The sequence below is a fragment of the Sciurus carolinensis genome, chromosome 13 (assembly GCF_902686445.1).
Source record: "Sciurus carolinensis chromosome 13, mSciCar1.2, whole genome shotgun sequence".
In the NCBI taxonomy this organism is placed as follows: Eukaryota; Metazoa; Chordata; class Mammalia; order Rodentia; family Sciuridae; genus Sciurus; species Sciurus carolinensis.
This window is the reverse complement of record NC_062225.1, coordinates 78125243-78197331: the sequence shown is the minus strand read 5'-3', so window position 1 is coordinate 78197331 and position 72089 is coordinate 78125243.

Below are 72089 nucleotides of genomic sequence, written 5' to 3'. Positions count from 1 at the left end.
AAACACCAAAGAGGCAGATGTTTCTTTTTCTTTGGCATTTCAGTTTTCAAAGTGCCTAAGATAGTACTGAGTAAAGGTATGTGCTCAGTATGCACTTGTTGAGTGAATGAATGAATGGGAGTTTCTCTCCTTGTGGTAAGGGAGATAGTAGTGTAATTCCAGTTTAACTTCATCAAAAAGCTTGATTCACAAACATTTGGGCTATGGGAAGATCCAAAATGACATAGATTGGCACAAGCAAAGATTCAAACTGAGAAACATTAGCAACTCCACAAAGGGAAGCTCCCAAAAGCGATCGACAGAGAAGGAATTCTGGGCTGGGAATCCACAAATTGTGTTTTTTCATCCCAACCCTGTAATTTATTGTGTGGACTTGGCCATGCAACTTCTTACTCTAGCTCACCATGGAATGAGACTGACTCTTATTTCTGTAACTTTAGTCCACAGCAGGTGCTCAGTAAATGTGCTACATGGCAACTATAGAAATGGGTGAATGCCTTATGACCCACAAAGTTGGATAGGTAAGGTCTAAAGTGTGGAAGGTAAAGAATACACCTCCCTTTACCCTTTGTGCCACAAGATGATGGCCAGAGATCTCCAGCCCCTCATCAAATCATGTGCTGGCTTTGTGCCAGCTCTTGATATGCAGTTTCTAACTGTAGGGAGAGATTCAGGCTCAGCCCAGCTCTCATCTTTAAGCCTGCGCCCTCCTGGAGTGCTGTGAGGCAGCTGCTGCAATCAGGTGCTCCCAGCAGGAAGCTGGCTCCATATGGAATCCCAGCCAGGCCAGCATTCCCCAGACACTGGATAATCTTGGATCCCTGGGAAACTGATTTCAGTGAGTTTAGGAGTCCTTCACGGAAGCCGATCATTTGCCTCACAGGAGCTACTCAGTCCCGGCCCTCTCTTTTCCCTGCTTAATTTTCTTCCATCTGCTTTGTTCTCTGTCCTGGAACAGTGCTTTATAGGCACACTTTTTAAGTAGGCAACCTAAAAGTTGAGGGGTGGGAAAGGAGAGAGAGAGACAGACAGAGAGAGAGAGAGAGGCAGTCAGACTAAATATTTCAGAAAAGAAGGACCTAAGAGAGCTGGACTGTCTCATCCAAATTGATAGTGACAAGGGACATGAACTTTTCTGTTTTCAGCAATCTGTCCCATGAGTGTGCGTAACACCAGCACAACCTGTGGGAAAATCTTGGGCCCCCCTTGAAGTAGCCAGGAATAAGGAAAAAGGAAAAATCTCCTATTTCTTTATTTGGACTTAGTGTCCTAGAGCAGAACTCTGGGCAGGGGTAATGGACAGAGGAGGCTGGAGGGGTGCAGGGGCAGGAGAGCCTTTGAACTTGCTTTCATGCTTTCTGGCACTTAGCAACATCCTCAAGCATTTACTAGGTGCTGGTGTCTGGGCAGTGAGGACATAAAACTGATTGAGACGAGGTCTCTGCCCTGAAGCAACTCGTGGTATAGGTGGCGGGGGCAGGGAAGGAACCACAGCCAATGGTAACATAATATGCCCGTGTGTGCCACCAGGGATGCCTCAGCAAGGTACCATGGAGTAACAATTCTGTGTGTGTGTCTCTCACCCTGGGTCAAACTGTCAGACCATATCTGGCAACTTGGTGGGTTTAGCACTTCAGAAATCTGTGAGAAAAATAAGAAACCTCATTGGGGAGCTTGTTCTGAGCAAAAGATGAGAAGGTTAGTCTAGTAAGAAACCTCAGTCATTGAGAGGTAGTTCTGTATATGGCCTGCTATGTGCCCCTGCAGGTGGTTGTGCAGGGACAGAGAGGAAAACACGACCTAACCCAGATGCTCCACTTAACCTTGTACAATACTTGGGCCGCAAGCAGCACAGCTGGAATGCTCTGTCTGGTGGGAGGCTGGTGCTGGACCTCATTGGCTTGGAGAAGTCCACCAGCCAGTATACACCACTGGGTAGAGCATGCTTGCAAAAGCCACATTGGCAGCTTGAGATTGGCCATGGTGGGGTATTGACACCATGGAATTGACAAGAACATAAGTCAGGGCTGTTCTGTTCCCTGGAGAACTGGATATTAAATGCTTACCCTTATACTACTAGCAGAACGTAACCAGGAGACTGAAGGAGAAAGACCTTGTATCTCATCTCCAAGCCATTCCAGACTTGGGGCATGGAAAAGTCTCAATACAAAGTTTCTCAAGATGCACATGGGAAAACATTAGTCTTGCATACTTTATGTGCCTCTTGAGTTTATAATGCATACTACCATATGAAAACCTCTAAGGAATTTGCATAAAGCAGCTTGCTTAATTTTGTTTAATTTAGAGCAGCACTTCTTAGACTTTTATGTATATACAATTCACGCGGGGATTTTGTTAAGATTCAGGTCTGGGTTGGAGGACTGAGTTGCTGCATTTTTTAAGAGGCTCTCAAGTGAGGCTGATACTGCTGGTCCAAGGACAAGTTTGAGAAACAACAATCTAGAATCCTTCACCTAATTTATCCAGGGGATCCAGCACTTTCTTTTATTCTATGTAATGCATGTTGTCATTCTGCATAGCTCTTATACCAATAGTACATTATGAAAACATTGTTCAAACATGTACATGGAAGTGTGTAGGGGTGGAGAAGTCCTGTTGGAGATCCTAGTGTTACCAGAGCAGGATGGAGGTTATGGGGTCCACAGAAGCAGTAAATGACTCCAGGGAGCCCATGGTTTTGAGGAGGAGATGGAATTCCCACAAGGAGCAGCCTTATCCCAGTGCGTATGCGAGGCATTGCGAGCCACGTTGTGCATATGGTGGGATGAACGAAACATTAGGCATGACAATGAATATGACTAAATTTACCTACAGGCTGGTGAAGACTGACCAAAATGAATAAATTCCCCCAGAAGGAATTGGGGACAGTTTCTCCAAAGAGGTGATAAGTTCTGTCCTGAGTGGTCAGTAGAATGATTAAGCAAAGGTAAAATGTGACCTTGGGCAGATGAAGGACAGGAAGGGACAGTAGTAGTAAGGAATCTACTTCCTTTTAAAGGGTTAGAGGAGGCAAAGACTGGCGGGGGCAGGTCCAGTGCAGCGGGCTGGGGCTTTTGCACAAACTTTCTCCTGCCTGGTGTCTACCTTGAATGGAAGATGAGGCAGGTGTTGCCTGGAGCACAAGGGAACTTCACATTCTTGTAAAGGCCAGGGGTCCTCATGGGAAGAGAAACTAGGGGAGAGAACTATGGGGAAAGCAGTAGGAAGAAAAGCAGATTCCTAAGGAAATAAACTTTTCAAAAGAGATCACCTGGAGCATCAGAGAATTGAATTATATTTAGTAATTTGATATCTTAGTTTGTTCTTATTGCTGTGGATAAAATTGTCTTTGTGAAGGCAGACACACTAGTATGGTAAAGGTAATGAAATGACTTGCATTGATTTCACGTGAGCATACTGTACATTAGCTTTGACTAGTCAGACGGTCTGGGATGGGCAGGAGGAAAAGAACCCACAGGTGACAAATGTGCACCGTGGCACTGTTCACGGCTTTACAGTTCCAGGCCAGCCTTCTCTGTTAAAATGCCGTCTCCTCCTTCCTGAAGTCTCCAGTCTCATCCTGCATTACGTTTTTTTTTTTTTTTTTTTTTTTTTTTTTTAGTATTGATGGACCTTTATTTTCTTTCTTTATTTATATGCAGTGCTAAATATTGAACCCAGTGCCTCAGCACAAGCTAGGCAAGCACTCTGCCACTGAGCCACAGCCCCAGCCCTCTGCATTACGTTTTGATTTGTATGTATGCCTGAAATCTCCCCTGACAACTCTTGAACTTGCTAAGGAAAGAAGTCTTGTTCTATGAAATTAATAATAAAACTCATATTTATGTACACTTGTGCTACGGATTAAATGTTTGTGTTCTCTCAAAATTCATGTTAAAACCTAATCTCCAATGTGAGGACTGGGAGGTGACTAAATCATGAAAACAGAGTCCTCATAAATAGGATTTATGTTGTTATAAAAAAGACTCCAGAGAGATCCTTCACCCTCCAACTGCCATGTGCGGACACAGTGAGAAGTTGACCATCTCTGAGACATTAAATCTATCCTTGCCTTGGTCTTGGACTTCCCAAACCCTAGAAATGTAAGCAATAATATCTGTTGCTTATAAGCCATAGAGTCTGTGGTAATTTGTTGCCCTAGCCTGAGTGGACTATGACTTTCTATAATTTCAAAACTATTATCTCTTTCACATTTCACATCAGCTTCACAAGGTAAGTATGATGATCCCAAATCTATAGGAAAGGAACCCAAATCTCAGAAAGGGTAAGACACTCATGAAGGTCCTAGGGGATGGGGATTAGCTTTGAATTCAATGCTTATGTGCTCTTACAGTCTTTCCTTATTCAGCTCTGTATCTCCACAGTGTTTAACCCAGACACAATAGGTTTTGGTAGATATGACTTAGTGAGCAATATTATGTCTGTTCATTCTTTATCCAGAAATTGTTCTAGCATTCATACTTAATCAATGAGTGGAGGAATATTGAAGAAGAGAATAGTGCAAACACAGTTTTCACAATGAATTTTCCACTTTGATTTTTACCAGTTATATATAGCTTTTACAATTGCAAGCCATTCTTTCAACAACTATTTCATTAGGGTTTCATTGAGAGACCTGGTTCTATCCACAGTTGAATAGCATTTGAGGATCACGTTACAAGCCTTGGGAATGGAGCTTAACATCTGTTTCTGTTTCAAAGTCTGACCCATGGTTTATCATCTCCATGTGAAATAAGGCCTGTACTTGTATATTCTAAATCCAGATAACCTTTAAAGTGCAGATGCCATTTGAGTTTGCCCATTTATCTGTGGTTGCTTTTGTTTGACCTCTTTACATTGATGAGCTTAACTGTGAGATCACCTTTGGTGAAAGCTCAGAGCAACATGGGATCTTAAGAATTAGCAGTCAAGAAGGGAGGATGGAGGCAGAAGATCACAAAAAGAGATGAAAAGAGGTGGGAACCCCCAGAGTAAGCAGAAGGACAAGGGTAAGTGCTGGTGACTGGTTGCTCTGAGAGCACAGGGGAGGAATAACTACCAAATCCAAACAGAATCAGGAAATCAGCACAGAAAAGGCAATATCTATGTCAGACCTGAAGATCAAGTACAAATGGACAGGCAGAGGTGGGAATGGTTGCCAAAAACCAGAGAAGGCAGAGGTGATGGTGAGAAAGCAAGTTGTTCAGGACAACTGGACCATAAAGTCTAAGGAGAGCAAGTGACAAGTGAAGCTCATGCTGAGCTGTTGGATATAATATGCAGTGCAATGAAGAGTCACTGGTGGGTTAGATAGGCAAGTGACATGGTCATAGTTTTATTTTAGAAATATCACTCTGACTGCAGTTGCAAATTGGTTTGGAGTTAAAGCAATTACAGGAGCAGGGTGACCAGGTGGGAAGCTATTACAGTTGTCCAGGTGAAAGATGGTGATGCTGAGCTCAGTCTAGACAGGGAATGGGAAGATTGAGAAGTTGAAAGTTTTTAGCAATAGAACTTGGTGGTTAATTGTTGTAGGGATTAAGACATCATCAAGTATGACTCATATAGTTGGTTGGCTTAAATCACAAAGAAGCCCAGAGAGTTTTCATTTCCTGGGATGGGGAAACCAGTGGGATAAGTATTTTCATTTGATCTTGTTTTGTTTAGGACTGGAGAATGAGGAGGAAATGTTCATTTTTATATGAACTGAGGTATTTGTGGCAGAACGAATGTTCAGGAAGTAGCTGTATATTTAGATCTGAGACTCAAAGTGAGAAAAAGAGATCTAGGAATAGTTCAAAAACAGACTATGAACATTTACAGGATAGACCTAGGTCAGTGACGTCTTAAGGAAAACCTGAGGAGATGTGGAAAGGAAAGGAGGGAGTTCAAGGGAAATGGCAGCAGAGAAGCCAGAGGAGAGCACATTTCAGGAGGGACAGAACTCTCAACAATATCAAGTGCATCACCACCCCACGTACTGCACCTCATCTTGGGCATTGTTGTTGCTACTTAATTTTGTGACTCAGGAGTAAGCACTGAGAGTGATCTGGAATTCTCTAGGATAATGACCTGGAGGTATAGGTGTAACGTTTTTTGAAAAAATGTGGTTTGCATTTTATCATAAACTCAAGGTGCCTTGGCAACTGAAGATGTGTTATCTATTGTAATTATTCATTTATTAAAAACAGTTCATAGAGTACCTATTGTGATCAAGACTCTGCTAATCTTTAGCTAGCAGTGATTTTAAAAAAAAGTCATTGTAGGGGAACAGGAGGGGTTTTTGTTTCAAGTTTCTGGAGGTTGATAGAAATCAATTATATAATTATATAACTTATAGCTGTGGAAAATACTGCATAGGGAAAGTATCAGGTGCCATGTGATTGTGGAACAGGATTTAAAGTGATTTAGAGGGTCAGTGAAAAACTCAATGAAGAAGGAACACTGAATAACTGAGAATTGATGAATAGACCATTCAGTGTATGTTAACCATTCAAAGAAGAGAGATAGAATTTAGACAGCAGGTGAAGCCTAACTGAAATCATCTGAAGCAAGAGGAAGCCTGGTATGTGGGAAATGGAAGTAGCACTGTGACTTTGGAGCAGAGAGAGCTGAGACAGAGAGATGTAAAGTGAGCTGCAGCAGAGGGCAGGAACTAGACTCAGCAGGACTTGGCAGGGTTTGTCCAGTGGGTTATAATTTGAGAAGGATTTAAGCTAGGGGAGTGCTGTGACCAGACTTGGATAAAAAGAAAACATCACTGTGGCTTCAGGATAAAGAATAGTTTGAAGGTTAGCATGCATGGATGAAGAGAATCCATTGGTGAAGGGGCTTTGAGCACCTAGTGTGCTGCTTCTATCAAGTGTCCTCTAAGGACCACAAGTGTTGGATGAGCTATGGAGTATGCAGGGTTGCATGTGGGTTGGATGGGGAAGAGGAAGGGAAAATATGTTTTGAGGGTCATGAGATCTCTTTGGGATGAAGTTATGGACCCCCTACAAAAGAAAAAGTGCAGGCTAAAATAAAAGCAAGACTGAATGGATGAGTCATCAGGTTCCAGTGAGAAGGGGCTGTTGTAGACTGTAGAAGTAAAGGGAAGAATTGTAAGTGGGTAAATGGGGAGGAAAATCTCATGCTTGAGTTCCCAAAGGTAGAGAATATGGATGATGGGACTTTCAGAGAGTTCCATGGTGGGGAGCAAGAAGAGCACATACTTGCTTAGAACAGGAAGCTGTCAGGAAGGCTTATTTATTTATTTAGGAATGGATATCCCAGAGGAAGTCTTCTCCTCCTTCTTGTCATTTCTCACCAGAGCAATCAGCTTTGCAAAGCTCCCGATTTTAGGACTGATCATGTTTCTTTTCTCCATGGAGAAGGACTATTTGCATGTTTTTATGAGTCTTATTACATAGCTTTATGACTTGTACATGTAATAATAGTGAGCCAGACGTTCATGGTATGTGTCTCTAGAGAAGTCATCAGTTGAACATAAAAATGTAAATCCATTTGGAAAAACACAGACCAGTTATTGAAAGCGAAGCCTGCAGAACATGTGCCCCCTGTGATAGATTAGCAAAGGCCCAGCGACACGTTCTCAGCTCAGATGGACTCTGCAGACCATCTGGAAACAGACGATGCTTAATAATGCAGAATAATAAAATCAACTCAATTCCCATTTACAAATGAAATAAATTGGAGAATGAGTGATTACACTGATCTAAAGCGAATGGAAATATTTTCTCCAAATTTGGGGCAGACCTGGGGGTTGGGAGAGAGGGAGAAGATAGTCGAAGATTCCAGAGCCCATTTTATGAATCCTGGGCAAAACTAGACATTTGAAAATAAGAAAGCACAGATTCTATATGTTTGATTCTCCCTGCAAAATTGACCTGTCGAAACCCTCTATGAATGACTGTAGTTTCTCTGACAAACAGATATCAATATCTAAAAATGCTTCCTGCAATTTCTTTCCACAAAGCAATAAGACAGTTTCAGACCAATAACAGCTCACTAAGTGGTACTCTCTGCTCTGTCACCCCTGCAGCTATAACCAAAGAAATGAAAAGGTAAGAAAGATAAAGCAAAAATCAAGGGTCACCTGCTATGACCCAGTGGGGCTCTTTATTCTGACAGGGCAAGCCAGGGCAGCTTTACACTTTTCTCATTTCATCAGCTTCTACTTCTAACCTCTTCTAGGTCTTTCACGAGCAATTAAGACCATTATTTGTCTGGCTATTAAACAGAGAACCAAGAACCTGAAAGTTTATGTCACATGTAATTGAGAGCAATTTAGCTGGAAGGACCATGGCTAGGAAGCAAGGAAAGGCAGAACTTGGGAGTCCCACATCATAACTGCCTTAGTTGGGGTGCTGGATAAGTTTTAGGGTATGCTTCTCCTCTAGCACTGCTGTGATCATTCTGCAACAAAACCCAGAAGAGATTTCTGTGCTAGATTAGCAATTTTCCTGGAGATAACTCATTGGAATCAGAAGAATTTTATCAGATGCTCAAGAAATTTGTATACCCTGAAACTCCAGCTCATTCCACTGGTTCTGGGATTAAACTGACCACCATTTCTCTTTCTTGTGCATCAGGGAAGTATCTAACAGATCTATGCTGGTATAGTTGCTCCAGTGTGGGACAACTCAGGAGGACGATCCCAACTCCTGAGCTCCCAAGGGAACCATCTGAGGCTTTTGTGACTATATCACAGCCTTGTGGTCAATCCATCTGCATTCATGGTCAGCCTTCACATGCTCTCAGTAGGATGCTCTGCCAATGCTGGCTCTCAAGAGGTGTGAGAGAGGTCCTCCCAGGCAAGGGTCTGATGCCCTCGGAAGAGCCCCAAATGGTGGCATCTTACAACTGCCTCCTGGGACTTGTCCACGGCGAAAGGTGAATCAGGATGGAGAAAGAAACATGTGGGGAAAAGGCAAGGAGGAAAAAAGGTAAGAGAAAGAGACTTGTAATTTTAGAAGTCAGAAGACCTAAATAAATCCCAGAGAACTAAAACTGAAATGTGTGCAGGGCTGTATTCCTGCTGGAAGCTCAGTTTCTAGAGGCCATTTGCTTTCCTTGGCCTGAAGTCCCTCATTCCATCTTCCAGGTCCTCAAGGCCTGTCTGATTTCTTCTCTTATTACCATCTCTTGGCTTCAGACCTTTTCTTCTGTTTCTCTCTTCTATTTTTGAGGACCCCTATGACTATGTTAGGTCTACTAAAATAATCCAAGATAAATGCCTTATTTTAAGGATAGTGATTATCAACCTTAATTCCATCTGAAATCATAATTCCCCTTTGCTGTATAAAAACATATTCACAGATTCTAGGGACTAGGATGTTATGCACCTTTGTGGGGAGCACTATTCCTACCACAAGGGATCTATGTTCTTAAGTTCCTTTAGTTTTCCCAGTACAAGGAAAGGAAAGTAACCCCTGGAGCTGTTCTCCCAGTTTTGGCCACTAAGACTAGCCATTGGCACAACTGTGTACTCTGTATTGTTTGATCTCCTAAAGTGTCCAACAATACCTATAGACTGAGAATACATTGGTAGGTATTTTTGGAAGTCTTCCAAATCTTGATATTCAAAGTAGATCATCTTTCTGAGTTTCATTCCCTTGATATGACTCAGCTGCCTAATGAATATTCTTGAATATTCTAAGACATCAACCATCTTTATCGAATATCTCTCTCTTCCCTTTATTGCAAACATCAAATGTTTTCCTTTCCTTCATAGATCACCTACAGTGATTCACCAAGTTCTTTTAGAATTCTTCTTAGAGTTTCTGGAGCCCACATCTTCTCTCCTTTCTCACTCCCACTGAGCTCTTTGCTCTCTTTTTCGGTATTAACTAACTGTATTAACTAACCATGCCTCTTTCCAGATCTGCCTCTTTCAAATCCCCATTCTTCACACCAATCTTTTGCAGATGCTGCCAGAGCAATTGCATATAGAGTGCTAATTCTGTATGTAAAATATCCAGTGGTTCCCTGTTTTACAAAAATCACCCCAATTCATCAGCCCATAGCAATATCATGTATCTTTAAACTGTCGTTTCATATTTATTTTGCACTTCTACCTTTAGTTTTACTCAGGCAATGCTGTCTAAGTAATTACTCACATGCGTGTCTTCTGTGGTACATAAGGAGCTCCTCAGGGTAATGGTGGTGTCTTTCTCATCTCAGTATCCCCTGTACATCTCATAAGGACACTCCACACTCCACAGATGCTAGGGAATATTCAATGAACACCTACTCCAAGTCTGTATTTTTGCCATTCTTGCAGAGCAACAACTACCAACCTGACAGCAAATGCAAGTACTAGGCCAGCCAGAGCCTCTATGTGTCTTTGGCACTCTTTGACCACTTTAAGGCCTCTCCCCCGTGTTGCTCTGGACTGCAGATACTCCCAGTTTGACCAATGCTACTAAAACAATAAGTCTTTTAGTTTTCAGCAACCTCTGCCAAGAAATTGTTCTCAGGCAACTGTATTCTATAGCTTATTTTTACCTATTCTTAAGACTTGGACCTCTTGAAAATCTCCTTTTCTTAAGCTTTGTTCTTTCTTCTCATTTTTTTGTTATCTATCTATCTATCTATCTATCTATCTATATTTTTTTGTTTTTTGTTTTTTTTTTGCAGTGCTGGGGATTGAACCCAGGACCTTGCACATACCAGGCAAGTACTCTACCACTGAGCTCTATCCTCATCCCAAATGCTTTGTTCTTCAAAGAATCACTTGGTACAACTTCTCTCCATGTCAGCTAAAACTAAGCTCAAGTGTGTCCAGAGTGTGGTGAGGAAGAAGGTGCCTTGAGTTGGTGGACTGCTTTGTCCAGGAGTCTCGCCATCTCCTTCTTGTTCTTAGGTTCAGTAAGCATTCCAAGATGGGATGACAGCTTATTCTCTCCAAAACTATTTTCTTATTAACTCATTTGATTTCACCTTTGCAGTTTTAGGTAATATTAACTCATACTTTGATAATGTCAGAATATGGACCTTTATAATAATTAATTTCAATTTCTTTCCATTATAATTATAAAAAATTCAAAAGTATACCTCATATATACTTTATAAGGCATCCTTAAGTTAATTATACTTACGAGAACTGCCTTAACATTGGCACTACTAGTGACCCATTTTCAAAATATATGATGTTTTTGGCTGATTTTTGTTTGGTCTTAAAATGGTTGAATGATTATGAAGATTAGGTCACCTGTGACAGATTTATGGGACAACCTCTAAGCATGGACACTTCTAATGAAGTGCTATGGAAATAGCTTGAGTGGGTGGGGTGGGTGGGCAAGTGGCTGAGGAAGGACAGGAGTTCCTCATCTTCCCAGGTACAGAGGGTGTATGTATCAATGGCATTTCTGTATACAGTGGGGCTCATGGTCAAGCTGGGGCTGTGTCTGGGAAAAGCTCAGCAGTGGAGAAGTGAAGGTTAGAACAGAGGAGGGAATGACAGCATGAAGACAAAGTGGCATCAGCCAGCAGGATGCTGGTTACCCATCCCCCAGCATGGCTCACGTGTGCTTCTAGTTTATACTCACAAACAGCATAGAAGGTCATTACGACAAAACAATAGCACCAAACGGCCAACAATTCTCCCGGAAGGAAGGCTTACACTGAAATATGGGCTGTAAATCTCCGGCTTTGAAGATCAAGAGGCAGAGTGTGCAGATCTCCATACTGCCCCACATTTCTCTTTTCCTTGAAATGCTGACAAATATTGGGCCAGGCTGCTGGTTTACGGTGCGTTCAGGGTCGTGTGGGTGTTCTGGCATTCCGTCTCCACTGTGTCCTTCATCACAAGACTCCAGTCAAGATTTGCCTGCTTTCTGGACAAAAATGAAAGTCCAGAGTTTCAGTCGCAGATTAGAACACTGCCAAACTCCTCTAATGGGAAGCCTCCCCTGACTTCAAAGCCTGCACCTGACTTCCCAGTGATTACAGGAGTTACTGGAGGTGGGTCCTTAATCTCCTGATGGTGAAAGTGGAAGGAAATTGAATCTTTGGGGATACCTAGCTCACTCTGTGATCTTTCTCCTACACCCCAAAGATCAGACCAACTTCTTTGAATAATCCATCTGAGTCATTCCTAGCCACTTGGATTTGACTGGAAAAAAGAAAAAAGTCAGGTTTTGCTAGATTAATACTTAGAAAACTGTTAAAGGCCTCTCCAGAAAGACAATATGGAGCATACATACCAAAGTTTTGCTGTATTTCCTGACTGAAGAATTGAACTTAAGCTGGATTCTTAGCATTTCATGCATCCCAATCCAATTTACTTGCCCCCTACTCCCTGCTAAGACCAGAAAATTATGATGGAGGACATAGGATGTGTGAGACAATGTTAAGTTGTTTGGAGGTGGAATGTTTGACTTATGAAAGTTCTAACCTAAACATTGGGTTAAGCCATTGATTTAGATTAATTGGGCAGCACTGTAGCTAGGTGTGGAGTAGCTGGAGGAGGTGGGCCATGGGTACCTTTAGACTTTACATGGACTGTTTATATTTAGAGCAGAACTCTCTTTGCTTTCTGATTTCCACATCCTGAGCCATTTTCCTCTTCCATGCCCTTCTGTAATGATGTTCTGCCTCATCTCAGGCCTAGAGCAATGAAGTTTACCATCTATGAACTGAGACTTCTGACACCATGAGCCCCAAATAACCTTTCCTCCTAAGTTTTTCCTTTTTTCCCTAAGTTTTTCTCATCAGATCTTTGAGTCACAGGATGAAAAGGGTGATGAAAACAGAGGGCCTGCTATGCTGCTGGGAGTCATGAGGAAACACTTTATATTTTGTACCTTCTCTGGGTTAGGTAGGAGCCTGCAGCAGTGAGTCTGCTGGCTGGACAGTGAGGTCAAGTCTTGGTGGCCCTTTGTGAGGCCGTTCTCAGGGGCAGTATTGAATTCTCTCTGCCCAGCCTCTGGGGCTTCTTGCTAGCAGCTGTCTCTAGTGCTTGAGTAGGAAGGCAGCCACATTTTTCTGGCAGTTTAGTGATCCTTCTACAAATGCAGCTGGGAGTCCGTTAGGTGAAAGGCAATAAACAAATCACCTGATGATGAATGCTGCCCTCCTGACTGGCTGGGACCTTCTTGCTTTCGGAGCCGCCTACAGCCTTTAGGGAAGGCAATGAATGGGACCTGCACAAGAAGCATGAATAATCTCGGTCTATTTACTTACAAATGTGTAAAGGTCTCACGCAGCTCCGGATGGTTTTGAATAAATATGCTGCTCTCTCAAGATCAGCAGCGCTATAGATCTGAAGACAGAGGCTCACAGCTCCCCAGTGCTCAGCTCATACATAAATAAAGGAAGCTCCTGGTGCAGCTGCCAAATGTGACATGGTGATGAATATCCAAGGGTGTCACTCAGGAAGGTGACAACTGCAATGTGATGGGCCTGGGGAGGCAGACTACAGGCAAAGTATTTATGTCCATGGGTCTACACTGAGGTCCCTTGAGGGGTGGATGACCTGAAATTCTGGCCACCAGAATAGCCTAGTTTGCTCATATACCCACCCAGTATACACTATAAAATAAGGCGAAGAGGCTACAGAGATCTAGTGTAATAGACAACAAGGAGAAGGAGCAAGAGCACAGATCAGTCCTAAGGCAGAGACCACAAAGAGATAGGGTCTATGAGGACATCTTTCATTGCCTGCAGTTCTGCCTTGTTCCATTCATCCTCTACTTGGAGGGTTCCCAGAGTAGGTTTCTAATAGGCATGACAATCGTTGTTCAAAATTCTTCAGTGTTCCCAGTTACTTATAGAAAAAGATCCCCATTACTGAGTACCATGCACAAAGTTCTTCATAATGGCGCCAGTCTCCCTTCTGATCTCTCACCACTCTGCACATGTGCTGCACAGATCTCCTCTTCTTATCTAGGCACATCCTGTACATGATGTGTATCAGGCATTGTTCTCCAGAGAAATCAAACCAGCAGGATATGTATTAACTGATTTATTTTAAGGCATTGCCTTCCATAGTGTGGGAATGGGCAAGACTGAACTCCGTAGAAAAGATTTAAAGTGGGAACTCTATCAGGATTTCTAGGATAGAGTCTTGAGGTCAAAATCCTTTTTCTCCAGGAATCGCATGTTTTTTTCTCTGAAGGTCTTTAACACCCTCTTGCCCACAGTATGTTGGCTTGTTAAAGCCAACAAATGACAGATGTTAATTACATATATGAAATACCTTCACAGTAACATCTAGACTAAGATTTGACCAAAGAGCTGGGTACCAGAGTCTGACACATAAAATGTAGTCACTGCATGGTGTTTGATCTTACATGAGCTACTCCCATTGTCTAGAACATCCACCCACACCACCACCAAACACACAACACACATTCTCTCTCTCTCTCTCTCTCTCTCTCTCTCTCTCTCTCTCCCCCTCTCCCTCTCTCTCTCTTTATTGGTTCATTTTAGTTATACATGATAGTAGAATCAATTTTGACATAATTATAAAAGCATGGAATATATCTTGTTCCAATTCAGACCCCAGAAGCCTTTCCCTCTCCCTCTCCCTGCTCCTTTCTCTCTATTGATCTTTCTGCCATTTGCCCATTGTTCTATTTTTAAATTAATTTCTTGAACACGCATACTCTTTTGCCTGTTGACTGTCCATTCATTTTACAGACTGGGTTCAGCCATCTCCTCTGCCATGCTTACTCTTGACCCTTACTCCTGACCCTTACTCCTCACTAATCCCAGTTGTCTTTGGTTCCTCCCTTGTAGCAGTTCACTTATTTCAACAGAAGTTGCTTATGTCTTTTGTGTCCAATCTAGATTACTGGCTCTTCGTCAGTAGGCATTTTGTCTCTTTGGCTGTGCATTTTCTACTCTAGCGCAGGGTCTCTAGTAGGTGGTAAATAGATACGGGTTAAATGAAGGACATACTCTTATAAACCACTAAAAAAACTCTGCTGTCTGGCAAATTTGTAAGATAAACAATCTGTCCTTTGATTTAACTTTGTCTTTCATAAGGGACAATGATGCATCTCTGAACTGATTAGAAGATATTAGTCACTCACTCTGAGTAAATTTGACATCAGTTTGTGTATTCAAGCCTGAGGTCTCACTTCCTGGTTGCTGCTAGCTCTGCAGAGCAGGCCAGGATCTCTCAAATCTCCCAGAGTCTTCCCTCTCAATCATATCCTGGCCCATTTTGGGAGGTCACTGTCAGAGCACGGGTACCTGCTATAGCCTCTAACTTCCCAAGTGGTACTTTTATTTTCCTTGAATATGGAGAGAATTTTCCAAGTAATTTGGGCCCAAGCAGTTAGGTGGCAGCAGTGGTGGAGGAGAGGATGTGGAAAGCTTGTTCTGATTGATCACTTCTCTGGTTAATAGGTTACAGCTCAGCAAGCCCCTTGTAGTCACTGCTTTGCCCCATGACGCTGCTTTGCCTTTTGACATGGATGAATCCACAGAGGCTGGGTCTTCTGTGGTCAAATGTTATCATTTCTTCCAGAGAAGCAACTGTGAGCCACCTTGCACAGTCCCCTTTCACTCCTAGGGTTCTGGGGAAAAACCTTGCCATTCACTCGACATTTGGAAGATGGGAGAGAAAGAAGGCCATACCCTACAGCTTCATGGGTATCTCTGTAGTTTCCAGATTAATGCTGTGTATTACAAACAGTAGCCTCCAGCTACTATTTTCCTTAAGTCTTTCTAATTATTTATGTCAGATCATGATCAATCATTTAGTAGCCAAATAGTGGAAAGGGTTCTTGACTAAAATTTAGGGTTTTCAGTTGCCTGACAATGATGGCCACTCACTTCCTGTCTCGAGGTTTCTCATGAGTAAAATGAGAGATTGAATTAGTTGTTTCCTAAAGCCCCATTAAACATAAAAATAATACAGAAATCCTTCTAAATGACAAAAAATGTGGCATATTAAATGTCTTGCTGTACTGCACCCTATCAGAGAAAATGTATAGAGCAGTTCATTACAGAGGCCAAGCTTGTCTTCCAAAGCTTTGGAGTCAAATGCATTGCTATGAGAGATTGGGAGTGGCTGATGTGGGGACAAGAGGTGCTAATCATTGGCTCCCCAGCAGAGAAGTACACCAAAGTCTCCAGGATATAACCCCTACCTCAGTGTGCATCAGGACAATATCCTATAGGTGATCTATAAGCTGAAAAATAAAAAAACAAAGAAAAATCCATTGTTATTACTTAAAGATAGCCCATGCCTCAGATTTACAAAGCAGAATGGTCTAGCAGCAGGGGATACTGAGTAAAATTACAGTCTTTTGTGCATAGCAGTCATTGGAGTCTTCTTCAACAGCTATTCTGTGCTCCTGGAAGGATACTTAACCAAAATAATCTTTGAAGCCTGTCCTAATCTGACAAAACCATACAGTTTTTAAAACAGAATCAGGAGATAACTGGAATGGTCAGAAACTTGAGGATCAGGTACGGTACATGAAGCTCATTGTGAGTTTTAAGCCTTCTTGGAGGAGTGTCTTTGAGGACATAGCCTTTTCTTTGCTCAGGTCTCACCACACATCCCTCGTGGGTGAGGAAAAGAGTTCCTATAGGAGGGATAAACTGACTGCGAAATAAAAGGTATGAAATTATTTATCAGAAATAATGACACAAGACAGAATTATCTTAAGAGCAGGGACATGACGGATTGAACCGTGCAGAAGGGTCTGGCTCTAACAATGGAAGGAGCCCATGCTTGCTTTATTCATAGTGGTACAGATCAAAAGGGGGCTGGTAGGAACTTCTTCAAGAAAAACAGGATGGAGGGTGGAGGTAAGCAAGCCATTTGGCTCTAGCGGGTGACTTCCACACCCAGTGCTTGTATTTGAACTTCAGTGGTGATCCAACGCAGGATGACCACATGACTCAGGCATTCTAGAACCATTTTTATCAGTTCCTGAGGCCAGATCCTCCTGCCTAATAGCTCAACCAGCCTGGTTCTCACACAAGCCATGGGTGGCTCCCCACACTCAGGGGGTGGTTAAAGTGCCTTAAAACCCAGTCTGGACCTTTTGTTTTATGCTTGGCTTCTTTACTCAGGTTTTCTCACTGATCATTAATGTAATACTTACAAACCCTTGAAGAAAATAACAGAATCTAATTTAAGTGACATTGTGATATTCTGTTCTGAGAATTAAGATGGTAGATACTTAGTAAATTGTTTCTTTCCTCATAGAGGTGGTTAATGGAATGGTCCATTGCACTTGGACAGATGCTATTACACAGTACACTTGATGAAATACCTAGAAATTCCCTTTGATTATACAATTTTAAAGAGAAAGACTCCGTCAGCTACTCGTTTGTAAGTTCCCCATGGGCAGTGTGTACATTCTGCTTCTTTGTCTCCCTGTAGTTCATATCTCAGATTGGACACTAGGTCTTTAATAGGTCTTTGTAGTTCGCCAATTCTAAATGGATTGCCAGAAAAAATCTCTCAGAGTTACTCTTCAGTATCCTCTCTCCCATCCACAAGTGAATTATTCCAGTTGGAGGGATCACATAGTGCAGAACTGAGGACCTTTGGAAAGTGTTGATTTTCATGCATAGAGCACAAGGTTTGCTAAGAAGAGAGGGGTCCTTCCCTTAGGAGATACTTGCCTCATGAGATTAGGAGGTATGAAGACAGGGAGTTAAAGCAGCAAGCCCCCTTGTAGTACCCCAGTTGAGAGCCTCTGTCTGTCTCCATGCATCCCTTGAGAGAAGAAGTGCTAGTGGTTTGGTGTTGTGTGAAGGAACCCTTAGATGAGATTGTTCCCCTGTTCTCTTTCTGAATTGCTCTCCTTAAATCCCAACATGTTGGCAGCGAGGAACGAAGGGTGGAAAACACACCTGTGCTTCTTTTAAGACTGACCCTGCTTCTCCCCAGGTAGAAGCTTTCCAAAATTAGAATCTCTCATCATGATCTTTCTTGATGTTGAACTGAATTCAGTGAAGAATGAGGTTTGAACTTTGGAGTGTTTCTGAGACATATACGTTTTTAAAAATATACTTTGCAACTATCATATTTCATTCATTTTGTGAATACACAAATGTGATGGTTGATTTTTTTAGACCTGATTCATAATCATTTATTGCAAAATATGTAATTAATTATAAATATTTTAGCCTATAAGTTGATCGTGGATCAAGTATAAATGCTGATAAATACTGTTTCTGAAAGGTTACTTAAGTTTTCAGAGTAAGATTTGGTTCCTAAACATGGTGATATAAACGGATAGATTCTATTTTAGTGAATTCAGGATTACCAGCAAATGAAACATATGTTTGCATTTCAAAAACCATGTTTGCATCACACAGAACTATACTTAGTATTAAGCAGTTAAAATCAACATATACCTTCATGTGTTATTACCCATAAGCCAGATGACTACCTTTGAAAATAAACATGCAAACAGAGGAAGGTTAGGAATTCTACTGCTGTTTCATGATGGTAATATTCCATTTCCTTTGGTTCTTATTGTTCCAGAGATACTGGACAAACATCGTCTCACCAAAGTTTCTACTCCTATCTCCTCTCCCTTCAACTAGCTTATTTTTCAGACTTCCCTATTTTTATCAAGATCATATTGATACGATGTTATCTTACTTATCTGTCTCCAAAATCTGAAGTCATTGTCAGTCTTTGTTCCCACCATCCAACCAATAAAGTCTCAAATTCAAATTTTAGCATTTGGATATTTAAAAAATATTTCAGATTAGGAAACTTCTTCTTAAGCGTAAGAAACATGTTTGGAGACATTATCCCTTTGATATAATAACATGAATAAAATAATCCATTAGGCTTTCTGATATGCCAGAGAATTTATATTACTATTTTGCTTATGAAAGTAACCTTATAAGATCACTATTATTATTCTGTATTTTATGGAAGAGGAATTAGGGGCAAAATGAGGTTTACTAATTTGCTTGAGGTTGCAAGGCTGATATAGAGTGAGCCTAGGAGTCAGACCTAGGTCTTTCTGACCACAAGTGTTTTTATTTTCAGCAATCCTGGGCTGTCCAAAACATGAAGCTTTGCCGTAGAAGCTTATGAGCAATTTGGTTTTGTGTGGTTATATAAAAGTCCATCATGATAACTTTTCAGCTCATCTACCTGCCAGATCTGAATAATATTACTGTGACTGATAAGTACAGAGGTCACTTTCTTTGTGGGTAGATCCTGGGCAAAGTCCACTCTTTGTCAGGGGTACACTCCTTATTATGATGAGATATGAAGAATCCCTCAGACTTTTGTGTTGAAGTCTTGATCCCCAGTGCAGCAATGTTCAGAGGTGGGACCTTTGGAAGGTGATTGGATTATGAGCGTTCTGACCTCATGGGTTGATCAGTTTATTGATAGCTGAATGAACCACTGGGAAGGGGTAGGAACTATGACGCAGGTGGGCATGATTGGAGGAAGTATGTCACTGGGGGTATTCCCTTGGAATCTCTATCTTGTCGATGGTCCCTTCCTCCCTGTCTCTCTGTTCTTCTTCCTAACATGGTCTGAGCAGCTTTCTTTCATGATGTCCTTTAGCCATGATGTTCTAACTCACCTCAAGCCCAAAGCAACAAAGCCAGCAGACCACAGACTGAAATCTCTGAAACTATGAGCCAAAATAAAACTTTCCTCCTTTCAGTTGTTTGTGTCACATATCTTGGTCATGGTGACTGAAAAATTGGCTAACACACTGCTCAAGAACCCTCTTCCCCGAGTCCAGACAGGTAGAGTCCACTCTGGCTCCTCCATATTCTTTGCCCTACCTGGCCTTTCATTCAGTTCAACTTCAGTAGCTTTTATAAGCTGAAGGAGCACAGAGATTTTAAGGTGGGAGGGATAGAGGAAATGGGGGAACCCCTGGGAGGTATTCTCTGGCTTTAAATGGCCCACCCAGCACTTCTCCCTAATTCAGGGTTTCTGACCCTTAGGAGAGGGGGTGAGTCTGTGATGGGCTTTGAGAGGTGTAAGAAGTTTTAGAGTCTTGGTCAGGTAGTAGATCAGTAGAGGATCTACTCTACTAGGTTGGGTATGGTGGTAGGAGCTCTGGTCTATGAGGGAGCATGAGACCTGGTATGGCAAGGGCAAAGCCTGGGTCAGAGGCTGGGCACAGAGGTGGGTGCATAGACTGGGGCAGGAATAGGGCTGGGTGGAGGTGGGACTGGACTGGGGACTGATCAAGGCTCCGAACTTAGTGAAAATGCAGCAGCCCAAGGTGAGAGCTCTGTATGTCCTCTCCTTCCTAGAATTCCCTGGAGGGGCTTTCTCTTACCCTCTACCACAGGGTCCTCCCTGCAGACACAGTCCCTCCCCAAAGGGCACTTCAAATGTTACCATTTAGGAGTCTCCCTCCATAGACTTCTTATCTGGCCTCTTCTCTGACAGATTAAGTCCCTCTTTTCAGAAGCCATTCTTGCTGGATGGGAAAGTAGTGATCACCTTTTCTCCGTGACATTAACCTACAGACCACCATCTTGTGATCTGATCTGCACTCAGATCATCTACGCAGAACAGAAAGTCCAGAACAGGGGCCTGTCTTTGCACTGCATACACATCAGATGTGAAAACAAACAAACAAAAGACAAACTCAGGCAATTGCCAGGGATCTGTAAAATGTCTCTCACGGACTAGGACATAGTGCTATGAGCCAGTGCCAAATCATAATTTGCTGTAAATAGGAATTACCTGTGGGTCTTGTACAACATTCTGATTCAGTAGGTCTGATTCAATGGGAGCCCAAGATCCTGCATTTCTTCCAGTTGATGCCAATACAGAAGACCCCACTTTGACTACAAGACTTCAGCTGCTTTTGCACAGGGAATCCTAAGCCCTTCAACTGACCTGCCCATAGGCAGGCACTCCAACGGACTGTTGGAATGCATCTCTGTTCCTATTGCTGGTGGCCATTAGGTTTTCTCTGCTTGAAGAGTCTAGATGGATGGTCTTTCAGTGACCTAATTGTTGTGGTCAAAAAGAAGCTCCTGGAAATTCTCACAGCATCTACCTTGCCTATCTCAGCTCCCTCAGGGTTCTGGGACTACTCACTTGCCCTCCTCCCTGCTTGGAAAGAACCAAGATGTGTTTATCATGCTTCTGGCCTTATTGTGTTTCTGTTGCCTGAGGCTGGGCTTTTGAATTTTTCAGCAGAAAAAAAAAAAAAAAAACCTGCACTAAGAAATAATTTTCCTGCCGTTGGGTTCTATAAAGGTTCAGTGCAACAACAGGTATAGATATTCCAGGTAACAAAGGATGCATGCATCTTCCAATGCTGACCTCATTGCTGGCAGGCGATGGTGATCAGCGACCCTTGATGGCCCTTCCTGCAAGATTCAAGACTCCCTCTTTGGCCATGATTAATTCTGTGTTCTGAACTGAAATGACAATCATTTATTATTCTGTTTTACATATGCACCTCCGGGGAGTCCAGCTAAAAGCTCTAATTTTCTAGTTCAATTGCAGCACTGTTCTTTGAGAGGCATTGACTGCGGAGATGCTAAAAGGATGTCAGTTCAGTGAATTATTGAGTTTTAGATAGAATCATATGCTTATATGGATTCAGGTAGCGCTTACTGAAACAAGATGCGGGCTTCTCTTTCGCCCTGGGCCTATATGCTCATAGGAGGAAGAACAATGAGCTTGGGTGGGAGTGACCTATTAGGAAAATCAATGAGGTCAGACACCCCCACTGCATGCCTGCAGTGCCTGGCTGTCCTTAGATATAGCCACAGCTGTCAATCAGCTCTGAGAGGACCTTGGCTGCCTGTCTCTTCATCCTTCCCCAAGCTTGTGCCCAGGGGAATGGAAATCAAAGCAGTTTCTTGCTGATTTAAATAGTGTCATTCAAGATCACGTTTATAAAAGTGTTTTAACAACATGGAATCTCTTAATCTCCTACTTAAAATGATGATGGAGATTTCAGCGCAGCAGTTTGGAGGCCCATCAAGTTTCCTGAATGTACCCAGTATAGCTGTGGAGCTGTTGGGTATCTGAGCTATTAGTAGGCTAAGATTAGAACTTTCTTATCTCAGTCTAGCCCCTGGGTAGGCTTTGCTTTTACTTCAGGCTACAGAAGATATCCAGAAATATTTTCCATATGGTATGTTTGCTGGATTAATTTATACTGTTTATGTGAGTCTCACTTTGGCATATTTATTCTAGTGATAAAATTGTGAACTTTTGACTTCTTGGTAGGTGAGTGAAATCTGGAAAGAAACCAAGGCAGAACCAGTCTTAAGGAGGAAAGGAACAGGCAGATACTGGAGATAAAAAGTGGATGAAGCCTGGAGAATCTGGGGAAGAGGAACAATGTAAGTATCTCCCAAGTCAGCAGTCAGGCTGCATCCAGGAAGGGCAACAGACTTGGGAACAAGGGTGTCTGGTGGTGGTGGTGGAGCTACCATTAGCCTGACATAAAGATGTATTTTGATTAATAAAGACAAGCCCCATTGAAGTAAGGGATCTGGGAGGTCACAGCCATCTAGACCATGTGTTTTTCTGTGAACTGAATGTTAGTGTCCTACACCAAATTATTATGTTGAATCCTGCTATGGTTTGGATCTTGAGTGCTTGAGTGTCCTCACAGGCTCATGGGTTAGAGGCTTGGTGCCCAGTAAGGTGCTCTTGGGAAGTTGTAGGAATTTAAGATGTGGGGCCTAGTGGAGGTCTCTGGATCACTGGGTGGTACCCTCAAAGGGGATTGTAGGACCCGTTCTCTTCCTCTCTGTCTCTCTTCCTGAGCAGTTTAGCTCTGCCACACTCTCCCATCATGATATGCCACCACAGGACCAAAGCAATGGGGCCAATGACCATGGACTGAAAACTCTAAAGCTGTGAGCCAAAATAATCATATTTACTATAACAAATACCTCAGATATTTGTTAAAGTGATGGAAAGCTAACAAATCCTAACCTTCAATGTGATAGTATTAGGTGGTGAGACCTCTGGAAGATTTTGGAAGGGCCTATAATATCCTACAAAAGAAGACCAGAGATTAGAGCCACTTCAGACAGAGGGAGAGAGAGAGAGCGAGAGAGAAAAAGAAGAGAGAGAGAAGGTTTTAAATAATAGCTAGGAATCCAGAGTCTAGCAGCAGAATGGATGCTTAGGCTGCCAAAGTGACAGGGAAGACACTAGCCAAGACCACCAGAATTCTCCAGGAGAGTTGAAGTCATTTCAACTTTGTTTTCGCTTGAGTAGTTTCATACATTTCAAACATTGTACACCAAGTAATAGTGAATATCTACTGTTTTCATTACTGTTCCAAGAATTTTATGAAGTAGCCCTTACAATAAACCTATGTAATACAGCGTAAGTACTAGAGAATAGAAAGAACAAGCACTTTGCCTAAGGACACACACTTGGTGAGTGGGGATCTGAGGATGTGAACCTTGGCAGCCTGGCTCCATGCCTGTGTTCCTAACCACTGCATCATGCTGCTTCTATAGTTTCCTGTTGATGTGACACACAACCACAGAAATGGTGGCTTTAAAGAATGTACATTCATTATCTTACAGTTCTGGAGGTCAAAAGTCTGAAACAGGTTTAATAATAAACCTGTAATTTAAATAAAAGACTTTCCTCTGTTCTGTAAGTTCTTCTAATGTACTATCAAATCTGAGGGACATCATGGGAGCTCCTGTTTGTAGCCTGTTGATCTGAAGTGACAACAGCTTACTGTGTACAGAGCCCTTTAACTTGTGGAGTGTGCACTAACTGCAGTTGGTTAGTGCCAGAACTGAATTGCAGTATACCATTTGGGATCAGAATAATCCCCAAATTGATTCTTAACTTATTCACATCTGTGAACTTCTTTTTGCCACGTAAGGTAACATAACCACAGTTCCTGGGGATTAGGGTGTGGGCATCTTTGAAGGGTTCATTATTCTGCATACCACCTTGTTTCAAAACATTTACACTTTCCATAGGAACTATTATCTGGTGGACTAGATGTAATAGATGCTACCAGTTCTTCAGGAAACAGTGTGAGGTTCTGAAGCTGTCACACTCTATAGAAGACAGGAGACCTCTCAGCCAGTTCCTCTAAGGAGTCTCTTGGCTTCTCCAGAAGCATCTCACCTGACTCCACTGACTTTAGTTTCTTCATATAAAAAATGGATATAAAAACATCCTGCTTACCATTGAACAAAATTATGTAGGAATTTAAGGGGATAGTTGCAACTGGTTAAAAAGCATATTCTTATTTAAAAAAAAAAAATTCTGCCAAGTAGTAAGTACAAAAGTTGGTTGGGCCATTATTAGCCCCAGATTTATTTACTTAACAAATGCACTAGCTCTTTACAAACCCAGAGATTTAATTGCCATGACAACCTTTATTCCATAGAATAATCCCCAACAGATAAGGAAATGGACTCACGGAGAGGTTGAATTGCCGTCCAATGTCACACATCACGCAGCTGGTAAGTGGCAGAACCAAGACAGATGCTAGTTCTTTACCTGCTCCAGGCTGCCTCTCCAGGCAGCAGAGGGAGGGAGTGGAGAACAAAGAGATTGCTATCCTGCTCCACCAACCCCTAAACCAGTACCAGAGAATCACTCGGAAAGATGCAACATCAGAGCATCCAGCAGGACACCCCTGGAGCCCCGAGGTTCCTCCAGCGCCCACCATGACCACAGCCCCTCCAACAACTATATGTCAAGTCAGTTGGGGAGCATATCCTCAGATTGCTGGATACTTTTCCATTCACAGCTAACACACGCCAAAGTTGCTAGTACTTTTTTCCCCACAAGTCAGAGTGTATCTTCCCAAGGTCCTTTCACAATTGTTTTGTGAAGTGACATTTTATAAATCTCTCAAAATGCTGACTCTAATATTTTAACTATCCTTTTCTCCCTAGAACTTGAAATTCCTATAGAAGAAAAGAGAGTCCAAACGTTGACAAATATTATTTAGAACTGAGTCTCAATGAGTCTATTTTACTACTTATTCAAACTTGGACACCACTCTGAGTATCAGCTTCCTCATGGTCAAAAGGGGTAATGGGCCATTGGGAGGACTGACTGAGGTGGCATATTTAACATTCTTCCGCAGAACCCCACCCTATAGATCACCAACCTCTGCTCCTTATCTCTCCCTCCTTGTTCCATCTGAGCACTTAACTTTTTCCCTTTCTTTCAGGGTGCTCTTCTACCTGGTTTGGTCCTGCCACCTCCATGTCTCCAGGAGCCATTTGCTCTTTACTCCTCTCCAATGTGGCTTCTTGTCTAGTCATTCCTTAGAAACCATGCCTTCATGGTCATTATTAACTGTCTACCTACAAAGTTGATGTCTCTCCTTGAACTGGAACCTGTTGCCCTTTCCAAAGGGACATTGGACATCTGAACAGCACACAGTTCTGATTGCCAACCGTGTACAATCCACCAGCCTTTTGGACTTCTCCTGGTTTTTGACTAGTTTTTGTGTCTGCATTGCTCTGTACTCCAGCCTCTCTTTCCACTTCTCCATTCCTGAGTCCCTTGTACTGATTGTCTTCCTTCTCTCCATCCCTAAGTATGGCTATTTCTGCAAGCTCTTTTCTCAGCACTACTCTTTGGTTTTTCACTTATACTCATAGCTTCCCCCACATCCTGATGTGTACCTGTGATCCCACAAATTTAGCATGCCAGCTACCTGTCTTCTGATCTCTAAACCTGTATTCTCAATTACCTAAACACTCACAGTTCTCCTCGTGACAGCACATGGAACATGCCCTGCACCCAGATCATTATCTCCACATTCCTCCCAAAATAGGTGCTTGATTTGATCTTCTCTCAATTAATGGAATTCACCCCATTCTCTCTTTCAGCAAAACTTTACTGACCCTTCCTTCTTCTCTCAACATTTCAGAAGAAATTGGCCCTCCTCTGCAATTCCCCAGCGTCTTGCTCATAAATCTGGAGTAATTGACAGGCTAAGTCCCAATTAGTTGTATGTGGGTCTGTCCCCTTTCTAGCTAGAGTTCCCTGTGGGCAGAGATACGATATTATCTTGCCAGGGAAAGTGAAAGTCGCTCCCTAGCCCTCACCACTCATTTGGATGCTCTTTAATTATTAATCTTTTCATGCGTAAGTCTGATTTCACCAAGGAGTCTATAAATTTATTAAAGACAAGATTGAGTCTTATGCATTTTTGTATGCCTAATAATATTTACTTATAATAGCAGATAGGGAAAATGTGTCCAACTGAATAAAATTGTTTGTAGTTCCTTTACTGAAGTGTGTCCCCACCACTAAATTCATGTGTTAGAGTTCCAACCTCCAGTACCTCAGAATATGACTGAATTAGGAAAAAGGGTCTTTGAAGAGATAATCAAGGTAAAGATGAGATCTACAAGTGGGTCTTCATCCATTATAACCGGTTGTCCTTATGAAAAGAGGAGGTTAGAACACAGCACAGACTGAGAAGCTAACCACCTTGAGGACATAGTGATAAGAAGGCCAAGGAAAGAGGCCTCAGAAGAAACCAATCTGCTGACACTTTGATCTTGGATTACCAACCTCCACAACTATAAGAAATAAATCTGTTGATTGTTGTTTGAGTCACCCAGTTTGTGGTTGGTATTTTCTTTTTGATTATGGGCAACACTAGCAGGCTGATACGCTAGTTAAATGTGACTCAACGATTTTGGGAGTTTGGAACAATGTGTCTCTTGTATTTGACATTTAAAAAAAAATAGTTTTATTTCTAGAGATGGGTCAAAATCAGACAAGGGTTTAAATGAATAGGATGTCTGCCCTTTTAATCGTAAGCTGAGGGGGACTTAATCAGAGGTTATTGTCACTAAATCTAATGATTCCTTCTATATATTTCTCCCTTTCCTTCCCCTTCTTTTCCTTCTTATTCATATTTTTCTCATCCTCTCCTCTATCATCCTTCTTCTTCTCCTTCCTTTCTTCCTCCTCCTCCTCCTCTTTCTTTTTATTTATTTAGCAAAGGTTATCAGGGATTTGCAATTTAAGTTACAAGACAGCCTAAATTGAATAAAAAACAAATTGGAATCTTTGGGTAGAACAAACTTGCAGTTTAACAGTAAAGGAGACAGGAATGCCATATTCAGCTTCTGCCCCAAAGTGGTTATGCATATATACAGAGCCCAGAGGCTGAATCTTCACTTGGGCTTAACAAAAGAATTGTCCAGGTGTGTACAGTAAAAATCTTTTGAGCTGCTCTTGCTGTTAACAATCTGGTTTCATATACCCAGATGATTAGATGTCATAGACATCAGAAGGAGGTCAATAAAATTCAAGCTTTAAACTTTGACAATAATTTGAGCTGAATAATGGTTGAATTTCAGAACTGAGTTGTCATGGTGAGAGCCATTGAAGAGGAATAATTATCTTATAACTCAGTTACTGTCCTCCTGAACTCATAGTGATATCTCTAGCCCCATTTCCAACTCATCAAGCCCTGATCATATTTTGTCATGCTCAGCAACATTATTTTTTATATTCTTTTATGTATGTATTTGCATTCATAACCAAATACATATAGAATATACTTAGGTAATTATGCATTCAATGCGGCTGATGGAAAGATGGTACAGGTGGTTTAGTCATTTATAAATTACATGTTCTGAGAAAAAAATATTAAAGTACTATTCAAGTATTCTCAAGGGCCAGGTGTAGAGAGATGTTAGCAGTAATTATTTTTTCAGTTTAACATATAGGACAATGGAGTTGCTTCCATTATTTTTGTGGGCTAAAATTTTCATCTCATTTCTCTTGGGTAACACCATGTATTTTCCCCTTTTTAATTTATAATGATACTATGATGCACATTGTTAATCAAAATTGCACACTGCATGATAATTTGCAATCTTATAAGCTTCTTCCACATTTTATCAAATTTAGTTGCAATTATTAAAAGGTCAAAGTAGAAAATATAAATTTCAACTAAGAGAAAATTTAGTTGCATCAAAATAGTAAAAAAAAAGCAATGAAACTCGCTATTCTGTGTAATTAATATGCCCCAATAAAATAAATACATAAATATACAAATTTTTATAATAAATCAAATGAAAACCATTATGGTTTGTATGTGAGGCGTCCCTCAAAAACTCATGTGTGAGACAATGTGAGAAGGTTCAGAGGGGAAATGATTAGATTGGGAGATCCTTAAATGGATCAGTGAATTGATCTATGATGGGATTAACTGGGTGGTAACTGGAGGCAGCGGGGGTGTGACTAGAGAAGGTGGGGCATTGGGGGTGTGGCTTTGGGGTATATATTTTAATCTGGCAAGTAGAGTAGCTTTCTCTGCTTTCTGATCAGTAGGTGAGATGCTTCCCTCCATCATACTCTTCCACCATGATGTTCAGCCTCACCTTATGAATGAATGATGTTCATTCCTCACCCAAGGAATGGGCCTGACTGTATATGGACTGACACCTCTGAAACTGTAAGCTTCCAAATACATTTCTCCCCTTCTACAGTTGTTCTGATCAGGTCCTTCAGTCACCGTGGCAAAAGAAAACTGACTAAAACAAGAACTTTGTTTAAAATACAACTTTTTTTTTTTGAGGAAAATTTCTAGGTTTTTTGGGGTATGTATAAAGAATGACAATCTTTCCACCAAGAGAAGAGATTTTTAAATTGATGCCAATGAATGTTGCCTGGCTGGTTCTTTTGTGAGTTAAGGAGAAGAATTAAGGATGACCCCTAGGATTTTAGCTCAGGTGATTAGACCAACAGAAATGCTAGAAGTCTACATTGGAAGTTCAGGAGTGTGAACAAATGTGGGAAGAAAGGTAAGTTATGTTTGGTGTATGTTAAATGGAGGTATCTATAGGATGTCAATCGGAAAGTAGAGGAAGGGGAAAAGATGCTTATAACTGTTCTATTTCTGATGCCAATAAAATGCAAGAGAAGGGAAAATTAAGAATAAATAACAGGAATCCCATGCATGATGAACTGTCTCCCTTCCCTTATTGAAATACATATTATTTCATTGAATAGATTCCTTCGGTTTGTTTCTCTGTGAAATAAATAGAAAATACAAATTATAGAAAATCTTTGAATTACTACAGAAATAAGGAAAGGATGTCAATACATGGCAAGAATTTCGAGGAATTTCAGCTAACTAAAGTTAGGATAGTACAATATTGAATGTGTTTAGAGAACTAGACTGTGGATCCTCTTTTTGAACGAAATGGTGGCAGAAAGTCCTTCAGGTGTTACTTCATATGCTCTGGTGGGCTGGGGACAAATCAGCATGCCCACTTCTCATATTTGCATGTCTGCTAGACCAGCAGATGCCAATGGCAACGGGATGACTCTGGGTTTTCTCTCTGGTATTGATGTTCAAACACTGCAGTCTCCTGCAATCCAGAGGCGAAGCACTTAGTAGGGCATCAGTGTTCCCTCAGGCCCTGCTCTGTCACCACCACCCTGCTGAGCCAGTTTGAGCAGCAACAGATTATAATTTATTTTACATAGGATTGTTCTCCTTAATTTGTTTTATAGCTTCAAGACACAGACAACAGCAAAAATCTCTTTGCTACTTGGCTAAAAACTGTTAATACAGGTTGAGCAACTCTGATGCAAAAATCCCAAATCTGAGACTTTTGAGCACTGACAAGATACCATAAATGGAAAATTCCACACTTAACCTCATGTGACAAGTTACTGTCAAAATGCAGGTGCACTAAAAATATTACAGAAGATCACCTTCAGGCTACATGTACAAACCGAATATGAAACACAAATGAATTTTGTGTTTAGACCTGGGTCCCAACCCCAAGATATTATGTTTGTGCAAGTATTCTAAAATCCAAAAATAAATACAAAGTTATTGTCTCGAGTATTTTGGATAATCGACTTGTACATAAATGCTATTCTCTCTTTCTAAGAGAGACCTATAAACAAATACCACAGATTTCAGCAAAACAAAAAGAAAGCCACTCTTGAAAGCTAGTACGATAGCCTCTGATAGAAATATATTTACTGTAATAAATAGAAAAATTTGTCCTCAGTAAGATTGAAGAGATTGCTACAACCATAATGATACCCAGGGAAAAACTCATGAAAACAATGGAGGATTACATGGAAATGGGAATCAAACTTATCAAATTAAAAACTCAATGGCAGCAGAAAATATTGAACACTGCATTAAATTAAGAGCAAATGTGTGAAATTCTCCAGGAAATCAGAAGAAAAGACAGAGATGAAAATGAGATCAATGATGAGGTACTAAAGTAGTGAAAAGACTGTTTATATATTGTAGGAATCCCAGAGAGTATGAACCGGGAGAACAAAGACAATAAGGAGGAAAGATGATTGAAGACAATAACCCAGGGAGGTATGAGACTTAGAATTGTGAGATAATATTGTTGTTCAAGTAAATGTCATAAAAGAGAACAGCAAATATAACCTTGTGGGATTCCTGATTGCAGGATATACAGTGTTGGGATGATCAGGGTCACTGGGTGTGGTGGGCAAGGCTATTATAATGGTTAATTTGAATTGTCAACTTGATTGGATTAAGAGGTGCCCATGATTTGATGATTAAGAGGCCTCTGGGTATGTCCATGAGGGTGTGTCTAGGAATGCTTGGAATGTAGGATAGTTACCCTAAGTGGAGACCCTCCCTAAGCATGGGCGGTATGGCGCTATAGGATGGAATAAAAGTTGGAAAAACAAGGAAGCAGGTGCAGATGCAATCTCTGCTCTTCTTGAAATGGGTTACTGATCGCTGCTTCACTCCTCTGAGGACACCCGACTCTCACTTCTTCACTCTTCCAAGTGGACTCTGCCAGTGATTCTCCAGGTCGTTTCCAGAAGGTCTTGAACTAGGGTAGCACTGTTGATCCTTCTTGTTTTGGGGCTTCCTCCTCTTGGATCACACAGCTGCTGGTTCTTCCAGCTTTCCAGCTATAGACAGCCACTATGGACTTTCCAGGTTCTGGTGACGTAAGCCAATCTAATAAATCCCCTTTTATAATCATACTTCCTGCTGATTCTGTTCCTCTAGAGAATGCTGACTAATACAGATGTGGAGTTTAGAGAGCACATGCTTCTCAAAACTTTGGAACCACAGAGTAATTGTCTTGGGTCCTTTGATGATGGTGGTGTATTTAGCCACTACATGACTCAGTTCTTCTGACTCTAAGATGGGGATAACAATTACTACTTCACAAGGGTTTTTAGCTCATCCAAGACAAATGACCTCTACTCAACAAATAAAAGAAAAAGCAACCCAATACAAAATGAAAATGAACAACAAATACAATCACAACAGTAAAGGTAAGATATGAATAATTGCTTTAAATGCACTGGTAATATTTACCAATTACTTTATTTTTCTCCTTTGAGAAAGACTCTTCCTAAAGTAAAATAAAATTTTAAAAACAAAAAGAAAATAACAAGGAGTGTAAATTCAGATTGAATAAAGAGGAACCAGGAAAGAAGGCAAATCAGAACCATTTCTATAATGTTTGCTCAAACGTCTATGTTTTTTCTGCTGACTTCCTCAGTTATCTTAATAGCAGAATATAGACATTTTCAAAACTTTGCGCTAATACATGTAAAATAAGTATTGATACTTTTCAAATCATTAAATAAGGAGCATAACAAAGTAGCTGACAGGATAAAAAATAAAATAGAAATCACAAGGAAGCTAAGAGAAGACTGGGGTAATGGAAGAGTTAATAATGTAAATGTTAAACCACTCTGTTCAAAAGAAGAACTCTCAGATAGTATTAAATCATAGAAAACCTAGCAATGTACTGCCTAAACAGAGCACACAAAAAGTAAATGACCCCCAAAATAAAAAAAAAAAATAAAAGAATTAACAAAGGTATAATTAGACACCCTTAGAAAAACAAAATGACTGTGAGGTAGCAATGTGCAGTACAGAAAGCAAATTCCAAAGGTAAAAACAGCATTGAACAGGAGAGAGGAAGACATTCTTTTATATTGATAAGAGGCTTGAACCTCTTATCAGTTTCATCTGATAAATAATATAGCATCAAAATATATACAACAAGAGCTGACATTTTAAAAGATAAATTCATAAAAACCCATCACAGATGGGACTGTATGACATGCTACCATCTATTGATTCATTTACTAAACACTGAGTTCTAGGCTATAATCCAGGCACAGCTCCTGGGTCCCCAGGAATGATTCCCCTCCCAGTAGGCACTAGTATTTCTCCCTGGACTCACTGATCGCACAAGGGGACCAGGGGGTGCCCTCTGCTTCTGTGGCCCATGGCTGCACAGAGGAGGCAGCCTTTCTCTATTCAAAGTTGCTGTTTGCTACAGAGGTCTGATGGTAGTGACTGCATAGCAAAACTTTTATAGTTTTGGTTAAAAATAAAATAAGCTTACCCATATTCATAGAAATCAGACATAAACCAAAGGATTGTAGGGCAAGACATCTGAATAGCAGACACCATGATATACTCAAATGATACCTTTTTGAATAGCTATGATCAAACTCACTGGTACACAGAATCTGAGCTTCTAGGGAGCTCAATCCATCAAGTCTCTGTGTATGTCTAGATACAGAAGAATCTAGACTTAAGACCAAAATCAGGACCCACTCCTACTCAAGAGAAGTGTGTATAAATTATATATACATAATTTAGAAGAAAATGATTCAGAAATTGGAAAGCATTGTCTGAGAAAGCAAATGAAAAATCAATATTACTTGCAGAGGATATTATCTACCTGAAAAACCTAAAACAGTCAACTGAAAAAAAAAATCAACTCATTAGAAATGATAAGAGTTCACAGGGTGGTCAGTTTTAAAGCTATACAGAAAAATCAACTTGCTTTTTAATATAGCAAAATAACCAGCAACATGCCACAATAGACATAAACAATAGTCAGTTCTATCCAATTGTAAGAAAAACTTAGCATAGAACGTGGGATCCAAGTGAGGCTATCTATGAAACCACAGAGGAACAAAAAATTCAAAATGGACAGCAGTAATCAATGAAACTGTAAGTTTTCTGCAAAGTGCGAAATTTGTCATTTAAAAATGTTATAAAGTGATTTGAAATTTCATCAGGAAAGATAATAATGCAACAATATGAGAAATAGTCATAAAAATTTCTGAAGAAAAAAATAGGAGAGGGACTTAGCCTTGCAAGGAATTAAAATGTTAGTAGCAAAATCAGGGTGATGTTAATAGAAAAATGAGCAAACAGATAAAGAGAACAGGAATGAAAGCTCTCAAATATATCTAAGTACAGATTTTGTGCTTTGAGCATGATAAAGGAGGCAGATAAAATTACCAGGGAAAAGATGAATTGTCAGAAGTCTTGGCAAGACAGGCGTTCTCATTATTGGTGAGAATATGGTAGGAACCTGGATTTTGAAAGGGATTTTTGTTGCTGTTTTTTGATTTTGCTTTTTTGAGATATTATATCAACATTAAAAACGATTTTCCTTTAATGACAATTCTTGTTATATATTCACTTTGCAGGAATATATTTTGTGAAAAAAAGAAGGTTAGTGTAAAGAACAAACAGAATATTCATCACAATTATGTTAAAACTATTGAAAACCTTTAAAAATACCCATTAATAGGATTCATAGTTAAATAAATTATGGATCCGTCATTACAATGTAGTCCTATGCAGTGGAAATGATGACATGAATCCATATTTGGAATATATGTATGCTTATGATAAATCAAACATTACAAAGGTTACTGAACAGCAAGCCTAATATGTTACCATTGACAAATAACATAGCTATGTACACTTAGCAAATTATGGACAGACATGCACTCACCCTTTCAATAAGAAGATGATTGATGAATGTTAACTTTTCTGGGCCCCTTTTCTTTATTTTTATAGGTTGTTTTTAACAAATAATTGAACATTAGTTTTTGCTATCAGAAAAATAATGTGATAATTCTATTTTCATGAAAAATGTAGAACATAGAGGAGACAAATCAACATGGGTCTTAATTAAGAAAGAAATAATGCACTAAAGAAACCGAAGGTTCAAAATAGAAAGCAAGTCTGTTTTTTCTCCACCTTACCTAAAGGTGATTACAGGGAACAATTCCTTGTGCAGGTTTCAAATGCTTGCAGGTGCATCCTTTCACACGAACACACATTCACTCTCCCTACCTGCTTCCCACGCATTGGTCTCTTATATAACACTTCACCTTACTCTTTTTACCCAGTTTCCCCATTTTAAATTTACTTTCATTATTTTATTTTATTTATTTATTTTTTTGGTACTAGGCTTGAACCCAGGGTCATTTTAGCACTGAGCTACGTTCCTAGCCTGTTTTTTCTTTTATGTTGAGACAGGGTCTCACTAAGTTGCTGAGGCTGTGATCTTCCTGCCTCAGCAATACAGTTTAAGACACCATAAGTAGCTGCTTAGAGTTATTCTTATCTTGAAATGATTGCAATGAATGCCTATTTAGAGACACTAATGATGAATTTATAGTATTTATGATAAATTCCAAATTTAAATTTGAGACAAAAAATTTATAGTTTTAAAAATTGATACACATGATTAAAATGCTCTATTAAAAATGCAACAATGTGTATGCCCTCAGGAAACTTGGGAAGGCACATATGTCTTTGCCAGGACTCATTATAATAATTAATTTACTTTTTATCAAATTACTGTGTGAGAAATGGTATCTTATTGTGATTTTCATTGTTTTAACTGAGTCGACTTGAATGCATTTATTTCATATCTTTATTGACCATTTGTATTCCCACAAATATTTATATCATTTGTTCATTATTGTCTTATTCACCTTATTCATTAATTGTTCTGGATTCCTTCTATGTTAAGGAAATTCTCTGCTTTGTGGTTGATGTACATGAATTTTTCAGTTCATCTTTTTCACTAAATTTTTTGCCAAGAGATGTTATGAATTTTAAATATTAATATTTATTAATATTATCTCTCATGGCTTCTAAGTGTTCGTAAGCTGCCTTAGAAATATTTTTATGGCTTTAGGATTCCATTATATATATGCTTTCTTCTAGGACATATTGGTTTGTTGATTGATTGATAGAAAGTGTTTTAAAACCTTTAGCATATCTGTCAGGTTACTAAAAGGCCCAACTGGTGATGGAATTTGAATCATGTGAGAGCCATATATTAATTTTGGGAGAATTTATAGATATTTCAAAAAATATTGAGTCTTGGCATATTAAGACATGCCATGAAATTAAATATTATTTCATGTTCTTCAGTAGTTTTAAATTTTGCTGAATATGGATTCTACACATTGTTCAAGTTGATTTTAAGAAATTTTATTTTGGGTGGTTGCAATGTAAATTAAACCTTTTCTTCCATTTTATCTTCTGATGGTTATATTTTATATATAAGCAAACTTTATTTTACTGTTAACTATAAATTTGTTGAAATGTCTTTTGCTTTTTAATAGGTTTAATCTGAACTGTCTTGAGTTTTGTATTATAACAACTATCCATCATTCAAAATTAATGGAAACATTTCTTGATTTCAATCTTACACGGTTATTGCTATCTTTTTCCCCTAATTGCATGGGCTTTTACTTGTTTAATGATAAGTATGGAAATAGTGAACATTTTTGTATTGTCTCTGACAGTAAAGATAAGGCTTTTAGAGTTTCCATTAAGCACATTTCTGGCTTTCAATTTTAGATATATATTCTTAAGACGTGTATGTCTATTCTACTGAATTAATGTTTTACCCTGGGTTACAAGTGGGGTTTGGAACTAAAACTGCAGCGTCTCTGCCTCCAGGTGAGTGAGCTTTCCCAGAAAAAGCCATTTGAAAATGACCTACTCACTGTATTTCAAATGACTTGTGCAGATACTCTTTGGGTCAAAATCTGCCCCCATCTCACAATGTTCTTGCTCTGACTTTAGCAATCCAGATGGCAGCAAATGCAATTACATGATAAGAATGTAAAAGCTAATCCAGCACTTGTTATCTTAAGAGTGGGAATTAAAACGTTTTAAGGCCCAAGCTTGGGCATTATGCTGATGAGCAGAAGAGGATCCATCATGGATCTTTCTGTAGAAAATAGCCTTTCCTCTACATGATGGTCTCTCACTGCTACAAAGAGTAGCACCCGTGAACAATTTCAAGGGTAAAAGCACATCCCAAGATTTTTTTTTCAATTTATTAGAGTAAAACTTTTAAAAATGTATAACCATAGGTCCAGATTTGAAATCTGGTTTCAGTAAGAAGCCATGCTTGTTATTATAATGATAAAACAGGCCAATTTCTGTGTCAGGTCGTGGCTAAATTGAAAGTACGTGCAATCCCCCCTGGATGCAATTATTTCTCATGTAACCCTTTTAATAATGCCTGCATTTTGTGCTCAAGTAAGCTGATCAATAGTAGCTCTGGGAGCAAATCTCATCTATGCCAGCTTCTCCTGCATGATTCGTATAGATAAATTAAAACTAAGAGGACGTACTAAAGTGTCCTTCCTCGCTGCTCCTGGGGCAGTCACTAGAGAGAGGTGAGTAGGAAATAGAGATTAATACAAACAACCGTGGTCCTTAAGGGAAAAACAAACCACATGGAGACAATGACATACTACTCAAAGAAGGGTCAAAGCAGGTCCTTTCGCAGGCCCTCTTGCAGCTTGGTTGTGGAAGAGTGAGCAGAGGTCTCTGGGTCTCTGATTAATAAGCAGTAAGTACCAGGTGCACTTTGTCCCCTCTTCCCTGGGTCCAGCCTCCACAGGCCTACAGTGGGGAGCACTGACCTATCAGCACCTTGCTGTGTAATCACTATCTGCCCAGAGTGAGGGCAGGCTGGGGCCTGTGCAGATTCAGTGTGTGCAAAGGCAGTTATCTATGGGGAACACTGTGGATACAAAGTGTTTAGGATTTCATGGCAACCTACTAAGCACAGGGCTAAGTTGAGACAAGCTAGTTGACCTTTCCAACAGCTGGGAGTGAGTTAAGTCTTGTGTGGCATGACCCCAAACCACATGATACAGTTGCAATGCCTAAGTAATCCAGTTGTCGCCTCTGCCCCTTCTCCATTGGCTCCTGTCCTGGGAACATCAAAGGAACAGGAGTTTTCAAACAGAGCATGAATGCTACTTCTAAAACTCATAAGGCAGGTAAAGGAGGAGTAGTTCTGGCTGAAGCAGGGAAAGGCTGGGAGTTCCTTAGCTGGTCAGTCTCTCCCTTGGATTCTCTCCCACAGGAAATTGCACAATTAATTTTTCAATGAATTAATGAATTTTCCAATAAATTGTTGTAGATTCTGTAAGAAGGTCAGTACATCAAAAAACATTTACTAGACTTCAGTCCAGTTTAACCACAAGGTAAAGAGATTCCCAAGGGTGAACAATTTGCCAATGTATCTCATCTGGAAGTGACAAGGTGAAGTTTGAACCTCTGTCTGTTTGATTTGCACGTGTGTGTTTAGTTATGTATCCTGCACTGTCAATGCATGTGGAATAATGGGGCCACCCAGTGTTGGGTGAAATTGGGTTTGCTGGTAGACCCCACCTGGGGCTCTGCCTGCAACATGCTGCTGGGTGGCTTGCAGATACAGTTTGTACCGGCTCAGAATCATTCTCATTTAAACATTATTAAAGCAGTAAACAATTCCTGGATTAGATCTATGGAATTCTGGCTACTTCTAACAATTCCTGGAGAAGACAAGAGGTTATTTCTGGGCGCCCATAGAGAAGCTATGGCTATCAATTCAGTTCAACTTCTCATCCTTTACTTCAGTTCTTTCTCTGCACCTCGGTCCTTTTAGCTGTGACTTAGGAGAGTGTGCATACATTGCATTACCAAGGGGAAAGGGCAGGGAAGGATACACCAAGCCCTTCTTTAAGGAATCTGTTCTAATAGGCACCCTGAATCCTTCACTCAGGGATCTTCCCCGCTGGACCCAGCTCTTCCACAGAACCACAGAGAGGACAGGACAGGCCTATGGGGAGCTCACATGCTTGTCCATTTCACCCTGGTCACTCACCAGCACAAGTTCTCTTCATCAGCCTGCTCTCATGAAAATGGCCTGTTCAGTATGAACTGACTAAATTCCAGGTACTTCCCTGACGACTAGATCCAAATGTATTTGATGCATTTATATATCTTGTCATATTTCCTTCCCCACTGAGGTTAAGTTGCACTGGGTACACAGAAGCTACAGCATCTGTCAAAGCCTTGCTTGGGGTTCCAGTCTTGTACTCAAACAGCTCCCCACCACGTGGAGAAGCAGAAGCCACATCATCCAGAGCCGCTGCCTCCTGAGAACCCAGCCAACGGAGAAATCCCTACTGTTCAGAGTTCTTGTCTGTGTATTTAAGCTCACACAAACACACACAGGTAAGTACCTCTGTACACATGAACAGATGTGCAGATGGGTGCACTTATGCATATTCCTACATGTACATATTTACACACACACACACACATCTGATGAAACAGGAAAAAAATGTCACTTCCCACACAGGTCACTAGAATTACCTGTCTAGAACACAGTTTCAACCACAGGACTTGTTGATATTTAGCAATTATTGTTGGATATTTTTGTGGATAGCAATGACATTGTGGTTATGTAAACAAAGTTCTTACTTTTGAGGATATATACTCAAGATATTTAGTAATAAATTATCATGATATCTATAATTTACTTTAAGTACTTATGCAAAGATACATAGATGAAGTAAATAAGCAAAATATTTAAAATTATTGGTTTTTAAAACTATATTACACTCTGAGTTCTTGTATGTTTGAAAATTTTTCCTTGTTAAAGATTAAGAAAAAAAAAATCTGAATTTGCAGGTATTGCCCCTCCCTGCTACTCAAAAGAATGGTCTTTACACCAGCAGCTTTGGCATCACCTGGGAGCTTGTTAGAAATGCAGAATCTCAGGCCTCATGCTGGAACTACTAGCTAAGAATGTCCTAATGAGATTCCTAGGTGATTTTCATACACACTTATTATGGACTGAATGTTTGTATCTCCTTGAAATGTGACGGTAATTGGAGATGGAACCTTTGGGAGGTAATTAGATTTAGAGGAGGTCTGGAGGGTGGAGCACGCACGATGGGATTTAGCATCTTTACAAGAAGAGGAAGAGATCAGAACCCTCTGTCTTTCTTCATCACGTGAGCACACTGAGGAAGGCGGCCACGTGTGAGCCAGAAGACAGACTTCACAGCCAAATGGAATGGGGGGCTGGTGCCTTGATCTTAGACTTCCAAGTTCTTTCAGAACTGTGAGAAATAACTTCCTGTTGTTCAAGCCACACAGTCTGTGATATTTGTTATGGCAGCCAGAGTCGACTAAGATGTAACTCAAGTTTGAGAACTGTCTGGAAAAAAAATGCCAAGCTCCTTTCCAGGGCAGGCAAAGCATTCCGTGACTACTCCTGTCTGCTTTTGCAACTTCTTCTATCTGGAGTCTGTGACAGTGGCCACTCACATGGAGCCTTTGCTGTGTGCCAACATGACACATGGGTCAGTTTGTGAATAGGCTTCTATGCATAGCTACAATTTTGTCCAAAATGTTTTCTCTGCCAAACATCCTTTTCTTTGTGTTCAATTGCCTAATTCTGAATTTTTTTTTTAGAAAAACAAATCTAAAACTTTTAAATCCATTATTGTTGACCCTTCTAGCAGATTTAGAACCCCCACATTTTCATAATATCTCTTGCTTACAGGCTAACCATTGTATATTATCACAGCCTACTTTCATCTCTTTCTCATCCCAGACTCAATTTCATGGCCTAGAAAGACCTAAATTTTATTTTTAATGTTTTGCCTAATACTCAGAACTTTATAATTTTTAATAAGTCAACAAACCGACAGGCCCATAGTATATACACTTACAAACAGACATGATTGCGGAAGTGCAGAGAGGTGTACAAATATATAGGCAGTTACCCATCCAGCCTGGTCGTGTTGTGGGGCAGGAGAGGGGTCAGTGCACATTGTCCACACACAGATCAGAGAGTTGATCCACTGGTCTGAAACCCAGGAGAAGCAGAGTACCTGAGCCCCTGGCTTTCCTCCAGGGAGTCCCAATCTCAGTCACATAGAATCCTCTTGGGAAGGGTTAAAACTTCTGATATCGCTAAGTGAGATGAGCCAATCTCAAAAAACCAAAGGATGAATGATATCGCTAATAAGTGGATGATGACACATAATGGGGGGTGGGAGGGGTTAGTGTTAGGGTTAGAGTTAGGGTTAGGGAGGGGGGCAAGAATGGAGGAAGGAAGGACTGTATAGAGGGAAAAGAGGGGTGGGAGGGGTGGGGGAGAAGGGAAAAAATTAACAGAATGAATCAAACAACATCACCCTATGTAAATTTATGATTACACAAATGGTATGCCTTTACACCATGTACAAACAGAGAAACAACATGTATCCCATTTGTTTACAATAAAAAAAAACAAAACTTCTGATATCAATGTTCTTCTTGAAACAAAAAAAGTCTGTGAAAGTGGGTCCCCTACGCATTTTTAAATTTATTTTTATTTTTAACTTTTTATAAAACATTTCAATTCCAATTTGAGAAGAGGTGAGTAGGGTTGACAGCCCTTCTTATTTATGGTAAGTCGCAATATCATGACCAGTGAGAATAATTTCCATTTTTATGTATTTAATGAGAAGTTTACTCCCTAAATTAGCTTTGAATATTAAACTTTTATACTTATACTCTGTATTTTTTTTTAATATGATGCTACAAGCAAGGTCTTAAATGTCTAAAGGTAGAAGTGTGACCTCCCTGGTCTGTGGTTCACCAAGGAAATCCTGGCAGGCTGCTTGGTGGCTCACGAGACCTTCCATCATCATGGACCTATTGCCTGTAGTGCTCAAAAATTTGGGGACCTTGTTGTTGAACAATTGAATTAAACTTTTTGTCACTTTATTTGCCAAATCTACAAGCATCTTTTGGGAATATGGCTTCTTCCCTGTCCCTTTGTCATCTCAATCTCTTCTACCTGAACTTTAGATCTTAGCGTTTTTCAGGTTTGGATCCTGCCTGCCAGTTCTACATTGTTTCTGCAAGTGATCTCACCTCAATTTGGCTTCTATGGCCATCAGTTGGCCAACGATTCTCTGCCTCAAGTTATGGTGGATTTAACAAATTGCAGCAAACAGCGTCACTTAAAATAGCAGAAACTATTCAATTCTCTCGTACTCTGGTGGCTTGGAGTCTGAAGTCCCAGTGTCCTCCAGGCTATGTGCTTTCTGAAGCCTGGAGGGAAGGATCCTCCCTGCCTATCTCAGCCTTTGGTGGCCCTGGGGCTCTCTGACTTGCAGCTGCTGTGCTTCACCCCTGCCTCTGTCTCACACTGCCTCTCTCCTCATGTATCTAGGTCTCTGTCTTCTCCTTTCTCCAGCAGTCATGTTGGATGAGGAGGTCACTCTACTGCAGTCTGACCTCATCTGAATTAATCACATCAGCCCTGACCCTATTTCCAAGCAAGGTCATATTCTGAGATATGGGAAGCTGTTCTTCAACATACCTTTTTTGAGGGGACACAATTTAATCTCCAAGTTTTTCCAAATCTTCTGCTTTTGCCTTGCCTCTGAGCTCCAGTCTACCTATTGGACATCTCCACATGGAGTTCTCACCAACATCTAAAATGCTACAAAAAATAAAAATAAAAGTAAACTCAAACTCCTTCTCTCCAATCTCTGGATCTCCTCCAGTCATCCACTTCACTGAATGGGACATTACAGTCTTCCTCAGTGGGCAAACCAGGAATGTGGTTGGCATCTTTGGTCTACCCTCTTCTTAAGGCCAATCATTTTAGAAATGAGATTCGGAAAATTCTAGCACCCAGAACACCTCTCATCCCTCCTCCCCACATTCTGCCTGCCTCAGCTATGCTGCCTTCTCCCAGTCCTCTGGAAGTTCATGATCTTTGACATCAGGGACTTTACATGCAATATTTTTATTTTCTTAAGCATTTTCCTTCTGTGCCCCTTCTTATCCTGCAAGTTCCTACTCAAATTTTCAATCTCAGATGAAGTTTCATTTTCTCCAAGCAGCTTTCCCTGACTGTTTAGTCCAAGTCAGGGCCCTGTAAAATGATTTCATCATACTCTCTGCTTTCCTTTCATAGTATGCACCAACACTGAAATGAAATATCTAATTACAGAATCAGTGTGCAATCCTTTTCTCTCACTGAAATACAAGTTCTAAGAAACATGGAAACAGGAACTCTTTTTCTTTATTGCTGTAGCCCCAGTACCTAGAATATTGTCCATTTCTTTGCTAAATGAATAATGAATAATGAATGAATAATGAATAAAAGATAAGGCATGTTTTGGTCTTGCTCACAAATATATCCCCAATGTTTTGTGTAATAAGTATTGGTTGAATAAAATGTTGCATTAGCCCTTTCTTTACCAACAGAACTGGAACACACACCCCTGGGACAGCCAGAGACAACCATTCCAGAAAGGACACTCTACAAGGAGATTTGTGAATGGCAACAAGAGCCTGGTCTGTATGAATATTCTGAAATTCATATGCCTTTGCTCTTTGTCAAAGTACTTTGCGTTCAGCCCCAACAGCAGTGAGGGAGTCATCCTGACAGCTACTGTCTAGTCTGCACAAGCAACGACAGGTCCTCTGGAGGTCTCCCTTCCTCATGTCAGACCTCTGCAGGGAAAGCAGCAGGCAGGGGTTTTGGGTCAAGGTCCCAGCTACCCAGCGTCACACTCTGCCCTTGGAGGACAAGGTTTACAATGAATGCTCTTAGGATTATTGGCCATACAAACTTATGCTTTATTCTCAGGTGTAAATGAAGATTACAGGAAAATGGATCTATTATGTAGTAAAATAGACACGGCCATATGTATTTAGCATTAATACCATCAGGTCGATAGCTGCTGGATTTTCTCTGTGCAAAATGCTTTCATGCACATTTTCTCCATTGATTCCTAAACAAACCTGTGGAAAGAGTTACTGTTTTCCCTGTTATACACATACGGAATTAAGACTCCCTGCAAGGTCAACCAGCACAGTGTCTGGATACAGTTAGACTTGGATGCAGGTAGCAGAACTGGAAATGAAAGCCAGGTTTTCTGAGTGCCAGACAATTGTGCCTCCTCTCCCACTGCCTTCTGTGGGAAGAAGAGTTGGGCACAGGTGGGTGCAGGCGTGGCTTGATGCTCTTTATGTGGCCCCTTCCTTAGAAGGGAGCCTGGTGCCTGCTCCCAGGAGGCCCTCCACATCTGTGCTGTTCCTATGGGTACCAGTAACCATGACGGACCATTCCTTATAGTCCAAACACTTTTCCAAGTACACTATGCCTAGTATCTTGTTGGGCCCTCCCAACGTAAATGTGGGTTTGGATTATTATTGCCTCCGTCATACAGATGAGGAGACAAGGACACAGGGAAATTAAGTGACATTCCCAAGGCTACACAGTGGATTTTAGCAACAAGTTTCACACTCAGGCAGTCTGATTCCAGAACTGGAACATTTAACTATTAAATCACATCGCTTCCCATCCCATGCCTAGCCTGTTCCCTTTTTGTTAGCATCTCTATGCGTCTACTCACTGTTGCTCTCTCACAGGGAAATCTGAGTTTACTTACACTTGTAGTTGTAACTAGATCTCTTTCATTTTCTTTGTCTCCCTATGACAAGGAAGGAAGCGAAAAAAAAAAAAAAATCCCTTGGTCTAAAAGGAAGGCTTTATAAAAAGTGCCTGTGATGTTCTTGCAGGATATCAGTACTTAGTCACTGGTAGTACTTAGTGGGTGATTATAATAATTATGCAAAGCAAACAAATTAGCTAAGTTAACTTCTCACTAAAGCTCATTCCAATGAGGTGTACAAGGGAAAATGAATTCTTCCACTTATTGTTCAACTGAATGGGAATTCTAAAGGGGAAAGATCATTCTAACAGGGATAATTAAAAGCGACATCACCCAGACATTACATTTAAAGTGTACACACACGCACCCACTGTAACTGCTACTTATGACCTGTGTGCAGAGATGTGGATTTGGAGGCCGATTTCAAGGTGGCTTATTTTAAATAAAAGCAATGAAAAACTTGTGATTGAGAACTGCAGCAGCACCTTTAAAATGCTCATATTTCTGAAATAATGAGCTACTTTGCAAGATGACAGATTTAAATGGTGAAGCATACACTTCAAAATACTTGCTGTCTAGGCAAGCTTGTGATATTTCTACAAATGGGGTTTTCAGAGTCTGGGGGGAATTGGGAAGGGTATCTTAAGCACTTCTCAATTTTAACAAGCACTTTATATTGCAAAGTTCTTCATAATCACTTTTAATAATTGTTCCTTCCCACAGCTCTGTTATTCCCATTTCATAAATGCAGTAACTGATGCAGACAGAATAAAAGGAATATTTTGGAGCCCACTTCCTAGTCAATATCAGGGACGTAATGATCTCAGCCAGCTGAACACTGAGGCATCAGAATTGCTGTTTAAGAGTTGATCTGAGGGCTTCTGAGAAGGACTCCAAGGTGGTAGCCTTTGCTGCTTGTGCAGTTCCAGCCAGATCTAGGCTGCAGTATCCCACAGAGCTCCAAAGATCTCTGGTGGAAAATCACATATGGGAGGGGTCAATGCATGGAGCCACCCTGGCTCCAGTCTGCTCTACCAGGTGACGTGTCACCTCTCTCTAATGCTATATTGTGGAAGAAATCACTCATTCATTCCTTCATATTTGGCAACTATTTATGAGTATCAACAAAAAAAAATCTACATTAAAATTCTAAACCAAAGTGACTTGGAAACCTACTTTTGCATCTTGCCACCCAACTGGTAGTTGGATCCATCATGCCCACAAATTTTGCACTAGGACTATCCCAAATCAGATACAATTTGAATGTCCAATGAGAGGTTAAATTGTCTAGTTTTATTGACCATTGTTCTAAAGATGCTACAAACCCTAGAAGATATTTTCCTAAACATGTTCAAGATCAACTGATCTGTGATCTTGCCTATCGTCCCAAGTTTAGAATGAGCAAATCTTTGTGTAAGATTTCTGGACAGGTTCATCCTCTGATCTTCACACTTGGGAATAGGACTATGCAGGCTTCCATTTCACTTGAATGTCATTCAACATTTATTTGAACAAACACTTTTTGTGAGGTCCAGTGCTACCTTCTGGGAAGACTGTACATTTTATGGCTTCTGTTCTTTTTTCTTTCATGTTTTGACCTATGCCATCATGAGTTTGTAAAGGACAGGATGCAGTTGATACTTCTCTGAATTGCTTCTAGCCCAGCTCAGCAAAGCACTTTGCACAAAAGAAAGGTTTGATGATAATAGCATCCAACTGAATCCCCTCAGTAAATTCCAGTGCCCTTCACTAATTTACTAATATTTTCCAAATTCCTATAAAGCAAACAGAAAAGTCACATCTCCTTTTCTAAGTTATTCTTCATTTTAAATTTCTTAACACCTTCCTTTGCATCACTAAAACTTTCTTTTTTGGCTCCAATTATTACCCAGCATACATTATCCTTCTTTTTTCTTCTTTTTCACTGACCTTCTGCACAGCTTTTAAATTTGCACAGATCTGTGATAAGACAGGGAATTCTGCCACTCCTTGACAGATATTCTGTCATTCTGAGCATTTCATAAAGACAGAAGAGGCAGTAGAAATTAGCAATGTCACCTCCAACGTCAAACTCAGTTAACAATCCTTTCGTGTTCATTTTCATACTCCACTTAGCCCAAAGTTTTTACTGTTGTCTTCTTCTTCTTCTTTTTTTTGAAACTGAAAAACATGCCTGCATTTTCAAGAAATGGTGACAGGAAATGCAACTGCAGAGAAGAAGCTGATGGGGAAAATTGTATTTAAATGCATGGATTATTAAAGTAATAATATCATGTTGGAGAAAGAGATTTCAGAATTCAGTTGCTTAAACTATTTGCAAACAAAAACTGAAATCCCAAAAGTAAGTAATTTCCCATTCACCTAGCATGTCAATCAGAGACATTGGTCTGTAATCTGGGTTGGTGACCTTTGGACTGGTTTCTCCAATCCATTCAATAAGAAATCCCTCTACAAAGAACCACACCCTGGGAGAGTGAACCCGGTTTGTTAGGCTGCCTCTGGAGATGTATATATCACAGTGGTTTAGAACACACGATTTGGAGTGAGGGGGCTTGGGATTTTCAAAATCCATCTCATGAAATAACCTTCAGCAATTTACATTCTTCCTCTTAGCGTCTGTTCCCTTCTCTATAAAATGAAGATAACGATAGTATCTACAGGGTTGTTGTGAGAATTCAATGAGCTAATGGCCCACAATCTGGCATGCTGTGAGGCTCAAATCATAGCTCTTACTATTACACATACACCATTTAGAAATAATTGGGAAGCACACAGATGAGTTCTTTGGCAGAGAGCAATTCAATAGCACATGTTGTTGAATCTCTGAAGTAGCCATTGGTGACCTATTAAACCAAGACATTACCCACTTTCCGGATTTATTCATTTGCTCATTCATTGGGTGCCTACATGAGGATTTAGTGGGTGCCTACTCAGGGTGATTTAGATGAGGACTCCATCTTTGAAATACTCTCCCAGAAAGTAATTGCAATAGACTGATAAGGAAGAACAGTAGAAGTGCCTGTAAGAAAGTGCTGAACCCCACTTTCATGAGGTCAAATGGGTTTCAGAGAGTTAGAGAGTGCTGTGATTCACTGAACTATATTTGCTCCATTCCCAGGTTTTTATCAGGTTCATGGTGAAACACCACCAGGAAAATCTGCTCTTTCCTAATATGTGCAAACACACTCAGAAGTGACAAGCTGCAAAGGTGGGTCATGTCTGATTTCACGTGCTTTGGCTTCCTCCCAAGGAGTCATCCTTGCTTTGCTTGTTTCTTCTGCTTCCACCTTCCCAACTGTCAGGGAAGGTTGTGCTGGGAAACGATGGATCCACACAGGACACTCCCCCGAGTGATGCTTCTGTGTTTGAAGGACAGTGAAGGGAGTTTTAGGGAGGATTTAATTTATGACTTTGCTTCTGTGTGAACTTGGGTAGCACTTGGAGTAGATGGACAATCATATATTTTTACTTAACAGAAGATGAAAAATTTTATGGTCAACATGAAATGAAAAATGTCAGTGATGAGTAGAAGATGAGGGTCACTAAGAATATTGTCGGGGTGACAGCAAGATTGCACACCACCTCTTTCTTAAACACTTGGGAAACTGAGACTCTGGAGGCTTTGCTAAGACCAGTAGCAGCTGATACCTGAGTCTAGATAAGTGAATGGCTCAGTCCATTCTCTTCCCCTACAAAGTGTGCTTTGCTCCCTGTGACTGCATGATCTGAGACTAGTTCTAGTAACCTTGGAAGACCTTCAGAGGATCTGGATCTATTTGCTTTTGCAGTATTTTCAATGCTACTTCTCTGGATAGCTGTTTCCCCTGCCCACAATCATCCCTTGTTTCTCTATCATTTGCTTTAGTGCTGAGGGGACTTTAAGGATGACTTCCTCTGAACTTAGACATCAAGGATTCAAGCTAGACTCTGGTGCCAACGCTGCTTGCCACAGCCTGAATCTCCTTCTTCTACTTCCCCTTATCTAGTGTCTGCTTTCAGCCCAAGCTCATCCAGAAGCTAGCAGAGTACTGTGTAGCACAAAGCAGTCAATAAATGTTTGTTAGATTAAACAAAAGCCACAATTTGACAATAGACAAAGCAAATAAGCATAATGGGAAAATAATGTTACAGAGTACAGAGGATAAAATGAATCTTAGCAGCAACACCAAATTAACTGAAGCAACTTTTTGATCTTCTCTGCCACAGTATTAAAGGAAATGAGCTTTGCTCTAAAAGGTTAAAGTTTGCTCTTTGCCTCCCTGATTTGTTTGCTTTCCATGTTCCTATGTCTTTGCAAGTTCCTCTGCGCTGTATTTTGGAGGCAGTAATCTCTGCAGCTGCTAACTGTGCCTTCATAGATCCACAGTGCTTCTTATGGCCTTGATAGATGACTGTTCCCTAAACATGTTTACAGTTCCAAGACACTTTGTGCTTTTCCTCCCTTGGGAGTGCCTGGGATATGTAGATAGAGATGGTTCTGTATCCAGCTGACTTCCTCTGCCCTGCCTTAGATTCAGCACTGGAGCCTGCATACAAAAATTAGAATAAGGCTTGCTGAGGCTGCTTTGAGACCCGTGGTTACTAAGGGAAGAGGAATTCAAGGAGTTGGAGAGTGGGGAGTGGGGGGGCTGTCAAAATGTGGCTTCTGTGTGGTCCAAGGGGAACTGGTTCTCGAAAACCCCTGAAGACTCCTCGCTTGTCAGCTTGCTCTGACATTTCCTTAGCCTTTGTATCTTTTCACCCCTAGGTTCTGAGGGGCTCACACTGGTTCCCTCATTTCCAGAACACGGTTGTCTGGATTCTAACTCCTTGTGTTCAAGCCCCTTTATTTCATTTAGCAGAAGGTCCTATCCTTTTTGTGTGTAAGAACTCTCACCAGTCATCCATTTCACATCCACTGTCACCTGCCCAGGTAATCCCCCAAAAAGTTCACCCATTGCACCGTCTGCTGACGGCCTTGCCCCTCCAGCTGCTGATCCACCATATCCATAAGACAGACAGCCTTTTCCATATGTCTGTCATCTGATCAAGGACCTTCAGTGACTCCCACTGCCTTTGGAACAGGCCCTCCAGGACTGTGGCTGATTGATGGATTGCTGTGCAAACCCTGCATGGTGCCTGTGTTTACGAGGCCCTGACACAGCTTTTAATGACCACTTGCATTAATCTCTCTCTCTCCAAAAGGGTCTTTGGAGATATTTAATGTGCAGCTGGTGTCTCTTTCAAGTAGATGGGTATGCGTGAGAGGTGGAAGTAACTCCAGAGAAACCACTGAGTTTAAACAACACTTTGAATGGCATGCCTTCTTTGGGGATATTTCTCTAAACTTATCAGCTTGCTTGAAAGTGGAATCTGCCTTCATTTTTAGCATCGCTCCCAAATTTGAATTCTGATGGTGTCTCAGAATGCTGCAATGTTCCTTGTGACAGCCAGAGCAAAGTCTAATTATGGAAAGATAAATATGAGTTCCAACTTCTTGCTTTCCCCAGGATGTCACAACCCTAAATGCTTTGTGAGTTCAGATTTTTGTGAGTCACTATTATTGTGTGGGGAAAAAAGTTTATATTATTAAATATACTCTTAGCTGTACAATTTCTTCAGAGACCTAGGGCCCTTCCTGCCTTTACAAATCTAAAGAAATTGGATAAAGAGACAATAACCTGAGCGTTCCTGGAGACACCGGGTAGTTTGATCTATTTTTACTGCAGCCTATTTCTAAGGGCAACACATCTCTGTTTTTTTAATCAAATGGTGTGAATCGAAAGTTGCCGCCTGACCTCTGGAGCGGACATCACAGGATGTCAACCGCAGCTGTGAATAGTGTGAACACCAAAAAGGAGTTGTCTTGGTCTTACTCTGGGAAATAACCTTGACCCTGCACTGAAGAAGCAGACTGCCTTCTCAAAGAGCAGGAGGGGCTGCTTTGCATTTGGAATTGCTGCCTTTTGATCTGCTATGCACTGTTGTCTGGGTAATGGGTAAATCTGAGCCAGGAGTGCTGCACCCACCTCAGGGTGAGATTAGGAAGGTCCAACTTCTCTCTGCTGTCAAATCTTTCTTTATTGAGTCAGTGCCACAGGTAAAAGTTACTGAGAAATCTAAGAAGAATGAGGGGACAGAGAACAACTGAGCATACAGAATATCATTTATATTTGCTTCTGAACAGCAGGAATAACCATTAACACATTTATGTATCAAAGTCTTATTGATACCTGTATTGTAATTAGGATCACTATTTCTTTATTTAAAGGTAGGACTTTTGAATTTCACATCTAAAAATCTCCATGCCAAATTCACTTCTGTGCACATTACATGAGGTATAAACATATTTCATGATAGATTAATTAATGCAAAACAAGAGGGACACCGAGAATATTCCCTTTCCCCCAAGAGTTAGTCCTAGCTTTTGTTGCACCCCCAATACCTTCCCCAAGTTTGTGCAAAATCTGGACTTGCTTGTCTGTTCTTCAGTTTCCCCCAGGTGATGAATTCTAAGAGGACAGGGAATGTCTGTTTTATCATTGCTGTGTGTGGCCCCAGATTCTGGGGTGGTACCTTGCATGTTGTGTACATTCGATAAACATGTTGTGTGAATGAATAGTTACAAGAACTTGGACACATTGGGTACTTCAAGTTTCAGTCAACAATCTTCATTTACTTAGGACTACATAATCACAGTGACTTCCTCCCAGAGCCTGAGTTTAAATCTCTGTCATTTAACCGTCATCAAGCATAGGACTCAGACAACTAAGAACTGCCTCCGTCTCCACCCCCACTTTTCTCACCCTAAAGGGAAAAGAAGACACAGTTAACAGTCATGGTCATTCCTGAGTATGAGTTGAGGTTAACTGGGGGAGAGATACCACCAAAAACGGGCAGTGTGGACATTGTGAGCAGAGGCAGAGGAAGCTGGCTCAGGGAACCAGTTTGAGCACATGCCAATTTCTTGGCAACAGATAGGTGTATAGCCAGAAACCAGATGGGACAAGTTATACCTCAGGGGAAATCAATCACAGTTATCAGCAAATCTCAGATGAGGGTTTTTTTCTCCCTAATGATTTCTGAAAATGGGAAAGAGCCCTTGAAATTTACCTGCAACTGCAGGGAAAAGGGTGGAGGGAAAGAACTCTTAATTGATGCTCTCTCCAGCAAACCCATGAACAAATAAATCAATGCAATGTCACATTCACTTAAATATGACCAAAGAAAGGTTCTTGCTGTTGCTAAGAGATTGGAAAAAAAAAAAAAAAGAAAAGAAATAAATGAATTTAGAGAAAATAAAGGAAGGGATTGAGTCTCCAGTTTTAATTATCAGAAACTGATTGGTGACCATCTTTGGAAGGTTTAAATTGGAAAAAAAAAAAAAAAAAAAAACTTCAAGAAATAAGTGACTGCTTCTGCTGTTAAATGTTGAATACTTTAATATTACTTTCATTTACTAACCCACCTGCTCTTTCTGAGCAAATCTTCCATTCATTTCTGTATTATCTGCTAAGGGATGTACAGTGAAGCTTAAATCTATGACCTCCAAATAATTAAGCTTGATATTTCTTTTCATATGTGGAATCTCTATGAGCATAAGGTCCTCACTGTTGAGTTTTTTTTCCCCCTTAAGATGAAGAAAGGAGCAAGAAAAGAACCTGCTGTGGCTCAAATTTTAATTTTTAGGCTAGAATATTCGAGAAGCTTCTTAATAGGTCTTTGAATTCATGTTCTTGAGGAGACACTTTGCAGCCTGCTGGGGTGTAGGAGGAAACTGTTATTCACTGGATACCTGAGAGAGAGGGCAAGTGCCTGCTGTGTAGAATCTCAGACCTTGAAATTATCACTCAGTTTGGTATGACATGCAGCCAGATATCTCATTTTTAAAACTTCGTATTAATAGAAAAATCATTTTCTATGGATTCTATTCTACAGGTGAGGAGAGCTAGGTTTACAGTTGGATTTTTCTTGGTGATATAATGGTAGAAAAATAGGTTAACAACCTTTGCTCTCTGAAAAAAAGCAGTTCTGCAGACCTTGTGAAAGGTCTGTTGGTTCTCAATATTTGCACATAATTCACCTTCACCATTCCGCTTTCCTTTCTTTCTCCCTCCCTCCATTTCTTCTTGCCTCTCCTTGTCTTTCTTGTCTTTCCTGCTTGTCCCTTCTCCCTCTTCCTCCTCCTCCTCCCCTCTCTCATTCCTTTATTGAAGGTATTATTTTCACATGATAAAATTCATTGATCTAAGACATTCAGTTTGGTGAATTTTGACACATACATATACCCATATGACCAGTACCCCAAATAAAATATAGAATATTTGCTTTGCCTCGGAAAGATCTCTTGTGCTCCTTTCCAATACAGAGGCACCCTGCAATCCAATTACCATGAGTAGGTTGTTGCCTATTCTTTGATTACACTGAAATATGTAGTATGCACCTTTTGTGCTTGACTTCTTTCCATTCAATGTTTTTGAAATTCTCTTATGTTGATTTATAAGCCTATCGATCCTTTCTATTGCAGAATAGTATTCTAAGGTATAACTATACCAGAATGTGTCTACCAGTTTTCTTGTTGAGAAACGTTGGTCCTATTTCCAGTTTTTGACTGTTATGAATAAGACTGTTACAAGTCTGTTTGTGGACATGTAGTATAATTGCTGCACAATGGAGAAGCAATATGTTTAATTTGTTCAGAAAGTCACAAATAGATCCTTAAAGCTGTTGAATTCAATTTATGCTCACAAGTATGAGAGTTCAGTTGTCCTAAATCTTTACCAATATATGATATTCTTACTATATTTGTCTATTTACTGTTTAGTTGTTATTTTTAACTTCAGGCATTGTCATAGTTCTAAAATGGTATCTAATTTTTGTTTTTATTTATTTATTTTGGTGCTGGGTTTGGAGCCAGAACCTTGCACATATAACGGACGTTCTCTACCACTGAATAATAACCCCAACTCCAGGAATCTCATTTTTGGTATTTGCATTTCCCTGATAAATAATGTCATTGAGTACCTTTTCATGTTTATTGAGCATTTGTGTATCTTTAATTCGTGAAAGGTCTTTCCAAGTGTTTTGTTCAAATTTTTATTGCATTGTTTGACTTCCTTGCCGATTTGTAGGAATGCTTTATATATTTGAGAAACAAATTCTTTGCCAGATTCATATAGAATTTTCATATGTGATATTTCATCCAGCCTAGGGATTGCATTTTCATTTTCTTACCCATGTCTTTCAAGAAGCCAAGGTTTGGGGAAGGGCAATGGTGAACTGAGATTGAATCAAAACAGCAGTAACACAGTGGCATCTTGAAGCAGGAAGCCTGTGGGGAAATGCTGGGTAGCAACTTAGAGCACTAAAAACCAGGTGGAAAACAGAAATATTGGTTTTTAGAATAGAAAAAGAATTAATAAAAGAAATAGACTCTGGCAGCACCAGGTTATACAGTGTCTCAGTGAAGAAGTAGAAGCTACCTTTCAAAGTTCCCCAGCAAATTTAAAAAACAGAAGACTCCATTGTCCAGGAAATTTACCACCTGAGCAGAAAATATACTCAACTACTATGAAGTTAGCTAGGACAGGAGGGTCCCAGAACTTTCCAGCAGAATTAGCAAAAGTGAGGAAGTGGTTCAGCTTACAGAGTCTTCCTTTGAATTTTCCAAATGGGACATTAGAAATCTGTGCAGTTTCCATTGTCATTTTTCTCTTTCTGTGTTTTATTCATTTTTGTCTTTCTGACATGCATTCTTTTTAAGTGCCCAGGCCCCAGTGGCCATTTGTGTTGAGTTTTTCACTGGATCAGTAGACCCCCAAACTTTAGGTCCATCTGAGCATAGAAGAGAGACTGTGGTTCAGACTTGGGTGCAGCTCTGGGCAACAACAGAGGTTGCATCAGGAACTATGATCAGAATATACAAGAACTTTGGAACAACATTAAAAGGCCAAACTTAAGGCTCATAGGCACTGAGGAAAGAGCAGAGATTTATCTAATGACATAATTAGACCGTTTAGTGAAATACCAGCAGAAAAATTTCTCAACCATGGGAGTAAGATTGACTTCTAAATACTGGATGGATTCAGAACCCCACATTGACAAAACCAGAAAAGTACCTCTCCATAACACATTATAATTAAAAAGCCAAAAATACAGGCCAAAGAAAGAATTTTAAATACTAAAGGAAAGAGGTTACAGGTCACATTTAGATGAAACCAAATTGGAATAACATCAGATTTCTCAGTAGCAACCCTAAAGTTCTAGAGTGCTTGGAATGATGTCTTTCAAACCCTGAAGGAAAATACCAACTACCAAATACCAAACAAGATTGCTATATTCAGTAAGGTTATCTTTCAGAATTGTAGAAAATGATAAAAAACCTTTCAAGATGAGCATAAACCAATGGAATTCATGACTACTACATCAGCAGTGCAGAAGATACTTAAAGAAACCCTACACAAAGAAGTAAAGGATCATAATAATAGAGCTCAGGAAAGAATGAATCTAATTAGAAGAGTAGATAAGCATGTGAGACTTAGGATAAAATATTAGATGTAAACCAAATGGCAGAAATTAATAAATACCTTTCTATAATAACACTGAATCTTAATGGTCTCAACTCTCCAATTAAAAGACATACACTATTAGATCGGATTAAGAAGCAATACCCAGTTGTCTTTAGCCTCCAAGAAACACACATTGGAGCAAAGATATTCATAGGCAGAAAGTGGAAGATTGGGAAATTATATTCCATGCAAATGGAACCTGAAATCAAGCTTTAAGTAGCTACTCTCATACCAACAAAGCAGACTTCAAGCCACCGTCAGAAGGAACAACAAAGATTGCTGCATAGTGATAAAGTGAACAATCCAACAAGATCATAAAACAATAGAGAAGATTTATGCCCCAAACATAAATGCACCTATTTACATAAAATCTATTACACAAATCTATTACATGAAGGCTCAGATAGATTCCAAAATATCCATACTAAATGATGTTAATACACCTCTTTCAACAATAGATAGGACACCCATACACAAAATCAGTGAGAACGCTTGAGACTTAAAATATTCTTAAATCAAATGGACTTATCAAACATCTACAGAATATTTCATACTATATCAGATGAATATGCTCTCTTTTCATGAAATTGACTTGAAAACAGATCATATTTTAGACCACAAAGCAAGTCATAGCAAATACACAAAATAATTCCTTGCATCTTATTAGATTGTAGTGGAATAAAATTAGAAATCAGCAGCAAGAAAAACTACAGAAAACAGACACATGGAGATTGATCAATACACATTTGAATGAGTAGGTCATCAAAGAATTCAAATTCAGAAATTTTTAGATTCAAACAATAACAAACATACAACATACCAGAATCTCCAAGGCACTACCAAGGTGGTTCTAAGAGGGAAGTTTATAACTATGAGTGTCTACATAAAAAAAAAAATTCAGAAAGATCCCCCCAAATAGCCTAACTATGTATCTCAAGGACTTAGAAAAACAAAAACAAACCAATTTCAAAAACAGTAGCAGTAAGGAAATAATAAAGATCAGAGGAGGAATTAATGAAATAGAGAAAAAAATAATACATAGGATCAATTAAAGAAAGAGTTGGTTCTTTGAAAAGATAAACACGAATGATAAACTTTTAGCTAAACTTACCAAAAGAGAAGCCCCAAATGAATAAAATTAGAGATAAAAAAAGGTACTATCACAATAGAGATCACTGAAATCCAGTGGATCATTAGAGACTATTTTGAGAACCTAAATAACGGTAAATTAAAATATCTAGAAGAAATGGGTAAGTTTCTAGGTACACAGGACCTACCAAAATTGAACAAAGAGGATATAGAAAATTTAAGCAGGCCAATAATAAGCCATGAGTTGAAGAAATAATAAAAACCTTGCACCAAAGAAAGAATATACCAGATGATTCTCATATGAATTCTACCACCTTTAAAGAAGAATTAATTCCTATGTTCCTCAAATTATTTCATGAAATAGAAAGGGAGGGAACACTTTGAAATTCATTCTATGAAGCTAGTATCATCCTGATATTCAAACCAGGTAAGGGCACATCAAGGAAAGAAAATTACAGACCAATATCCTTGATGAACACAGATGAAAAAAATCCCTAATGAAATATCAGCAAATAGAATTCAGCAACACATTACAAAAATTATACACTATGATCAAGTTGGTTTCATTCCAGGGATGCAAGGAATGTTTAATACATGCAAATAAGTAAACTTAATACACCACATAAGGAGAATCGAGGACAGAAATTGCATGATTATTTCAATAGATGTATAAAAAGCCTTCAACAAAAATTTTACCCATTCTTGATTTAAAAAAAAAAAAACACTGAAGGAATTAGGGATAGAAGAAAATTACCTCAATATCGTAAAGATTATATGTGACAAACCAGAGTCAACATCATACTGAATGGGGAAGAACTTAGAGCATTTTTTCTTAAAATCAGGAACAAGACAAGGACATCCACTCTCACCTTTCCTATTCAATACAGTGTTTGGAATTTTAGCCAGAGCAATTAGGCGGGAAGAGGGAATAAAAGCGGTACAAACAGGAAAGGAAGAAGTAAAATTATCACTGTTTGCAAATGACATGATCTAATACTTAGAAGATCCTAAAAGTTTCGCCAGACTTCTAAAATTCTAGAATAGACAGAAAAATTCTAGAACTGATGAATTCAACAAAGTATCAGCATACAAAACTAATAAAAATTCACTGAGAAAGGAATATGGAGAACAATTCCATTCACAGTACCCTCAAAAACAAAAGCAACAACAAAACAAAATACCTCAAAACAAACAAATACACACACGCCAACAAATAAATATAACTAAAGAGGTAAAATACCTCTATAATGAAAATTACTGAGTCCTGTAAAAGAAATAGGAGACACCAGAAAATGCAAAGATCTTCCGTATTCATGGATAGGCAGAAGTAATATTGTTCAAACGGCCATATTACCAAGAGAGAACTACTAATTCAATTCAAATCACCATCAAAATTTCAATAACGTTCATTGAAAACTTGAAAAAAATCAGTCCTAAATTCATATGACAAAATAAAAGTCCCAGAGTACCCAAACCTATTGAAAAAAGAACAATGCATAGGCACCATGACACCTAATTTCAAATACTACAAAGTTATAATTAAAAAAACAAAACAAAACAGAAGCATTAAAATAGATATCTAGACCAATGGAATAGAATAGAAGACATAGAGACTAACCCTCATACATACAATCATCTGATGCTTGATAAAGGACCACAGGTATGTTGGAGAAAAGACAGACTTTTAAACAAATGCTGCTGGGAAAACTGGATATCCATATGTAGAAACAAGAAAGATAGATTCCCCATCTTTCATCTTATACAAAAATCAACTCAAGATGGACTAAAGACCTGGTAATTAGAACAAAAAATTTGCAACTTCCATAAGAAAACATAGGGGTTACATTCTAACATATAAGCAGAGATAAATCCTTCCTCAACAGGATTCCTAAAACTCAGGAAATTATAAGAAGGATTAATAGGATGGCATCACACAGAGTACAGTAAAGAAACAATAGCATGGAGAGGGCCTACAGAATGTGAGAATGACCTTACCAACTACTCTTCTGACTGAAGATTAATCTGCAGGATCTACCAAGAACTCAGAAACTTACCAAAGAGGCAAAAAATTCATCAATTAATGGATAATGAACGAAACAGACCTCTCAAAAGATGTGTAAATCCCACCAACTATGTAAAAAATAGTACAACATCTCTAGCCATCAAGGAAATGCAAATCAAAACTACATTGAGATTTCATGTCACTCTGCTTAGAATGGCAATCATCCAGAATATAAACAATTAGCATACTACGGTAGCGCAGCCATATCAACGTTTATAGCAGCTCAGTTCACAATAGTTAGATTGTGGAACCAACCTAGATGCCCTTCAACAGATGAATGGATAAAGAACTGTGGTATATATACACAATGGAATATTATCCATAAAGAAGCATAATATTATGGCATTTGCAGATAAATGGATGGATTTGGAGAATATCTTGCTAAGTGAAATAAGCCAATCCCCCAAAACCAAAGGCTGAATGTTTTCCCTGATAAGTGGATGATGATATGTAATGGGGGTGGGGGGGTGGGGGGAGTAAGAGAAGAATGAAGGAACTTTAGGTTATGTAGAGGGAAATGATAGGGAGGGGGTATGAAAAATGGTGGAATGAGACAGACATTACCCTATGTACATGTATGATTACACGAAAGGTATGAATCTACATCATGCACAATCATAGAAATGAAATGATGTACCCCATTTGTGTACAATGAATCAAAATGCAGTCTGTAAAAATTAAAAAAATATTTTTTAAAAAATAATATAAATAACAATAAATGCTGGCTAGGATGTGGGGAAAGAGGAACACTAATATCTTGTGGGATTGAAAATTAGTATCACCACCCTGAAATCAGTATGGATGTTCCTCAAAATACTGTACCACTAATCCAGTTGTACCACTCCTTTATATTTATCCAGAAGAATTAATGTCACCGAACCATAGAGATACATGCATACCTATGTTTATAGCAGTGCAACACACAGTGAAGTACTGGAGCCAGCCTAGGTGTACATCAACAGATGAATGGACAGAGAAAATGTGGTATTTTTACACAATGAAGTTTTATTTAGTCATAAAGAACAAAATCATGTCATTTGCAGAAAGATGGATTGAACTGGAGAGCATCATGTTAAGGAAAATAAGACGGATTCAGAAAGTCAAAGGTTGTATGTTTTTTCCCATATGTAGAAGCTAGAGAAAAAAAGGGAAAAAAGGGGGAATCTCATAAAAATCAAAGGGAGATAAGTAGAGGAAAAGGACCAGGGGAGTGGGGGAGGGGGAGATGCTGGAGGGTGACATTGGTCAAATTTATAGTAGTATCATGTACATGTACAAAGTGTAACAAGAAATCCCATCACTATGCACAACTATACTGCACCAATGAAAATGTGGAAAGAAGTAAATTTAAAAAAAAATAATAGAAGGAACACCAGCAGAGTAGAGGAAAGGAATCAGGGCATTGGAGAAGGGGAAGGAAAGGGGAGGAACTGGGGAAATAAATGGATCAAATTATGTTATGTGTATGCACAAATGTCACAACAAATGTCACCACTATGCATAATTACGTGCTGATGATATTTTTAAAATAGAAACAAAAGTCTTCATTTTGGTAGAATTCAATACATCACTTGTTTCCTTTCAATTTTGTTTTGGTGTTTTAAATAACAAATGTTACTTACCTTGAAGTTGCAAAGATATTCTATATTTTCTTCTAGAAATTTTATAAATTTTATTTTACATGTATGCTTATCATCAATTCATTTTTCATTTATTTTTCAATTTATACTAAACTGTACACATTTATGGGATTCCATGTGATGTTTAGATATACATATACATTGTATAATATGCAACTCGGGGTAAGTATTGGCTAAAATATTTATTTCTTTGTGGTAAAAACATTCAAAATCCTTTCCTCTAACTTTCTTGAAACATATGGCGCATTATTATTATCTCTAGTCATCTTATTGTGCAGTTGAACCCTAGAACTTATTCTCCTTATCTAGCTATACCTTAGTACCTATGGTTAACCTTTCCTCACTCCAACCAGCCTCTGGTTGCCAGCCTTCAATTTGGGACTTCTATTACTCCAGCTTGAATTAATTATATATGTTTCAATATTGCAGTTCTTTGGTTCTTTTCTACTCTGTTCGTGTACAGTTAATCTCATGAAATCAAATCTTAATTTCTAATATTGGATTTTTATTTCGGCTTTCTCCTTTACTTCCCTTGATTTTTTTCTCTGTTTCCTCTCTCTTCGAAGATCCCTTGCATATTCACACATGTAGTTCTACTTTTCTGCAAGATCCTGTGACACATTTATCAGAGCCATTCTGAAGTCTTTGAGTGAAACATTTGGGGGCATCCAGGATTTTGTTTCATTGACAACTTCCTTTCTTGAGTAAACTCATTTTAAAAAAATTTCTGTGTCCCACAATCCCATGATGCTATGTGAACAGTTTTGTGTAAAAGAATAGTAGAGAAAAACAAAAACATTGTTTACTTCTAGAAAAACAGTGTGCCTTTTTATTTCTCCAGTTAGAATTGTGGCACTAAATTAATCAGTGTGTGATTACACCCTTGACCTTAGTAAAGAAACGCGGATTTTTGCATAGTGAGTTTTTGTTTATCTCTTTGTGTTTGCCTAGCCGTGGCCAGCTTCTTGGGTCACTGTAACATTCTCTCTGCCCCTATGTTCATCCCCAGCTTTCTGTTCTCTGTAAACATCTCTCCCTTCTCACACTCCTTGGTAGTGAGAGACACATGCACTGATAGGCACTATCTCTTGGTTTGGGTCCCATGTTCCCAGTTGCATTGACAGGAAGGTATAGATTCTCTTCAGAATTCTCATTTGTCAAGGCAATCTCCACACAGCCACACAAATGGTGACTTTGTCTGCTCTCTCCTGCTTCGGACAATTGCGGATTCTCTTGCTGACAGCTGCTCTGCCATGGATTCAAGTAGTTGCTCTCCCTTCTCTAGGAAGACTTGCCACTATCAAAATGTTGTTCAATGTGTTTTCTTTGTGTCCTCAGTGACCTAATGAATTAAGATGAAAACAAAACAAGGTGTTCTAACTTGTCCTTCCTTTCCTTCTTGTTAGGGTTTGAGTGACTCTGTTGTGACTGCACCCTGATCAGAAGCAGAAGTTGACTTTTCTGTTCTTCTTGTCTGATTTGCATTTCCTACTTATAAAATTGGAATGTTTTTTAATCTTGATTCCTGATAAAGATCTGGTGAAGTTGTGATGTTTGTGGGTTTGCTTTCCTCAGAATTTCAGCATTGTAAGGGGAAGAGTTCCATCTTCTTTTGTTCTGTTCTTGGACATGAAAAAATGTCCTTGTTGGGATATCTTCCCACCAACCAGCACCTCTTGGTAAGTAGTGATTGGCAGTTAGCTCACTTGAAGACCCTCTCAGGAATGATTTTTTTTCTAGTACACTCCGGGGACCAGAGCTCTCTTGGACACTGGAGCAATTGAGCACAATGAAGAGGTACTTCATCCTCTAGACAATCCCTGCACTGCCAGGTACCAAGAAGTTATGGCTTGGTTTGAACTTTCAGTAAACAAACCAACAAAAAACAGAAACTCCAAACCTGATACACTGGCCCAGATTCTGTAAATGAACTAGGAACTCCTCTGTTCTTGAGAATCTGGTAGAGATGCTGCTGGTGAATTTGCAGGATCTGGAGCAGCAGGCTTGGGTCCTTGGTCTGAGGAAGCTCAACACTGGCAAATTATCTGCACAAAGATGGTAGATATTAAAATGATCTCATAGAAACCCTGTGGCCTCCTTGCTGGACGTGAAAGTACAGCATCTGCATGGCTGGGCTGCACACCCTGCCCAGGCTCACATCTGTCCCCAGAGGGTTTCTGCACAATTCAAAGGAACATGGAGGCTAGGAGTTTATCTCAACTTTGTGTCAGAGTGTATGGGAAAAGAATAAAAATCATTTAAACAGACATTCACAGTAGTTACCCTAGAGTCCAAGTATGTCTTTTTTTTCTTTTATAAGAATTACTCACTAGTAATATGGAACTCACCATTTCCTTGCACTTAAATAGCAGGTAGAGATAATAAGCAGCTTGTTTTGAGAACTTCCTCTGTGACCAGTATGTGTGGCTGTAAATATATGATATTTTAGTCGGCTTTTTCATTACTATGACCGAATGACCTGACAAGAACAATTAAAGGAGGAAAAGTTTACTTTGGCTCATGGTTTCAGAGGTACATGACAGACTTCATGGTTATGGGTCTGAGGTGAGGCAGAACATCATGATGCAAAGGCTTGGTGGAGGAAAGCAGCTTACAGCATGGCCACCAGGAAGCAGAGAGAGTGCCCCCCTCACCAGGGACAAAATATAAACCCCAAAGGCACACTCCTACTGACTTACCTCCTCCATCTGTACCCTACCTGCCCACAGTTACTGCCTAGTTAATCCATCAGTGGATGGACACATACAATTAACCAAAAATAACAATCAACATTTTTCCCTATACATATTTTTATTTTTTATTTCAGTTGATAAATAACTATGTTTATGGGGTAAAATGTGATGTTTTGATCTATGTATATACTATAGAAAGATTCAATTAAGCCAATTAACATCCATCACCTGTCCAATTTATTTTTTTTGTCATGAGAACATTAAAATATCTATCCTTTTAGCAGTTTTGAAATATGTAATACATTACTATTAATCGTGGTCACCATTTGATGCAATAGAGCATTGGGTTATTCTTCCAGTCTAAGACTTTGTGTCCTTTTATCAACATCTTTCCTTTCTTCTTCACTTGATGGCCACCCCAGTCTCTGGTAATTCTTTGTGATTGACTTTTTAAAATTGTCTGTGTAAGTGAGAACATGTAGTGTTTGTCTTTCTGTGCCTGGCTCATTTCACTTAACGTAATGTTTTGAAAGTTGTCCAACAAGTGGTTCAAAGTGTTGAAGGAGCTCAATGGGAAGTCAGGGGACTGAGGGGACTTCACAGAGGCAACGGGACTCTTGTGGGTTCTGAAGTACAAGTGTAGGTTGGATACAGAGATGACCTTGTGCTGTAATCAGTTATGTCAAAGGGCTGGAGCTAGTATAGCACTTGGTACATTTCCACATACCTTCTCAAAAGGAGTTCCACAGGTCATAAAATTACCAAGTGCGGAATTGTAGATGGAGCCTGTTCGTAAGGTCTAAATATAAAATTGTGGTCTTTGACTGTAGTAGTGAACTTTTCTAAACCAACCTATGCACTAGTTCCATTGACATAGCTTATGTTAAAAGTGTTTATGAAACTAAGTCCTTGGAATACTCCTCCAAGTCAGCTTTAGAGTTAGTTGCAATCTCATTTCTTTAGAATAGTGATTATCATCCAGGCATCTCAATCAGAACTCTTAGGAGACATGAAAATGCAGATCTCTAGGTTTTATCTCAGCTTTCCTGTGTTGGAGTGATAGTGGTCAATATCAGTTATATATATAAATGAAATAATTCTAGTTATGAACCATTGTTCTGTAACAGAGGTTGAAAAACTTCAGCGTGCATCAGAATCACTTGGAAGTTTATTAAAATATGCAAGGCTGTTGGTGTTAAGCAGAAGAAGCCTGCGGGGGTGGAGGGTAGGGGGTGGGGGAAGGCTGCACCTTCCAAGAAACCAACAGCTGAAAAGAATCCAGCAGCAAAGAAACCTGTTGCAGAAGAGAAAAACTCTGCTTCTTAAACTTTAAAAATCTGTTTTATTCCATAAGTTCAAATGATTTTGGACAGTTTATTTTAAATAAAGAGCTGATCAAAGATGCAGCGACAAAAAAAAAAATATGCATGACTGAGCAGCATCCTCCTGAATTTCCGATTCAGTAGGCTAGGATGGACCAAAGAATTTGCATTTCAAACAAATTCCCAGAGGGTACTGATGCAATGTGACTGGTCTCAAAACCACACTCCTTGGAGTTGGAAACAACTCAAAGCTATTAGAACTAATAAAAATCATATAACCATATGGCTCATATATAAAGGTTAAAGGTTCCCTAAAGGGAGGGGAGGGAACTGAATTTGGAACAAGGGATTTAGAGTGGCAATGTTCCCCCCCATCTTCACCTCTCCGTTCATGGGAAGGGCCAAGACCCCTCTCGTTCCTTGCTAGCTATGTACTGGTGTAGCAATGAGTCAACTGCATTTCTATTGGTTCCAACCTCTAAAAATACACACTTACCCCTATTGAGGCAATTAACTAAGAAGAAAGACTGAAGGCAGCTTCTGTAGCAAGCTTCCTGAAATGGAATGATCTTGGCTGGCATCTTTGGGATAGGTCTGCAGTCTCTTCAAGAGACTTCTCAGGAGAGAGACTTTCATGCAGGCAGGGACGTACTGAGGTCAGGGCAATGGGATTCGATGAGAAGAAACATCTTACACGACACTGTCTTGTGCTGCCATATGGAGTAATGAAAAGAAGGTTGTTTTTTGTCCCGTTTTTATTGTTGTCTTTTAAATTCTCTAAAGACAATATTCCCTATCATTACCTATACCTACAGAGGACGTACCCCACTGCTCTGTCCTTGGAATGCTACTGCTTGGAGCCACAAAGGTTTTTTTTTGTATATTTCCCATTTTATTATGTACACAAATCACTATTCTTCAAAGGACAACAAAGAAACAGACTTTCCATCATAGGAATTTCCACAAAGCCCCTGGAGATCAAAGATTTCTAATTCTTGGACATCGTACATACTGTCATTTCTTCTATGAGGTGAGCCATTAAATAGAAGCAAAACAGCCTCATTTTCTCAAGACAATAAGAAGAAAAGAAAAAGAAAACCTGGAATTCAAGCGAATATTGTCCTGAGTCTGAGAGCTTCTTACCTCCTTGCTGCAGGGTGCCCCAGACATATTGTCTCCTTTTGATTCTCGAGAGCTGGGTTTTATGCTGGGTGTTGCTGGCAAGAGTCATGCCAGAAAAGCAGAAGAATTTAAGCAGAAAGAGCTTTAGAGCATTATGTATTGGTCGCTGGCAAGGGAACACTTCACTGAACAAGAGCCAGCCAGATGCAGTGTCTCTAAGGTGAATGTGTAATAACTTAGGTGGCAGTAATTTCCTAGGAGACTGGCATAATTATACGCAAACAAATTGCCTGAACAGCCACATATTTATTAACATGAGATTAAAACTCTCAAGTTTGAGCAAACCTGCAGAGTAACAGCAGTAGCAAAAGCTGTGAGATTTGCAGGTCTCTCTCTAACACCCAAGACAGAAGGGCTGATCAAGAGCCAGGGCAGGGCTCTAGCCTGCAGGTAGGCCTCTGAGGCCCCAGCGACAGGTCCTTGTCTCCTGGAGATGGGGATTAAAGAAATTGAGTCTCAGAATTTAGAACTTGTGTCAGTTCGCTAACTAATGCTCAACGAGTCACTCTGAAACTTAGTAGACTTGAAGGACCCCATTTATTTACTTTGTGTTTAGACTGATTCAGTTCCCATCTGATCTTGGCCTTTTTATGTATCAGTGGGGCAAGGTGACCAGGCAGTAGTGCTTCTGGGGTCTGCTGGTTATTGGATGGGGCATCAGGATGACAAGTAAGTGACCCCTGGCCTCCAGCAATTGAAGCCAGGCTTGTCCTTATTGCTGTTACAGTGTTCTAACAGAGCAAGCAGGCCTAGTCTCAGGAAGCCTAGTTCCAACCAGCACACCATCATTTCCGCTGAGTTCGGTTGGCCCAAATAAGATACCAAGCTAGGCCAGAATCCAGGGGAGGGGAAAGGAACTCCACCTCTCCATGATGAGAGGCTGAGAGCAGCTGCAGCTTCGCATACCAAAGGGTACCGGTGGAAGAGGGTGGAGGACCTTGAGCTTTTTGAAATCTTTAAGACCCTTGGAGAAGACCAAAACATAAACAAATGCTGAGGAGCTTGTGGTGCTGGTGGAAGTAAACACTGAGCATTCAAGGTAAGGATCCTCTTGATTGTATTTTAGTTCAATTGGATTAAGCTTACATTTATGGAATAAGTTCCATAAGCAAGGCCCTAGTGTGTTCAGCACTCTGTGGGGAAAACTAGGCTAAAAAACACCAACCAAGCAAAAACAAAATGAAAAACAACAAAAACCCCAAGCAAACAAACTGAAAGACAGACATTTTTTTACTGATTTTTAAGAGCCCACACTGTTATGGGAGAGAGCTATAATTGCTTTTGCAGGGTCTGCATGCTCACCAATATCATGGTGTTTTACCACAGGAGTATAAAGAAGGCTGGGTCTAGAAAAAGGTGCCTCGAAAGGTGTAAGATTATCATTGCTGTAAGAACTGTACAAGAGCAGGGTGGTAGACATTAATGCAACTGCCTGGTTGAGTTGTGCTCAGGAAGCCCAGGTGGAAGTGTCTCTCTGGGGGGAGGTATCGAAAGCCAGCAAACAGATGTAAATGTGATTCAGCCTGTTAGAGGGTCGCAGAGAAATCAGGTGAGCTCAGGTTTTTGATCAATGAGCTTAATTTACCAAGTACTTACCTAGTTGGTGGTGAGATGGATGTAAAAGATTGGAGGACAAGAAGCAATAAAACTGGGTAACGGCTGAGAGAGAGGCAGAGAAAAAGCTACAGAGGGATTTTGTTAGCTGGAAATCAAATAGATACAACTAAGATCCTTACTGAAGTGTAGTTATCAGTGGCCTGGGATTAAGGCATCGAGCCATGAGTGCTTATATAGATCCTGGCAAACGTGTGCCTACATTCTGCATTCGTTTCCTGCCTGTCCAAAAACATTTGCTGGGTTTTCATATTCTAAGAAAAACTTTGGCATGGCCACAGGGATCTCTCACAGACTTTTCCTTCCACATTAGTTGCTGGAGTGGTACCAAAGTAAATGTGTATGTAGTTTTTCTACCTTTAACAATGATCAATTAGCCAATTTCATATATCTGAGCCTCATAGACTCATATTATGAAAATCTACTAAGATGTTAAAAGTATATCCACTCTGGTCTTACTCTTGACATCCCATGATTCTGTGGTCATCCTGTGAAATTCAGTCCTTCAACACCGTAACAGTGTTTGGTTCCTTGAGCATTTAATTTTTATAAGTTCTCCTGCTTTGGCCACGATGGGGTGTCACAGCAGAGGAAGCATGGCTGAAGAAGGAAGCCCCTCCTGGTTCACTCTGAGGAGCCATCAAAGTCTCTGGATACGGACTTCCCTGTTCAAATGACGGCTTTTTCCTGTTCTGATTGTATACTCATGTATTCTAGGGGTGATCATTATGAATATGTGAGACAATGTATAGAGAGGTCTTAAAACAGTATTGGGTATGTGGCAAGAATTAAATATATACCTGCAATTAATGGTAATAAAAGTATCCATTCCTCCACTCCCTCTCAGCATGCTTTATGCTAAGACTTTTCACTAATATTTACTAAAATGCCTACTGTGTACCTTGCCCTGTTTTCAAGGTACAAGGATGAACAATATACAGCTTTTCTTTTCAATGATTTATTAGGAGTAAAAAATATATAAGCAAAACCAATATCAGGAAGGTGTGCTGTATGCTTTAAGAAGGTTGAGAAAAGATGCTGAAGGAAGCACAGAAGAGGGAAAGAGTAGCTCTCGTAAGGCTAAGGATGTGGCATTTGACGGGAGGATGTTTAGAATCAGGCAGGCAGTGATGACTTGGGGACAGAGATGGGGATGTGAAGAGAAAAGTCACTTCAATGCTTCTAATTTAAAATGAGGAAATTGGTCCATATAATTTTCAGTTTCATAAGAGCTCTAAAATTCAATTCTATGAAAGCATGCTTTCATTCCTTGATGAATGTATGAGGATTCTGTAAATGAGTTGTTGCATCCAAAAATTTTAGCTGCTGGGCATGAAGTTTACCCAGTATTCACAGCAAAACAGATTACTAGTGGAAACTTGAATTAGAAAAATGCTGACACATTAGAAAAATATAATTTGTACCCAATGACTTGAAAAAAAAAATTACCCAGTAATTCTGCAGTAACTAAATGGGGCCTAATGGCACTTTCATTTTTCATGTTGGCATTTCAGGTTGTTCTGACAAAGATCACCTGGGAAGAAGGGCTTTTAGTAAAATGACAAAACAGTGCTTCCTCTGATGTCTCAATTGAAACCAGTGCTTTCATCTTATTTAGATACCCTAAGTTGCAGTGCCCTTATGAGTTAGGGGAGTGGCTTGCCAATTTCATTGTCCATAAGAATTACTTGGGGTGTTTGTGAAACAAATACAAATTCTATAAAACAAAAGTGCTACCCTCCCTGATTTAGTAGGTCTGTGAAAAGGCCCAGGGAATGGTGGATGTCTCTGACGCAGGTGATCTCAGAGATACACTTGATGGAGTTTGGCTTAGGACTAGACTAGTTTCTGTATGTTTAGCAACATGATCATTTTTTCATTGTTTTTCCAACAACCTAAACAAGTTTGTCAGAACCTTGGAATGTTTAAGGCTCTGAAAAAGAAAAACTTGCAGCTTGCTGGGTCACGGAGCAGTCAAGGCACTCTGTACAGAGACCTAGGTGTCCACTGAGTTTAAGAAGAAGGTGCAGCGACTTGCCCAAGATCACAGAGAAGTAGCTCATAAAACAAAATATACCAAAGATAATCTGAGAACTGAATCTTTTTGATGAAGTGGACCTTGAAGAAAAATCAGCCACTGATTAAGATTCAGGAGCCAGAACTTGCCCGAGAAGCTCCAAGGCCAAGGTTTGACCTTGGTTCCTCAGTCTTCCTCCCTAGAGCAAATCCATGGGCCACTTCTCCTGTACCTACCATTGTGCCTAAGCCTGCTCCACCAGCCTCTCGCCATTCTTCCCTGAAACCTACCCTCTACTTCAGCTCAAGTGCATCCTGGTTTCTAGGGCTCTTCTCCAAAGGGAGACTGACAGCTCGTAGTGATTAAGGGACATAAAATAAAACAATGATATCAAAAACAACCTCAAATTGATTAGTATAGAAGAATTTGAAATCATGCAATATGCCCCCTCCCCAATCATGGTGCGCCTTGTTCTCAATAAAAATGAGAGAAAACAAATTTTGGAAGAAAAATCCCCATTCAGATCCAGTTTCAGCCTTCACAGTGTGACCCAGGACCTTGTGTGTATGCAGAAATCCCACCTGGTTAAGGACACAGAGCAAAGGCTTTGCAAAAGATACATACTTTGCTAGAGGAAGAGGTTGTTGGCTCCACTGTGAGTCTGGGCTCTGGAGCAAATGCTGAGCTGCTTTGGAGACAAAAGATGGTAAGGATGACTTCCGTTTCAGAGGCATTGCTTTTAATGATAACTCAATTAATTTTAATAGCAGTGCCTACAAATTGCCTTATAAAACACTGTTCAAGGTGCCTTGTAAAACCTACAGTTTAACAGATAATTTAAAATGGCGAGAAGTTTCAAAGCAATGTGCAATGTCATATTGGAAAGAGCTACTCTGCCTCTTCCTAGAAGTTTTGGCAGAGGGCCCTACAGGAGAAGATGGGTCTTTTTCTTCCTTTAAGCAGATGATTCATGAAAGGATCCATCAAGAGTTAAATGTGGAAAAGACTAGAAGAACAGGCAAGAGAAGGAATTAATACCAGAGGGCATACAGGCATGAGAGGGGGCATCATGACCCCTCTCCCCCACAAAGGAAGGTGGGGGAATTTTCTGAGATCTGTGTCTGTGGGAAGTTCTGTCAGTATAATCATCCAGCTTTGCTTCTCTGTCATAGCACTGTTGATCCACTCAGCACCCACAGGAAGAGAATTTAAACACACTGTTGATAGGTGGGATACTCTTGCATCAAAAAATGCCCCCAAATGTTTGTGCAGATACAACCTTTAAAAAAAGATATTTTGAGACCACCCCCAACTCATGATTGTTCTAAATAGTGACTGTCATAAAAAATATGAGATGAAAAGTTTATTTCCCACTGCTCCAGAAGAATGTTTTACATGTTTGAAGGAGATAACAGATCACTTAAGCTGTCAGGTCTCCTGGGAAAAACACCAGCAACCAGTTCCTTAGGGCAACAAGGCTGGATGTTTTCCTGGCACGACTCCTGGGGCCCTCACTACCTTCTTAGGCTCTGTTTCTCCTGGTGGAATGCCATGCACAGAGTGATGCTCAGCAGATGGACTGCCTGAAGGAGTGAGCATCACTTGAGGTGGGTGGATACCACATGCTCTTTCCTCCAGCCCCACAGAAGGCCCTGAGGATAAGACTTTGGGAGAAGCAATATTGCAGACCAATCTCTACAAGATGATTGTGCATGTTGCTCTTCTCTTGTTCACCTATGTCACCTCTGACTTTCCAATCATTTCCATCTTTCAAGATCAGCTTGAAGCAGTTTTAGACATTATTCATCACTGCCTCTCATTGTCTGAAAATCCTATGGTTGCTGGAACTGGCACCCCGCAATTAACAATTATATTGTCTATGGTTATATATGATTCTCTAGTGGTTCCAGATGTGAAATCCTGTTTCCTTAATGACACTGTAGCTGTCTCTAGCAAATCAGCATCTGCTCTGCTGGGCTTAGTCAGGGCCAGACACATAGCTCTCAATAATTTGCTCTTTGGTCTTTATCACTTATCCAGGGACCAGGGTTTGTCAGGCAAATCAATCAGTAGACAGAGAGGCAGCATGTTACAGTAAAAATAGCATTGAATGAATGAAAGGGGTTATGTGGTCTTGTGCTCCTATCGTTTAGATGAGGACCTTTGGATGGGCCACCAAACTCTTCTTTAGAGGAGTTCATTAGAATGTGTCTTGTTCTACATTCCTGTTTTGGAAATTGAAAAATGAAGGGAAGAAATTTACAGAGAAGAAAATCATTATATAAATGGAAGGTGTTACACCACTTGGCAACATAGAGAAAGGCAAGTTGAGATGATCTGACTAACCCTACTTAGAGTGGCATTTAGAAAATGAGATTTCCTATTGAGAGCCATCAAAGAATCACACATATCTACAGACAATATAATTGTTTACGTGGGGTGCTAGTTATAGGGGCTGTGGGGTTTTCAGATGATAAAAGACAATGATAAATGATGTCTAAAATAGCTGGTAAGGAGTTTAAGGAGCACAAAGAGAGAATACCTTCATGACAGGCTGCTGTCCTCTGACCATAGGGCTCACTCGGTTGATTCCCTTCTGCCTGGAATAGATACCTCCTTCTGAGGAATACATGCCTTGTTGAAAGGGTGTCTAGTATAAAAATGTAAAGAATTCCATTTATCTTTCCATTTTCCTCAAGCATCTTCTGTTTCCAGGCGCTATGGTGGAGTTCATTGAAATATAAAACACAAAGCCAGAAAACTCCTAGAGCCTCCTGCAGCAAAATAGAAATGGCATAGAGACCTGCCACTGTGCTGGGGCACTCATGCTGCAGGAAGTAGAAGAAGAAATATATTCACTATGGGTTCCAACAGTCTAGAGAACAAAGGCTCAGTTCTGGCTTAAGTGCTAAGCTTTCTGAAAGGGCTTGTCCTGGAGTCAGCCCGGGTGTGAGTGGAAGTCAGTGGGGTTACCTTGTTCAGGCCTGAAGACCTTAACCAACTAATGCAAGGTCTGGTGCAGGGGTCCTCTCTGCCACATCCCACAGGGTTAACTGCTGGAAGAGGATGTGCGAGTTTTCAATCTATTACCCCAAAAATTTATCTGCTCAATAATAAACACACAAGAACCAAAACTCTTTTAATATGAGAGGGGGCATGATGGGTCCGGTGATACCAGCTCTGGACAACAACAACTCTAACAACAACAGCTCGCCCAACTCTCCTTTGTTGATAACATACAGGTAAAGGGAGCAAGGACTGGGAGGTGCTTCTTCTGTGATGGACATGATAGGGCGGAGTTAGGGAAGCCATTCTCTTAGGGGGAAAATTCCAGGAGACAGGGAACCACTCCCAGGCAGCGCCACATGCTTCCTAGAAGCCAGGCCTCTCCATCCATGGCTCAACCTGGTCTGATTCTGCTAAATAAGGACAGCTTCCCACACAGTCTGGGGCCATGATGTTGGTCTGGGGGTTATGGGAAGTGGGAAGGAGATTCTGAGTGGTCTTTGGACTCCCTTAGAACTATGTTCATAAGGAAAGCTAGGATGCTTTTGGAATTTTCAAACCACAGAATTAGAAGTTGAAAGATAATCAAGAAGAAAAAGCAAAGAGGTGGACTGAATATTGATAAATAATGGAATGCAACTGTGCTTGCCCACATGAGGTCACTTGATATCATTTAGCAGTTGTAGGTTTGAAGTGAAAACTTACTTTCAAAACAGTTATCGAGGCAGAATCTTAGTCTGGCAGAAATGATAATGACTTCTTGGGATTCATTGTAATGAACTTAGACCAGTGTCAATTTGTTTTCTCATCTTAAATGTGGGGCTAAAGGTTTCTTGGTAATTTCTACCATAGGCAAATCCTACAAAGAACCAAATGACGAATGCACAAAATTTTAACTCATTTGCAAGAGATTACTAGTTAAACCCCAAAAACAATTATGTTTCTCACAACCGACACTTGAAATACAGGGTTCTGATGGCTGTCCTCAAAATAACAGAATTCAAGTGCTCTGTTTGATAAATAGCTGGTGCTGTCCTTGGTACCATGTGATGCTTAATAAATTTACATTTTAGGCACTCTGATGATAATGGACAAGCTAGAAAGAAGCAAATGAAGCTCTGTAGGAGAAAAATGTAAATCTGCGTGGTAGGTATGATTAGTATCTATTACTATGAGGAAACTAAAGCTCACAGAATGATGGTATTTTAGAAGATTATCCTGTGATGGCAAACCCCTCTGAGAAGCACCCTTTCTGCTTTTGATGTAAGTTGGTGTTTATGGACTCAATGCATAAGGCTTGAAATTATCCTATAAATTCCACCTCTCTTAATAACCATGCCCCTTAGTCATCAAGTCATCTGTTTGTAGCTCTGAAAAGTTTATCAGACCCTCAGACAAATTATCTGAAATAACAAGAGGGTTAACAACGTG